Here is a 72,089-nt window from a genome sequence, read left to right as displayed (position 1 = left end):
CATGGAAGTCCAAAAGGCAAAGAAGCAATCAATCAATCAATTGCAAAACAATGGGACATGATTGACAAACATTGACTTTATTTACAGTTCAGCAATCTTGATCATACAGATAACATCATACAAAATTGGCTTACAATACAATGTAAGGGCACAGGCAGCATATAATACAGGCAGGGGTTAAACACAGTTGGAGCACAGCAAAAATGGAAAGAGCAGGCAGGATAGGATGGCTGGCTGGCTGCCGATTGCCACCAAAGCAGTTAACAACGGCATTAGTGAAGTAAAGTCCCAACAATAGGTGTCAAGTCACACTGGACTGTCTGGCCGTGTCCTTCTTGTCTGACTCTTCACAATTGCTGTGCTCGGTCTGTTTTTGGAATCCTGTATTAGAGAGTTGCACCGGTCCTGGAGGTACTGCAATACCAGGTCGATGCGTGGAGTGGACAGAGCAAGCTCTTCTTCCATCTCCCTGTTCTAAAAATCGATTTTATATGGTCCCCAGATAGGGGACGATCCAATATTAAACTGATAATTTTTTTTAAAATTTTTATAAAAGTAAAAAAGCAAATTAACAACAAATACATAAACATAACTTTTTGCAATCTTTGGCCTAAATTGAATTATTTATTTTTTCCAGGTTTTAACAAAGGGACATAAAAGAGGAACTCCGTCCAAAGGTAGGTCCATTTGTGAATAACAGAATAAAGTCCTTTTATGCAGGTATTTGGTGCAAAAGTCCATATTTGAAGAACTTAAGTCCATGAGTTGACTCCACTCAAGAATTTGTTGTCCAATAAGTCCAAGGGAAATCCAAAGAAAAGGTCCTTCCACACGGGTATAAAAAGAAAACATAAAAATAGCTAACTGGCGATATAGCATTAATTTGAGGGCTCCAGCCCTAAAAAACAAACATTTCCATGAAAGGCCGCCCACCTCTAGGGGAAGGGCTAGACCATGCTTGCAACACATTATGTTTGTGGTCACCTATCAGAGGATGGGCAATACCACTTCACACTTTACAAAAATAAATCATATTTTACATGAACATAATGTACACATTACATACTTTGTAGACAAGATTGTCTTGTGATTGCCTTTCTCAACATTGGCAACATCAATATACCATAAGTTTCACATGTTTTCTGTATATTTATGTTTCAGCATTTTTCATTACAGAAATACGCCATCTTAAACAACAGTTTCAAATAAATCCCCAAATTTCGGAGGAAATCATTCTCCCATCTTACAGTTGTGACAGGACCATTGTTAATTTTTCACAGGATTTCATGCTTAATATAACAACAATACATTTTCTCCCCCTTAATATAGGGTAGCCTCAATTCCCATACAGTATATTACACCTTATCTGGCCTTCTGTCCAAAGGAGGAGCCCTTGCGTTCACACAAATTTTTATCATTTCCACACTTTAAGTTTGACCATGTCTTTTTTTTTTTATGCCCCATTCTTGAAAAGGGTTTTCAACAGGCCAGAGGCTTCTCACAAGGACTTATCTTGCTGCCTTGCTAAGCCCTGGCTCACGTAAAGACACCACAAATTTTATTGTTAGTTTCCCTTTCCCGACTCCTTGCAGGGGTCAGGCAGTACCATACCTCACACACAAAGGAGGTTTTCCACTTAAGGATTGTAAAATTTTCTTAAAATGCACCAGCTCTGTCACACCTGCTTTTTTCCTTTGCCCACTCTTGGCTCATATCTGGACTTTTCTTGAACCCTTTAGACAGATCCTCATCAAGCATCATTTTTACATGAACATTTATCATTTAGATCAGTTTAACACCAACGCAATTTAAACCCAAGTATCCTTACATTTACTACAGTTTTTAACATTTTCCCAAGTAAGTATCCTCCACGTTATTGTATTAGAATACATTTTTAACACCTGATCACCTAATTTCTTATTCTCATCTCTTATAGATGACACCCATTGCCAATGGAAAGAGCACTTCCAGGTAAGTTTAGGATAACTGTATTTGTTGTTTTGTTTTCCCTCCTAAAGGTATTTGCATTTTAAACCCTACCTATGCTGGCATTCTTATGTCTTCTAGATCCAGCTATTTGACCCAAAGGAAAAAAGAAGGGTTAGTACAACATGGAATATAAATGTATCCATTTCTTTAACCTGTAAAAGGAGAAATTGGTTAATCCCTGCCTATTGTGGAATTCCACATAAAGAACTTCCATTCTTTTATTGCCCTGGGCGTCCCCAGTTTGTTACAATCTCTCAAATAGAAATCATACACTTTGCTTAAAGCGTATTTTATGCATTCTGTAGATGATACGCAATCCAGTTTGTATAAGAATATATTCCTCATTCTCCACAGAGCCAGTTTTAGGCAATTTATCGTTATCCATAGTGTTTGCACTTTGGTTGGAGGGATTTGTCCCATGGTAGTGTACATAATTGTTTGATAATCTAGTTTTTGCAACCCTGACTGGAATTTTAGGATTGTACCAACTTTCCTCCATACCTTCTGCGCGTATTGACAGTTCCACATTACATGCATGGTTGTTTCCTCTGCCCCACACTCTGCTGTTGGGCATTTGGCACTGGCCACCATACCCCTTCTATGTTGAAAAGCCCTTGTGGGCAGGCATTCGTGCACTACTCGCCAAGCAACATCTTTTAATTCATTTGATAGGTATTTTTGATGAGTTATCTCCCATATACTCTTAGATTTTGACTAAAGTTTTTTGACTTTTGACTAAAATTTTTGACTGATTTTGACCAAAGTTTGCTACAGGTGTCGTTATCCCTTTGTGTCTGTTTCTTAAGGTTTGAATAATTCATCAAGATCTCTTAATCCAATTGTTATGTCATATTCAACTATAAATTTTTCCAAAACCACATATTGTTTGGGTGGAATTATTAAAACTGGGCTATTTTGACCCAGCTTATACCATGCCCTTCTGAAAATATATCCTGCAGCGTATTTCAAAAACAGACACAAAAACAGTAATTTTGCTTGTTTTTTAAACACCTAAAACAGACAGAAAAAACTGCCCCACAAAGCCACTCTCAAGTCTGGTGCTTCTTTGCCTCCTTTAATTTTCTCTTTTTGCATGATTTCGTTTAACCTTTTCCGCTGTAGAATTCCATATGAAGCGGTACATAATTTTATTTAATTGTCTAATTATGTTATTTGGTGGAAATACAGCACTCAGCTATAGCATCAAGGGTAATAGAACAGATTTTGTGACAAGAACGTTCTCTCCAAAGTTAATCTCCTTGCTTTCCAGAACTCTACTTTTTGTATGACCTTATTTTTAATTCTTTCCCAGCTCAGGTTTCCATTGTTCTTTACATCAAAAAGAACACCCAGAATTTTCACTGTCTCCACGGTTTTGATTCTGATATTCTTTTTGCCAACTTCCAATTATCAGGCATTCACATTTGTCAAGTTTAATTTAAATCCTGAACCCAGGCAAAATATATTTGTTAGAAGCAATGCTCTGTTTATTGCTGCTTCTGAAGTGCGGACCATTACCACATCGTCCATATATGCCGCCACTTTTGCCATGTCCCCACTACCTCCCGGAAGATGAACCCCTCTTACCATGTTCTCCTTCCTGATGAGAGCCAATAAAGGTTCCAGCACACATACAAAGAGGAGCAGGGACAGCAGGCAACCTTGTTTCACTCCTGAATCTAGCAGGATTACTCCAGACAGATGGCCATTTATTAGGATTTGGCTAGTAGCTTGTCTGTAAAAAAAAAAAAAAAAAAAAAAAAAGAGATGTTCTGAATAAAACTTTTTGGTAAATTCATTTTTTCCAATACTGCCCACAAGAATTCGTGAGATACTCTATGAAACGCTTTCGAGAAATCCAAAGACGACAAAGCAATCTTCTGATTTCTCTTGCTGGTACGAAATGGCGTCTCTGGAAAAAGTTTAGGTTGTCCTGAGCACTTCTGCCCGGCACCCACAAGACTGGCCAATGTGTATAACTTTCCCCATTACCTCTTTTAATCGACCGACCAGAATTTTTACGTAGATCCTTTAATCGCTGTTCAATAGTGTTATCGGTCGCCAGTTTTCTAGGGACTCCAGACTGCCTTTTTTGGGAAGGAGTGTCACACCCCCTCTCTTCCATGACTCTGGCATGATATTTTCCTCAGCTGCAAACTGTAAAATAGCAACAAAATCATCTTTGATTAGGTACCAAAATTTTTCATAAATTTCTATTGGAAGCCCATCAATGCCAGGGCATTTGTTTTTATCAAAGCTTTTAATGACTTTTATGAACCTCCTTTTTGTTAATTTTGTCTGTGAACATTTGCTGGTCGCTATTTTCCAATCTCAATTCCAAGTTATTTAAGCAATCTGTTATGTTAGGGTCAATATATTTTTTACTAAACAAATCGTTGTAAAAACTTTGTGCCCCTTTAAGCATCCCTTCATGTGTAGTAGCATCATCTATTTTTGTGATTTTTGGTTTACTTCCCATAACTTTTTTGAAGAAAAAGCGGGAGCATTTTTCATCATTTTCCAGTACCTGGACTTTGGCATTGTGTATTATTTGTTTGCCTCTTTTCTTAATTTCTTTACTGATTTTAATTTTTAAGCTGTTGATTTGGTCACACATATCTATGCCCTCGTTTTGGAATTTTATAAATGTCTGCAGCTGGGCATTTAAATTTTTGTACCATTTTAACTGATTTTTTAACTTCTTGTTTACTTTCTTTCAGGAGATAACACTTGGTCTGGGTTTTAATCCATTCCCACCAGTCTGCAATGGTACAGAACTTATTTTTACATTTTTGATAGTTTGCGAATTGTTTTTTATATTCTTTTTGTATTCTTTCTTTTTCTAGGATTGAAGTGTTGAGGTGCCACACTCTACTCCCATTGGACATCCCAGGTAAGTTCACTCTGCTAATTAGTATTTTATGATCAGAGAATATTGTACTTTGTAATTTTATATCAATAAGCTGTATTTTTTACTTACAAGTTGGTAATCGATATGTGATTTAGACCGTGCGTTTCCCCACGTGTATTCTGGGTCACCTGGATGACACAATCTCCATGCATCCTGGAACTCAGTCTGTTGTTGTTTTTCAATAGCATTGACGTTTTATCTTGCCTGCGAGACTTCGAGCCAGCTCTTTTTTCCCCAGGAAGTAAGCAATTGAAATCTCTGCATACTATTATTGGTTTTGAATTCGTAAAAAAAAAACTGTATTGTATGCAAAAATTGCTCTTTCGTGTTTGTCTATTGGAGCATATATGTTCATAATTTCGAATTCCAGGTTGTCATATTTACACTTGGCTACCAGAGCTCTGCCCGGTACTGATTCTATAAAACTTGTGATTTTTAATGTATTACCTTTAATCAATATGCCGATTCCAGTTGCGGATTTTGTGTTGTCTCCAGACCAGATAGATGTTCCTTTAGTAAACTGCTTTGTGATGTACTTATAGTTCGGATCATAATCCAACGCACATTCCTGTAAGCAAATTATTGATATATCAGATTTTTCTATAATATCAAAGATTGCAGCCCTTCTTGTCAGGCTCTTTATGCCCCTTACATTCAGGGAGCCTATCCTAATTTCATTCATCATGCTGATTCTGATTCTTCAGACTCTGAAACTGTTAAATCTAAAGAAACTGAACCAACAGCAAAACTTTGTTGTGCTGTCAAACCAACCACTGAGATGAATTCCTCAATTCTGTCTGTTCCAGCTTGCGTTTCTTTTATTGTATCCTTTCCTGGAGGGATAGGGATAGAGACGTCCTCTTCCTCCTCCGGGAAGTCCATGAGGGTGTAGTCTCTGATCAGACTGAGGGACAGTCTGCGGCAGTCCTCGATGGACATCCTCTCCCTCCGGAGGATAAGGCGCTTTCCAGCACACCAGATAGCGTCCTTAATACAGTTCAAAACCCTCCAAGCTCCTTCGACTTCTTCTTTGAATTCGCCATGGAACAGACCATACGGCATAGCGCAGTATGTGATGGCTGTTCTCGGGACGAATTGGCAGTGTCTGTACCTACATAAGTTCCTGGCATGCATGAAAGTTCTCAAGGGCAGTCCTCCTTGGACCGCCATCCAGGCCAAATCCCAGTGCCTGTTGGTAAGTCTTTTGGACCCGATGTTGATCCAGATTTCCTCGCAGGTGACTGCGTTTCTACCTGGAACAGGTTCCATTGAGTCCTTTCCACGGATTTGTTTGTAGATGGTCTTCGGCTTCCACAAGTCGGGCCTGATGCCCTGCAGCTCATTCTCCTTGATGAACTTGAAGTTGTCCAAGTAGAACCAAGGTGTGTCCCAGTTGAACGGCACGGAGCTGTCCCACCTGTCCCACCCTAGGCTCCTCCAGAGTGGGAGGAGAAAGAATCTTGACATGGCATTCCCTGCAGAAGTCGAAGATCGATCCACCAGTGTCCTTCTTACGGCGTTGCAGGCGAAGAAGATCCTCAGCATCGTCGTGATGTCCGGGGACTCCTTTGCCGCCCTTCTGATGCTCTTTAAACATGGTTGTTCTCTTTACTCGGTCCATCTTCGAGCCCCAGATGAAGTGGAAGGTCGCCCTCGTGATGGCCTTGCAGGTGTTGGTGCGTGGGGGCCATGCTTGGGCGAGGTACTGCAGCACAGGGAGGATTTCACTGCGGAGTACTAGCGTCTTCCCTTCGATGGTGAGGTCTCTGAGGCTCCAGAGGCCGAACTTTTGTTTCATCTTTGACAGCCTCTCTTACCAGGACTTCAGGGCTGCTCCTTCCTTCCTGAACCAGACGCCAAGGATCTTGATGAAGTCCGGTTGGATGTTGAAGGGGATGGGCGCAGAGGAAGGCAGGTACCAATTTCCGAAGAGCATGGCTTCCGACTTCCCGCAGTTGACTTTTGCTCCCGAACCTGGGATTCCGCCGGTTTGATCCGGGTGGATGATCTGTCCGATAACCTTCTTTAACCGGTTGGCCAGTACCTTGGCGAGGATCTTGTAGTCCACGTTGAGGAGAGAAATGGGACGCCAGTTTTTGAGGTCGCATTTCTCGCCCTTCCACTTATACAAGATCGTAATCATGCCCTCCCTCAGCGATGGCGGCATTCTGCCCTCCTCCGCCAACTCCTCGAGCAGGTCCGGGCCTACGAGTTCCCACAGCGCTACCTAGAGCTCCGCTGGGAGACATCGCAACCCAGGGTCCTACCCCGCCTAAAGGATTTGACGGCCGAGGTCAGCTCCTCCATGGTGAGGGGAGCGTCCGTGGACGCTGCGCCTGCAGGATCCAGGGTGTTGGTGATACCTGACAGGAACCGGTTCGCAGCGTCGTTATCTGTTTCTTTGGGCGAGTAGAGGTTCCGGTAGAAGTCACTGACAACTTCCATTACCTCTGACTTACCCTTCCGGGGAGTGCCGGTCGAGTCCCGCAGCTCGGCGAGGGGGGGTGTGGCCTGAATGGAGCTTCCTGAAAAAGAAAGAGTTGCATTTCTCACCTTTCTCTAGATGCTCCACCTTGGAACGGAAGATGATGCGCCTGGCGTCCTCCTCAAAGAGCTGTTTCAAGAGCTGTTTCTCTTGAGTTCTCTCTTCCTTGTGCACACCTGCTGGCGTCCCCTCGCTTGAAAAAGCTGTGGAGCTTGACCTTCACGAACTCCCACCACTCACTCACCTTTTCAAAATGCTCCTTGTCCTCCCTCCAGTTGACATACTCACCCCTCAGTTCCTCCATCAGTTCCTCTTTTTCCAGCAGGGCGGTGTTCAGCTCCCAGGAGCCTGGGCCGAAGCCCTTGCCGAGGTCCCCCTGGAAGAGAAGGGCCCTATGGTTCGAGATGAAGCAAGGGACCATGGAGTGGCTGTTGTGCGTTACTTCTCTGGATGTAAAGATGAAGTCTATCCTTGAGCGGACAGATCCATCGGGGCGGCACCAGGAGTAGTTGGCGGCGCCGCTTCCGATGGAGCCTACGACATCCTTCAAGGAAGCTTCCGCCACCATCTCTTTGAGAAGGCGGGAGGTAACGTCCAACTTTGCCATGATGCCTGAGCTGCGCCCGTCCTCTATTGGGCAGTTGAAATCACCACCCATTATTACTGCCCTGGTGGTTGCGAGTTGGGTCCCCAGGGTCTGGAAAAGTTCCAGCCGCTCATTCTTCTCAGGGGAGGCGTACACGTTGATGAGCCTATTTGGCTCTCCTGCCCACGAACCGTCTACGACCAGAAGACAGCCGCAGACGAGATCGTGGACAGCATCAAGCGTGAAACGCCCACCCCTGATCAGAATGGCTACACCTGCTGACTTGCAGTCGCCACCTCCAGACCAGTAAGAGGGACCCTGGGTCCACTGGGAGCACAGGTGACTGTATCTCCTAGAGGGTTTCAGAAACAAATTACAAAACAAAGGTTCCATTCAGAAGGTAAAAAATCCAGTGTCAGTAGTATAGTGAAGTCCATTTAGGCCGATTGAAATAAAGTCCATTTAGGCTAAAAGTATAGTCCATAATAGGACAAAACAGAAAGTCCATGAAAAGGGTTTTACAAAAGATTGTTTCAAAAGGTCAAAAAAGTTCCATTGACTGTAGTATATAAGTCCAATGAAAAAACAAGCCAACTGGCAAAAGGGGAGTTCTTGTTTTCCAACAGCAGAAAAAACCTGTAACTTGAGGGCTCCAGCCCAGGGGGGAAAGAAACAGGCATGAGAAGGCCACCCACCTCTGGGGGAAGGGCTTGGCCAAAGCTGAAAACACATTCGTTTTTTGGTCGCCTATCAGAGGACAGGCAAGACCATTTACACACATTTATGGTCGCCTATCAAAGGACGGGCAAGACCATTTACACATATGAGTCATACATAGACATATTCTGAATTTTATCATCAAAAACATCATCACATGACCACTATCTTACAAAGGGTCATCATTGCAGGACATAAGGATACATTGTGATAAGGTACAAAAGATACATGGTCGCCCGACTCTTAAGGTAAGGCAGCACCATATTGTACAAGAAATCCACATTTACATTCTGCAAACCGCCACACAGGCAATGTGTAAATTCCATAAATACATTAAGTGTGTTTTCAGTAGCGTTCAAAACCATTTGGTCATGGTTGATCATCCCAAAAGGAGGTCACTTTACCCATAAGAGGGGCATATACTTCCAAAGTTAGTTAATAAAGAAACTTTGAACTGAAAAATTTCCCATTCCAGGAGAACGCAATTCCTGCGTTATTGGTCATTTACCATTTCAATGCTTGTTCAAAGGGAGTGTGAACCCAAGGCTTCTCACAAGGACTTATATATGCCTTGCTAAGCCCTGGAATATTTTGGCAATAAAAAAAGGTATACCGCAAATATTACGGTCATATACCAAGAAAACCCAAATAACATGGAAAAAAAAAAGGACATTTTAGGCATAAACATGACACTTATTCTAAAGAAACAATAGAAAGGTGAAGTTTTTGTATCATCTTCAGTATTGTTTCTTCCAAATATTCACAATCCAGAAACTATTAGAAAACAAAAGGAAAGGATATAACCCTGCCTATGCCGGCATCTAATTTTAATACTAGATCAAAAGGCACCCAATTTAATCGAGACTGTTGAAGTTCTGTAGGGAGAGAAGGAAATAAGTTAGGCAAGGAGCGAAAAAACATTTTAATGACTGGATCAAAAGCATTCAATTTGAATTGAGACTGTTGTGGTCCTATAAGGGAGAAAAAAAAGAATAAGTTAGGCAAGGAGAGAAAAAAAAGTTTTTATGATTAGATCGGAAACACCCAAATTTGAATCAAGGCTGTTATGGTCCTATAGGGGAAAGAAAAAATAAGTTAGGCAGGGAGAAAAAGAAAGGGGTTTAGGTCAAAGGAGTCATGTAGACCATTCCTCCAAACTTTGCCTGTAAAAAAAAAAAAAAAGACAAGATTATTTACTGATCAAAGCATTCCACATGAACAAACACCATTCACTCATTGCACTGGGCGTCCCCAGTTTTTTGCAGTCCAAGAGAAAAAAGTTGTGCATCTTGCTCAAAGCATATTTTATGCAGTCCTGGGTTGTTATGCAATCAGTTTTGTACAGGTAGATATTCCTCATTTTCCATAGAGCAAATTTGAAACAGTTGATAGAAATTCACAGGGTTTTAAATTTCTTCCAGGGAACTGATTCAAAAACACCATACATTACTGTCTGATGGTCAAGTCTTTGTAAGCCGAAGAGGAACTTTAAAGTTGGACCTACCATCTCCCATATGCTTCGGGCATACGCACAGTTCCGCATAAGATGTAATGTTGTCTCATCTCCACCGCACCCTGACCTAGGGCATCTGGCACTGGCCACCATGCCCCTCCTGTGTTGGAAAGCTCGTGTTGGTAAGCATTCATGTGCGACCTGCCAGGCAATATCTTTCAGTTCATTGGACAAATAGTTTTGATTGACCATCCCCCAAATGCTTTTTGATTTTGCTTCAACAAAATTTGCCACAGGGGTCGTTATGTCATTTCTAATTGCTATTTTGAGTTTAGCATAATTCCTTAGAATGTCTGGATCCAGGTGTTTTAGATCATAGGTTACAATAAATTTCTCCAAAATCACATACTGTTTCGGTGGTGTTAAAAAGATTGGAATATTTTGGGTTGGCCTAAACCAAGCCCTTTTCCTGAAAATGTGCCCGGCAGCATATCTTAAGAAAAAACTCCAATAATTGCATTTTTCTATAAGGCACAGGGAGAAGAAACTACCCCACAGTGCCTTTCTCAGATCCGGTGACCCTTTACCTCCTTTCAGCTTTTCTTTCTGCATTATATCTCTTTTGAGCTTCTCTGCAGAAGAACTCCAAATAAACTGGAACATGATTTTGTTTAGGAATCTAATTGTATTATTGTTTGGTGGGAAAACCAAGCCTAAATACAACATTTGAGGTAGCAAGACTGCCTTGGCTATAAGATTTTTTCCCTCCAGGGTGAGTTTTCTGGTTTTCCAATACTCCGTTTTCTGAACAATTTTGTTTTTAATTTTTTTCCCAACTGGCGTTGCCATTATTGTGGATGTCGAAAAGGACTCCCAAAATTTTGACAGATTCCACTGTTTTTATTTTGATATCTGTTTTCCGCCAGTTTCCTACCATTTGGCATTCACATTTTTCCAAATTTAGTTTAAAGCTAGATCCGGAGCAAAAAATACTAGTGAGGTGCAAAACTCTGTTTATAGCAGCTTCAGTTGTACAGACTGCTACCACATCATCCATGTACGCTGTTGTTTTTGCCGTGTCCCCACTACCTCCCGGCAGGTGGACCCCTCTTACCGTCTTCTCCTTTCGGATAAGGGCCAACAAAGGTTCCAAGGCGCACACAAAGAGGGGGGACAGCGGGCAGCCTTGCTTCACTCCAGATTCTAGCGGGATGGTGCCCGATAGGTGTCCATTTACTAAAACCTGGCAGGTGGCGTCACTGTAAAGGGAAAAGATATTTTTAATGAAACTTTCTGGCAGGTTCATTTTTTTCAACACAGCCCACAGAAACTCTGTCAAAGGCTTTTGCGAAGTCCAGGGATACCAAAGCTATTTTTTGACTCCTTTCCGGATGGTACCATATAACATCTTTCAAAAAATTTAGATTATCATGGACACATCTGCCTGGAACTCCGCATGCCTGACTGAAATGTATGATTTTGTCCAATACCTTTTTAAAACGACCCACCAGGATTTTGGCGTAAATTTTGTAGTTGCAGTTGAGCAGAGTTATTGGACGCCAATTTTCCAGGGATTCTAAATCTCCTTTCTTGGGAAGGAGCGTTACCACTCCTCTCCTCCATGATACCGGAATGTTGTTTCCTTCGGTAGCCAACTGCAAGATAGTAACAAAATCATTTTTGATAACATGCCAGAAGTTTACATAGAATTCTATAGGAAGGCCATCCACACCAGGGCACTTATTTTTATCGAAGCTCTTGATTGCCTCAAAAACTTCCTGTTCATAGATGTTATCTAATAATATTTGGTGGTCATTGCTTCCCAACTTTTGTTCTTGTTTATCCAGACAGCCTTCTATAGTATTAGGATCGATGTGTTTTTTGCTGAAAAGTTGGGAATAGAAGTTTTGCGCCTCCTTAAGCATATCTGCTTGTGTGGTAGCATTGTTTAACTTCGTGACCTTTTGCTTTGTTCCCATTACTTTTTTAAAAAAGAAAGGAGAACATTTTTCATCATTTTCCATGGTGTGAACCTTGGCATTATGTATGATCTGTTTCCCTCTTTGCTTAATTTCCTTACTTATTTTGGTTTTGAGGGTATTGATCTGTTCTTGCATTTCTATGCCTTTGTTTTGTAGCATTATAAAAGTTTGCAGCTGGGTGTTTAATTTTTTGTACCATGCAAGTTTATTCCTGGCCTCTCGTATACTTTCGTTTAGAAAAAAAGCTTTTGTCTGGGATTTAACCCAGTCCCACATTCCACAATGGAATGGAAGTTGCTTTTGCTCTTTTAGTAATTGAAAAATTGCTTTTCGTATTTCTTTTTAATCACTTCATTCTCCAGTAGGGAAGTGTTGGGACGCCACACCCCTTTTCCATTGACTGTCCCAGGAATTCTAATCTTTCCAATTAAAATTTTGTGGTCAGAGAAAATTGTAGATTGTAGTTGAGCATTAATTATTTGAATCTTTTTACTCACAAATAAAAGGTCAATCCGGGATTTAGACCGGGCATTTTGCCATGTGTATCCAGGGTCACTTCTGTGGCATGATCTCCAGACATCCTGTAACTCAAAGTCAGTGGTTATGTTCTTTAAAATCATAGGTTTTATCCTGTCTGTGGGACCTAGAGCCTGCTCTTCTCTCGCCAGGCAAAAGGCAATTAAAATCCCCGCAAACTATCATTGGATTGGAGTTAACTAAAAAAAACTGTATTGTTTGCAAAAAGGTTTCCTTTTCGTGCTTGTCCACAGGAGCATAAATGTTCATAATTTCAAAAATAAAATTGTCATATTGACATTTGACCACCAGGGCTCTGCCTGGTACAATTTCCAAAAAACCTCAAATTTTGACAGTGTTACCTTTGATCAGGATACCAACTCCGGTGGCGGGATTGCTATTATCTCCTGACCAGATAGAAGCTCCTTGTTTCCACTGCTTTGAGATGTGCTTGTAGTTGGGATCATGATCTAGAGCACATTCCTGTAAACAAAAAATTGATATGTCAAGTTTTCCCAGGACATCAAAGATAACCGCCCTTCTCGGGCTTTTGCATACCCTTAAATTCAGGGAACCAATTTTTAAGTCAAACATCTCCAGGTCCTGATTCATCAGATTCTGAAATCAACAAGTCTGGAGTAATGTCACCGGCGCCTCTTTGTTGGCCCGTCCTGTTAGTTGAGGGAAACTCCTCAATTCTTCCCGTCCCAGAGAACACAGCTGCTTCCTGGTTGGGAGAAAGAGGGTAGGTTAAAGGCTCCACTATGGCCCCAGAGGGCCTTGGTATATTTTCTGCCATTTCCCTCAGTTCTGGCAGAATTGTGCATTCACTACCTGCACTCTTCTTGATCTTATTTTTAACCACTTTATCACTTTGTTTTTTACGTTTTTTGGAACTAGCAGATACATCCATGTCTTCCTCCTCTTGCTCACTCCCCACTGGTCCCCCTAGGGCCCGAGGTGGGTCTGGAGGAGTATCTCCACAAACCTCAATACTCACGACCTTTAAGGATTCATCGACCTTCCGTGCCTCACCCTTTGGCGCTGTCACCTCGTCTGCACCTTCCTCCTGGACAGCCAGATCCTGCTGATTTGCCTCCGGGGTGGCAGGCACTTGGGTCTCCTCCACACCAGGTGTTTTACCTTCCTCTGACCAATGATACCCTGAGGAAAAGATAGGATTAGATAGGTCTTTTACTGCTTGCGCATAAAATTTTCTGTCTGCGCACTCTCTGTAGGAATGCCCAGCTTTGCCGCAGCCATTACAAATGATTTAATTGGGGCATTCTATGGCTAAATGACCCATTTGGCCACACTTCCTACAAGTTGTAACGCCCTTATTGGGACATGCATCTGCAGTGTGCCAAAACTGTTTACATTCACGGCAATATTTGGGCATACCTTTGTAGTTGACAAAAACACGATCCTTCCCAAGCACAATAACAGCTGGGAGGTGATGAACTCCACCACGTGCTGCTGTGTTGGGTTTAAGGACAACTTTGAAAAGGTACTTGCCATTCCAGATTTTGAATCCATTTAGCTCCTTCCTCACAAAAGTAACCTTTTGACAGACCCGACTCAAATAATACATTATATCCTCATGCTGCAAGAAAGGATTATGCACAGTGATTGTTACAGGTATTTCACCACCAATGTACAGAGGCACGAATTCAAGCCCATCAAGATCATAATCATCAATATTTTCTACTACCTTGTCATAGAAAGCATTGCAGGCCGTTGCATTGGTGAAAGTGAGGAAGAATTCACATCCTCTCCTCTCTTGCAGGTAGAGAATCTCCTCCCGCTTAACATTCAGCTTCTGGAAAAGCACTTTAGAAACCAGACGATCCAGGTCCATCAGTCCTCCTATAGAGACGATTTTAAACGAATTGGTAATCCTCGGCTCCAATGGGCCAGGTCCACGGATAGCACCATTCCTCCTCTCCTCATCCATTTGCATAAATGCAAATTACAGGAACCAGCAACCACACCTCAAACTGCAACCGATACCTGTGCAGTGGACATCCAAATGCTCTTACTGACTGAGATCAGAAAAGAGCCGATCACTCTCATACCCTTCGGCCAGCTCTGCCCCCAATAGCAGCAACCAGTGCACCCGAAGGAAACACCGGAAGGCCGAGGACAGTAGGTAGCCTACTGGGCAAACCTTTTAGCGTCGATCCGTTACAGATCTTAGCCAAAAGGCCGAGAAGCGATAACCCGTTAAGGGACACAAACGGGCGCCCCTGGTTCGGGGAAAAACAGGTGTGCTTTCCGAGAGGCTGCAACCTTCACAAGCGGTGGCGGACACTCCCAAACGCCACCCCCGCTGGGACCTGCCCGGACCCTGCTTCAAAACTTCTCTGGCCTGACAATCTCGCCTAGCTGCCCTGACAGCACCTGCTCTGGATTGAACCCTTGGCCCAGAAAAGTCCTCTGGTTAAGGCCCAGGTGCTGCTCGTTTCCCTGCATCGTTAGGACTCATATATATTATTATTATTTTACTTTTTTTTATCGAATCTCGGGATCTGTCCTCTAAAAACACACCCCGTGCTCGGTGTTGTGGGTATTTTTTACCTCTAGGCTGTGGGGTATATATACCCAGCAATCATCTGAGACTAGAATATAATTTAGTCTTCCCTTTCAGATGAACAGTTTGTGCTTTTAAAGTACTAATTTAATATCCCAGACTTGCTTATGGGCATAATACAATTTTATGTTTAACACCATAAAGTGTGTTCTGCGTAATAAATCTGCAACAGAAGCAATACTTGGGGGCGATTGGTGACTATATTGAGCTTGTGATAATTTATAAATAAAGGTTGACAATATATAATCCAGGATTTGAATTTTGGCCGAATAGGTGCATCTGTTGTGACCATGTGGTTGGATCTCCCTTTTCTCAGCAGTAGATGAATGGTGTGTTGGCTACTTGTGGGGAGTTGGTCTGTACCACTGATGTGTAACCAGTCGTGTCATGTATTGTAAATATACCCTGATATTATATCCTAAGTTTTCAACATGTGATCTTTTGAAATCTGCAAAACGTTTTAGTACTTGGCTTTATATGCAAGTCGGGTATTGCCACATTGTTAGAACACCTTTGGTAAAGCCGATTAGTGAGATCTAGCATACATCCATTAGGAGTTATTCTGCCACCCCTGGAAGACTGGTTTTATTGCCAATTGGCTGAGTTAAATATGATGGTTTTGACACTGCTTATTCAATGCTGTATGCAGGAAGGTTCTGTAGGTGCAATGTCATTCCTGAAGACCATGTATACCTAAAAGGTTGTTTCACCTGTATAATAGCCCACAGTAATTATTGAGCACCATAGTCAAGACAAGATCAACCATGACTACATTACAGAAGGTAGTCCATCTCCCATGTGGAGAGAAACTCTATTTATATGCAGTGATGCGGGAAGATGTTTGTCCAGGCTCTGAAGATAAATGATAATTGGGACTTTCCAGATTGAAAGAGGAGAAAAGGGGTTTGAGACTACAGTTAAACAATTCACTAAAGTTTACCGATCGATAGTCAATATGTGAGTATAACATAGCCAATATAATGCTTGGGGTCCTGGCACAAATGTACAGTATGTAATGCAAATACCATGATGCTAAACCAGATCTCATTTCTAAAGTACAATTGTTAAAATGAGGACATTTCAATTTCTGTTACAAATGACTGATACATTTGTGTCTACATGGCCATGCATGCTCAAAGCTAGATCTGAGTTGATGATATTGCATCTTCAATAAAATCATAAACAACCCCATTGGTATTATTAGTCTTGGCTTCCTCTGATTTAAGCTTTCTAAAAACAATTGTTTAAAAAAAGAAATACTTCAGCAGGGGGTAGTTTTCTTCTGTGTTTAACAAATATTTGGCTAGGGGAGACTGAAAAAGTTATAGAAATTGTCAGAAAACTGAACAACCTTAAGATAATTAAACTTTCTTTTTAGGGACATCTGTTCTAGATTGACATTCATGTAAAACTTGGGTTCTTAACACACCTGGTAATAGGTCACAGCAATGCCCTTACCGTAATTATGCTGTAACTACAATGTGTCAAATGTGCCTTTTAATCAGAAAGCCAAGACTGATTTTTACTTCAATAGTATTGATCTTAATTAGCATAAACAATGGGGGTCAGGATTTAGTGGAAGGTTAGGCCTCTGATGGCCACTCTAGAATGAGTTAGAGGTCCGGTGGCATGAAGCCTTAGCTGCAGTAGGGAGGGAAAGTTGTAGGAACTGGAAAGATCTAAAGGGGGGGCACGATGATTCTATTTTGTTTTACCCCTCGTTTATCTGGTGTTCATTAGATGATGGCTTCAGTGGTTACCACAAGGTCTGTAAAAATGCTTAAAATATTCCAATGCATGATTGCAAATAGCTTCATAAATAATAGATGAAAGGTAACGGATATGATACTGGAATCTGTAATGTTCTACCTAAATTTTTTTCCTGGCAATATCATACGCTTTTTTGGTTTGCAATTAACAACATGTTTTGATCTTCCAAGGAAAGTGCTAAAATCACTATTGAGACATCTAGACAAGTGGACCAATTTCAATGTCCTGCAAGTCCAGTCTCTAACGCATATCTTAGTTTGGCTCTATTTGGTATCTTTCTCATAACCAGGACCCCATATCACATTCAGCCACACCTTACAATGGTGTCCCCCAATCTTCTGGAATATTCTATCCATGCATGTCTGATATCCTTCAGGATACAGGCACTGTCTTATTGAGGGGGCAAGTCCCCTGACCCAGGTGGACAAGCGGTTAAAGCTTCTTTGAGGGCTGTCAGATAGGGGTGATATCCATAAACGAAGCCGGATAACAAAATAAATCATTGGAATAGACTCTATATACAACCCTCATGAACCACATCTGGTTTTGTGAGCTTCCTCCTCATGCAGATATTACTTGTTTTGGTCCCTTGTTGCCCCCCCCCCCAAATGCTTGCCAAAAGACAGTCCAAATTTCCACTCTCAAGCAACTTGTCTTAAAAAGGCTTTTTATACTTAATATTGTGCACGAAAACATGAAGTTTGGAATTTAGACATTAAAACCTATTTTGCTATGTACTCCCAAGTGTAGTTTCTAAACCCATTTCTGGCCACTAGTGTAATAGTTGCTTTCATCCAGTGACCATGATTTGTGTCAAGATCTGTAATGAATGCTGAATATTATCAAAGCCACCTTAACTGCATAAATTCTATGGTATTGTATTTAAAATGTATTTTTAACCAATGTAAATACCATGGTAGAGTTAAATTTGAACCCTGAAGTGCACTGCTGTAGATCTCTCAGTAACTATGTATATCTGATTATTTGTTATCTTAGATGTAATATCTGGCATAATGGTTTGCAGTGACTTACATTTGGTTACCATTTAACCACATTCATAATACATTCTGTTCCTTTATTGAATGTATAGCTTTGTTGAAGCCAAAGGGCAACTCTAAAGCTAGAAAGAAAATAATCATTTTATTGACCAACATATTACTGTGGGCTACATCTGGGATTTGTAAAGCTTTGAATCTTGGTAAAGAATATTCTAGGTACAAGACCATGATTGATTTTCTCCAACGGGCATGGTAATGCCATTACAATTTGTAGTTTTTTTTTTATCTCTGTAGATAATGTACCACTATTTTTAGGGCTAGGAGTTCAGCAGCATCTGATCGTTTAATATAATGTGCTATTGCACAGCAATGCAAAGTTTATGCTCCTTCCCATATTTCATATTTTTGTAGTGACCAATTGCTTTTAAGGATATTATTTTTTTAATACTTGTGTGAAATCTTCACTGATTAACTGGGTTAATTTTGAATTCCTCTAATTTCCTTCTTAGGATAAAAGGATATGAAACATGCTTTGAGCTCTCCTGAGTGAGAACTCTTTACTGGTAGAGGAACAATGACCATGCTATGCCACAATTTATTTACTTAAACAGCAAATCCTCAAGGTTTTTTTGGCAGATATGCTGTAGTGCCGTGTATTTACATAGTCACCTTCTCTATGTACCAGTTCATTACTATATATGTAATCGATAGCCTGGGATATCTATTGTACAGGGTTTCACCAGCTTCCAGAATCTCAAACCGGGAAAATTAAAACCATTATATGGAATATTACTGGAAACAGGTGTCTAAAAAGCCACCCCATCTAAATACCACATTGTTTCACAGGTCAAAAATATTGTAACCAATCATTAGCTATACATCTAACTATTCAGGGAAGATGAAAGGTTAACTATATCATAACATTATTCTTGGTGACATGTACAGTAAAGGTAAAGTGCATCCCTATCTATTTCATCAGAACTAACTGTTAGAATGAAAAATGTTTTACAAGTACACTCATAAAATGGGGACAGTCATTCTGGACACATCTAATAGTGAAATTCTCCTCCCTTCATAGAGATTTCCTTCACGGTTTAGCCTTCATTACAGTGATTAAGGAAAACCTTGGCAAAAGAATACAAATCATGTAAAATAACATACTAGTGTTTTACCCATTCCCTATTGTGTGATTATACATAACTTTATGCTTCCTCCCAGTGCTGCGTAGTGCTTCAAAGTAATGGGAAATCAAAATTTAGAAATGCTTCAGGATTAGAAGTAAACATAGGGAGCACCACTCTCATGCCAAGGTCTAAGAGGACATTTCTCCTTACTTTGAAGTTGGGACTACTTCTATTCTAACAAAAAAAAATGATATCAAGTTCTACACAAATATTTTGTTTGTGTATATAATTTTAAACTAGTCTTTACCTCTTGGGATCTCATGAAGTACCTTTTCAAAATAGTAACTTGCAAGCTGCAGTTTGGTTGGGACATTGTGTAGTTTGAAACTATTTAGCATAACAGTGCTTTACAAAAAACCTAATTGATTGAAATCCAGCTGCACTAAACCACATTGGCCTTTACTTTTCTTTGCAGCGGTTTTGGAGCAGTTTATTACCCCCGCCATGTCTGCTTATTTTTCTGATTAGGCTTGGATAAATGGCTAGAAATTATATTATTTTTATGGCTATCCCAATCAAAACTTTCTTATTGGACAGGGTCGTAAATGGCCTCGCAAAATGAAGGTATGATTATTAGTAAAGACTTGTAGAATATGCTGGCTGTGGTTTTGCAGCAGTTTATAAAATGGCCTGCAAACTTGCATCTGTGGCTTAGTCACCTCCACACATGGCTGGATTAATGTTGGTAAAATACAATTTTCTCTAATTTTCTATGCTGATTATAAATAAAATTTTACTAGCCTAATAAACCATAATTTAATACAAATGCCTACACTATTTTTAACATTTAGTTATTTTACGCTAAAAGGCAGCCTCTCTATAGGCAGTGAGCAATTAGTCTTTTTATTGACTTGACTAAATTGTTTGAAATCTGACATAACTGTGGGTTAAATGGAAAAATATGTAAATCTGACCTTCAGTGAATAAAATTCCAGGTACATGTTTTATCCAGATAGTGCTTCTCCACAGGAAAGTTTGATGAATGTCAATTTCACTGCTTTGTAAATAGACCCCAGAGACATACCATGTTGTACTGAACTTCAATAGCCAAAACGTATTCACTTTTGGATAATTTGGAGGCTTGATATGTTCCATTAAGGCAATTTATTTCTAGTTCTGTGGGCAGAAGAGCAAGTGAGGGAAAGCCTCCTGACACTGAACAAATGTTCCTAATATGCAATGTCCTTTATAGTCATGTCCCAGTGACAATTATGTTTCTATATCATATATTATGTTTCTATACCACTGACAAGGGTCACCAGGAAAAGATAGTGATTTTACTAGTTCGAACAAAACAAATCTGTAACCTATATACTATAACTAGAAGCTTTAAAGCTTGGCTTGTAATGCATGATTACCGTACTGGTAACAGAAATATTCTGTCAAATTTACATTTCCTAATTATTGGGCTTGAACACTTTAGTTCTTATCAAATGAAGTACTATTTAAAGTTTCTTATTGTAATAGCAAGTGCTTCAATTGATTAGAATTACTCTAATCCTCACAATCCCCCTTCCTTAGAAACCCCCTAACAGCACGATATTACACAGTTCTGAGGGCTATTACCCCTTAACCATTCTTGGAGGAAAGACAGAATATGCTTCCAAACAAAGCTTATATTAGTTTTCATAACTATTACATAAAACCTGATATCACTTTTGTTAAATAAAATTTTGATCTTGCGTTTATATAACAAATGTCTATTACCAATATTTTCTAGCACTTTAATTTTAGACTTCATGAATCGCCAACCACGTATATACTTGGAGGTTTGGCAGAGTTCTTAGCACTGATAACCACGAATGTGATATTGCCAGTTTAAAAGCAATGCAAAGATGGTACACTATAGTTTACACTTTAATCTTTCCCATATCTCTGTTTTGAATAACTATAGCCTATTTTATGCTAAATGTACATATGAGTTGTCATGGTAACCTTCAGCTGCCTGTGCAGTGCAAAACTTGGGTTGTTCTTGCTGCAAAGGAAGTAAGAACAAAGCCTAGTCATGTCACGTTACTGTCTGCAAAAGGACTTGGAATATATCTGTTTAAAAATGTTGTTGCAGGTTGAATGCCAACTTCTGTCCCTTCAACTAATTTTATCTTTTGCATTAATTTGGGAAATTAGTACATCTTTTGTCTGCCTTCCTCAATCAGGCCAGCCACTTCATTCTCAGAAGTCATTCACAATGATGCATTCCAATTCACCAATTCAGTAAATCTTCAGCTTTTAGTACAATGACTTTCAACATGGTTAATGCATGGTGGCATAATTACAGCCGTTGACACTTCAGATATCAAAATAACGCCAACTTAAACACATCCTAATTCTTGTTGAGGTTCTTCCAGCCATTTGGTGATGGAGGATGGTCATACACTGAACTTGGCATGGGAGCACTTCAGCATCTATGGGAGGGCAGCTGTTTCCTGAAAAATAGCATTGTAGTTTTGTTCCATCAACTGTAAACTTCATAACTTCACTCTGTTTTTCCTACAAGTTCTTTGACTCCTCATTCTACAAGGTCCCTTCCTTGTGTGGCATCTTCAGAGGGCCATCAAAATCAGATAATTCTGAATAACTTGGTTCCTGGAGGATGGGTCTTGAGAAAACAGAATCCAAAACATCTCTTAGGCGCTCCTGCTTAGGTTCTCCCAGCCCTTTGGTGGTGCAACATGGTAAAAGTCGTTCTGCCAATAGACGAACGTTTGAAAGTGTGGATCTTCCAACAAAGCTTTTCCCCATGGCATGTACCATTTAAGAGCAACAAACAAAAGAACACCAAGGGCCCAGATATCTGCTCCAGGATGTACAAGCATGGTCTCCTTTGGCTTCAGCTTACAAAGTTCAGGGGACATATATGGGATGATTGGGAACATGGCTGGAACATCGGTTCCCATAAACTGAGTTAGTCCAAAGTCACTCAGTTTTACACTTTTACATTCTTTATCCATGAGGAGAATATTGTCTGGCTTCAGGTCTCTATGCATCAGTCCTTTACTTTAACAGAATAGAAAACCTCTCTTGGTAAAGTTCTCAAAGCCCTTTGGTGGTGCAACATGGTTGATGCTGCTCTGCCAGTAGACTACGTTTTGTATCTTTAACCAACTTTTTCCCATGGTGTGTATCCTTTGAGGGCAATAAACACAAGGGCCCAGATATCCACTTGAGGATGGTCTCCTTCAGCTGACAAATGTGCAGTTCAGTACTATAAATTATGTTAGTCCAAAATTCCTCAGTTTTATGCTGTGACCTCCTTCATCCATAAGAATGTATCTGGTTTCAGGTCTCTATGCACCAGTCCTTTACTCTGCACATCTTTTCACTAGAACTTCTGGAAAATAAAACAAATTTATGAAATATTGCTGTAAAACCATTTTCTTAAAAAGCCACCCTATCTTTTCTTTAGCAAAAAAAAATCATGATCTAATTCTTGCCAACTGTTACTCCTGGGTGAACATTGTCACTGAAATACACGTTGACATGCAATCTAAAATTTTTATTTACAATTAAACAAGTGAATTTGCAACTAACAAGTGAAATTCCCTTCTCTTTGTAAAGATTTCTCTTACTGTTTTGTATTTTATGAAGGAATCAAGGAAAGTCTTTAAGGATACAAACAGTGCAAAATAACTGACAGATCTACCCATTCCCTGATATATGGTTATCCAGCAGCTGTTGATGGCATCATACTTGCATGGGCTTTTGTCAGAATATGTACTTACCTCTGCTTGAATAAGGGAATGAAGGGATCCTGCTGGTGCCACTTCCTGGGAAAAAGCGTAGCACTCCGCAGTATCCTCAAAACTGGAATATGTCAAAATAATTCCTTCATGTCCAGTAAGATATACTGACAGTCAGTTCTTGAAGGAAGGCACCCTGGTCCAGTCACTCCTTTTCTATTATCTTCATGGCTACATGACTTCCTGTGAAAGATAAAAGCATTGAGTACAGCTGTAGAACATTTAGACCTATAGGTGATGTCTAATATGAGCCATTTAGTTTGCCTTTGCTGAACTTCTTTATACAAGCATTTGTATATCATCCATTTTTTTTTTCTTTTCTAGACAGATTGCATTTTCCAGACAGATGTGCAAAATCATTGCCTCACTAGGATTCTGCTTTTGCTAGGGTGAAGAAATAATTGATCTTCTTGAATTGGTCTTCTACCCAAGCCATGTAATATGATCCACACAGAAAACACATTGTAGTTTTCATTCTGAAAACTATGTTCTCATACTCAATTTTTATTTGGAAGCCTATCCATTTTCCTGTCGCAAGCAGTCACAACTGTTCCGTAGCTTCCATTTCCAAGGTAGTTCAGGATCTTGGAAGTTTTCTTTAGTTGTCTTCTCAATCTCAACACAGATGTAGGCTTCTATTTTCTATGTGGCCTTGTCTGTTTTCCTCCTTGTAAAAAGAATAAATATCAGCAATGCAATAGATATATTTTAAGACACCAGTTTTACTGTGCATTTATTCAAAGCATGGGATATATGCATTGCACATCGTTTTACGAGATCGTTTGCTATTCCAACCTGGAAAATGAAAGCATTATTTCATATACTTGTTTTAATCAGTTCTCTTAAAATAGCCTCCCCATCTAAATACTTCATTGTTGATTCTTCAACGGTGCTCCCTTTCATGAAGTGAGAGAAATCTTTAGGTTGTGCAAAATAACTTACAAATGTTCTACCCATTTCCTGCTTTATGGTTATACAGACGTTTATTGTGTTATCCAGCAGCTGGTGATGGCATCCTACTTGCATGAGCTTTTGTGCCTGCAAATTTACTTACCTCTGCCTGAATAATTCAGTGAAGGGATCTTTCCGGGACCAGTTCCTGGAAAAAGGCATAGTATTCCACAGTATCCACAAAACTGGAATATGTTGAAATAATTCCTTCATGTCCAGTAAGATATACTGACAGTCAGTTCAAGGTAGACATTCTGGTCTAGTCGTTACTATTTTTACTGTGGATTTATTCCAGGCTTGGGATATATGTACTTTCACTAGCTCTTCTAAAATTCCAACCTGGAAAAATTTAAACCGTTCTTTAAAAATAGCCTCCCCATCGAAATACCTCCTTGTTGATTCCTAAACCATGCATTACTCACAGGTCAGCATTACTGCCACTAATCTTATTGTTCTAAAACTGGCAACTGTTAGTGCTGGTAAGTATTGTTGCTGAAATATAAATTCTATACAAGTAATCTAAAATTGTAGTTATCACTAACACAGAACAAAGAAACAATCCTACAATTGGGACAGTCATTCTGGTTACAACAGTGAAATTCCATCACTCTTGTTTTGTCAAGATTTTCTTTGCTTCTTTTCATGAAGTAAGAACTCTTTGGATTGTGCAAAATAAGTTACCAGTGTTCTACCTATTCCCCCGCTATATGGTTATATATAAGTTGAAAATGTTATGCAGCAGCTGGTGATAGCAAAATACTTTCATGAGCTATTGTCAAATTTACTTCCCTCTGCCTGAATAATTTTAGTAATCTTTTTAACCTCAAAACTTAATTTCATTTTAAATAGGAAAAAGACGTTAGTTTGTCGAGAATGCAAAAAGTGTTTTAGTTGGCAATTGTCATTTATATTGACTTCTGTGCAATAAACATAAATTTTCACGATGGTAATTTACAAATCTTCAAACGGTGGCAGTAGAGTACATACATTTTTATGGGCATTTCCTGAATAAATCAGGATATGTTTTGACCCATCTATTCTGTGGTATAGCTGGTTAGTATCACCATATCCAAAATATGATTAGGATGGATAATTAACCATTTAACATCTGTTAACCTGATCTGTTTTGCCTTGTGACTTCTTCAGGGGTACTACCGAGAGCACCTACATTCTATACAAGCATATAGATGATATGGATATAACTAAGGTCAAATAGTATACATCATAAGATATTTGTGATTAGCTTAGAATATGTGCCAGTAATAATCTTAGTTTATAACACTGATCAACCAACATCTTTATGCCAAACAGATTAGTCATTTTATGTTCAATGCACAGATTCCAAATATGGTGTTGGTTTTGCTAGATTGGCTATAGTTTTTGAAATAACCTCATAGAAACTAATGAAACATGATAGTTAAGTTCAGTATAATTACAGAACCAATCAAAAAGGGAATTAAAAACTCTGTTCAGGACTCTGTTAAAGACAATCATGTTGAAGGCTCCAGCAGTAATCTGCCATCATGTGTCTATCCCTTCTGCCCTGATACCTTTCTTCCATCACCTTTATAACTTGATGGAACCTCTCCACTTGTTCCTCACTGAAATCACCAGGTTGTTTGGAAATCTTTGCAAATGGCTATGGAGATAATGTACCTTTACGCTCATAGTAGCGCCCAAAGTTTTACCTTAAGAGCATGTTTTGTACCAGTTCTTTGTAATTTTGTGCTTTATGGTTACCCAAGAAGTTAACCATGACATAGGTGTGCCAGGCAGAAGCTTCAGTATCACTCATGCAACTTGTGAAATTGTATTCCTTTATTAGTTTCCAAATCTGGGGTCCATCAAAGATTCCTGCTTTTTAATTTTTTAGTACTCAATTCAGGGAAGAATCTACAAATGTATTTGACGCAATCACCGTCCATGTTCAGAGCTCTAATAAATTGCTTCATTAATCCCAACTTTATGTGTAGTGAAGGGAGAATGATATATAGACTTTATTTTCTTTGTCAACCACTGGTTTGGTAATGTTCACTGCAACTTTTCTTTTTTTTTTTTTGTTTTCCTTTGGGAGGCTATGTCACTTTTTTCCAGCGATCCTGATTTGCTCTATCACACAAGCAGATGAAACATGGGTACTTTGTGTATCCACTTTGCTGTCCAAGTAGGAAGTTCACTATTTTTTAAATCCACACATGGACCAATGGTGTTTGATAGCAGAGTTTTGTAAGACTTTTTTGATATTTTTATGTTTTTTTGTTGAGTGAGCAATTGGAATTGATGCATAGCAGTTGCCATTACACAGAAAAACAGATTTCGAACTTCTTGTGGAACTGTCTATGAAAAGCCACTAGACTTCTGCTTGGTATTCTGGTACTCCTTTATGGGTTAAGTAGTCCAGGGATGTTACAACAGTACATGAAGTCTCCATCTTCACTGAAATATGGTAGGATTGTTACCTCCTTTGTCCTATATAAACCATTGAGACTTCGGTCTCAGTTTTTTCACTTTTCTTTTAGCCTGTATGCTAAAACTTCCGATGCTTGGGTCTCCTAAGTCATTGAGCTCCTCTTAGGAGAACTGCTGGTTTGATGAAACACTTTCTTCATATTCACTTCCCATGCTAACTCCTGGATTACTCTGTATATCCTCCATGTTGGATACAGGAATATCAGGGAGTGTACTTAACACTGGTATGGAACATCAGCACCATGCGGCACAGCTCATCTTTTTGATTCCAAATCGGGGTATGCTCCCTTGCTTTTCTTGTAATGATTGATTGAAACCTTTTACATTCACAGCATGAAAATTCATTATGATTTTGGGCTGTCGCCATACCATAGGTACACCGAATTTCAAACTTTTCAGTTTTCCATTTTTCCACTGACATAGACACTCTACAAAAGTTTTGCTTACCATATGGGGAGCCCAATACTTGGTCCCCCAGTTTAATACCAAAATATGCAAGATATGCTTGTTTCACAAATTCTGTAATGTTTCTTCTGTTTTTGCTGAGAATATTCATCACAAATCGTAGCATAATACATTAGTCATTTAAACAACTTCTTAAACTCATATTTACATTACTTTTCTGTAAAAAGAAGGCAAATGTAAGTTTTCTGAAAATAATGCCACATTTAATATATAAATACAAAACATGGGTGTAAAAAAAAAAAAAATGATCATATGCTTGGCAGTTGTTGCTAAAATCATCTTTTCCAATTTCTGTATCACAAGAACTAAAGCCAATTCAATGAAACTGATGACATTTCTGAATTCAGCAGACCTGAATATATTAAAAAATCCTTGGCAAGTGAGTTTTTTGAGCTGTTATTGGTATTTATATAGATACTTGTTAAGCATTTCAATTGACCAATAGAACAGTAAATCTTCACCTTATAGTACATTGACTTTCAACATGGTGAATGTCTGCCTGCTATACAAAACTATGTATGGCGGCATCTTCAGCGCCATTGACAATTCAGAGAAATCAACTCCCAACTTAACCATCCCATAAATCTTGTTGAGGTTTTTCCAGCCATTTGGTGATAGACCATAGTCAAACACTGAACTTGACAAGGGATCATGGAGTTTTCTAGGCAGAGCTGCTACTGGCTAGAGGTGAAAAAACTGATGGCACAGATCCAGTTTACAACTTAAAATAAATCATATGGTCATTGCTACCCACTTTGCCCACTCACCCACACATCTTCACAACGTTACTCAATTGTTTAGAAGCTCCAACAAGGCTGGCCTTCCTTTGCTAGGAGCCCCTAACACCCCCTCTAACTATAGTATCCCAGCTTCCTACCTGCTCATCCTGATTTGTTTCTCCAGATCTATCCTGTGAACTTCCTGCTTAGTGAGGTTATACAGTGTTAGCAGCATTGCTCCAGCTGTGCAAATGTAAAGCACAAATTGAACAGGTTTTGTTTTTTTTTTTTTTTTTGGGGGGGTTTTTGTAAGCTAAAATTATATTAAATTAAACTCATTTTAAAGACAAGTACAATTAATCCAAACTCCAGGTTTTGTTATGACCTTGTTGGGGGATGTTGAGCTAGACATGAATCGTTGCTGGGTTGTAGAAAACTGTCCATATACAGAAATTAGGTCACCTAAAATTAATACACAACATTCGTAGTGTTTGTATTTGGGTTTGGTTAGGAAAAAACATGCAAGTCTCAATTCTTGAGCCTTTCTTTTGAAATTCGACACATGGAACAGTTTTGACATAAGTGTAAGTCTTGGTTGAGTTGTACGTCTAACAAGAGAATAAGGAGTTTTTTGCATGAAGTATTTTGCACTAGGGATGAGCGCAAATGCCCCTGGCATTCTTGCGAAAATTTCCTGAAGTTCCGATGGGTATGGGAAGATTAGCAAAACCAATTGAAATCACTATAGGAGGATTATTGCGGCTGCATTCATGAATACAGCCGTGGGAATCCTGTCAGTAAGCGATCCCAGGGCACTACAGGTCAGAATGGGGGCAAGCTCACTGAGAGCAGGATTCTCTTGGCTCCATTCGTAAATGCAGCCGCAATACTCCTCTGAGTCCCGAGTCATTTATGAATGAATGCGGTAGTGGGGAAAAATCAGAGGATTGTTTCGACACTGCATTCATTCATGAGCAGCCAGCGAGACTCACACTTGTGTTCCTAGATAGAGAACCTCTATCCAAGAACACATACAACTAGTAAAAGGTTGCAATAGTAATCGGGGGGAGCGGAGCTGATAGCTCTGCTCCCCTGATTGGTCTTGCAGGTCCTAAAAATTCAGTCTCGCCAGCCGAATTTACAAAGGTCGTTCTCGCCTACATGTTTGGTAAGCAAGAACGCCCCAATTCACCGTGAGGCCGAATTTTAAAAAAATTTGCTCGCTCATCCCTATTTTGCACTCTGATATATGGTACAGAGGTAGAAAAGTCAAGTAAAAGCACCATTTCCTTAACTCAACCTAAGATATTGTAAGTGAAACATGATTTTGTTGCATGAATTTATGAACAAAATTCAGTTTAAGCTAATACTGCCAGTACAAATCATAAACACAGGGTCTATAAATATTTACCAAGTATATGTTGAAGATTCATAGATAGGAGTCATCATGGAATAGATAGGATATAAAGCAACAGTAAAAAAGTACCCATTGTTTCTGAGACCTCCTTCTCCTGGAGGATTTAACATACTTGTGACTCTTGTTAGTATGATTACTTCCACTTTTCTACCCTCCAAGAAAATTTGGCTCACAAATGCTGGTGAGAGGTGACTTCACCCATATTAAATGTGTTCTAGTATAGCTTGGGTTGTAACTTAGTAAGTTGGGTGGTAATTTAGTATTTTAAAATTTGTCTTGTGTTCTGTCCTTAAAATATAAAGACATGTAGTACATACATGATGTGGATATTAATGTGTTTTCTTTCTTGCATGAAATGGCATACAACCTTGATGTTTACCAGATTTTGAGTCGAAGAAGTGTTGATCTAGTTAATGGAACATTTTTGATGAAGGATATTTCAACATTTCTATCGGATTTGGACAGCTCCAATAGACTGAGAACTATTGAATTCAAGTTACAATCATTTAAAAATGTTATAAATATCACAGATAAAATGCATCTGACAAGCTGAAGAGGATCACTTTTCTTACTGCCAAGATCTTCAAAAAGGTTGCCCTGTGCTACTGGGGTTGGAGAACTCTACATAATGATCCAAGGCTGGGTATCTTGTCTGCCCTTTGCATCAAGAATAAAATGGATCGGATCATTACAAGACATGGGAAAACTAAGCTTAACGTTAAATGTATGAACCCAAATGATGGTTGTTGTAAAGATCTCTACCAGGTACAATAGTGAACGTGCAGTTTGGTTAATGTTTAGGATCACTTTCATCCAACGGGTAACAAAAAAGCTGTTTTACTATTGTACCCATCGGAGTCTTTTTAATTTTAATTGGGGTGTATATATCGCTGTATAACAGCCAGTGATGTTTTAATAGGTCACTTCTTTTCAGGTGTATTTTGTTTTAGTGGGGAAGGGTTAAATGAAGTATAATTTCCAGGCTTGGTATATTTTTATTTGTAAAATTTGTCCTACTTGTACTATAGTCTTGTCACCTGGATTTCAATCTATAATGCACTATTAATGCTACAGGTTCTTCCTTAATAAATTTATTAACATGTAGTACTTTGATGTGACTTCCCTATCCCTTTGTTTTGCCTTGAAAAGATACATTTTGTATTGCACATGTCCTAATATCAGAATTCAGTAAAAGATTCATTTTTTCTGAGTGAACCGGTTTTTGTGTGCATATTTTTTTCCATTCTAGAAAAGTGATGTCAAAGCAAAATCAAATATACATGCTATATACATCTTTAAACTACTTGCACATTTCCCTGTTTTGGCATTTTAAAGAGACCAATTGACCAGCATTAAATGTATTTGTGACTAAATTTTGGTATGGTTCAACATTAATAATAAACTAGGTGGACTAACACCACTTTGGACATCTTGGACTACAGACTGATTGTAAAGATGGAAGTGGCTGGGGGCATTGGGTGGTTAACAAGGAAGTATTTGCAGGATATGGGGCAATGCATAATTTACCACAATGTTTTTGCTTGTACCACATGGAAGTGCAGAATAGCTCCATGTTAAATGTTTACATGCTTAGTATATTGCTCTCTTCTCAGAAGTAGCATTTCTAAACCTGAAGCACCACAGTGTGAATAGAATGCAGCATTATTATTGTGAGGCTATGCAGCCATTTTAAATGTGCAATGTAGGTTTTATCTTTCCCATGTATTACATTCACAACTGGTTTCTAATTATAAAATTCTTAGTACTGGGCTACCCAGCATTCTCTGCTCCTTTACATATCTGAATCCAAAGTCAGAGTTTAATTTTCAGACATTACTTTAATGACTGGGTTACATGGGTTCAACTCTGCAGAAATTGTATTGTTTTGCTCCTCTTGAATTTTAATGTATTCCAACAGTTCATGGTCCGGAGTTGCCTCTAATATTTCATCCACTTTATGTGATCATTCATTCTCATAATTACAACCTTCTTTAATTTTCCATGGATAGTGAATACAACTCATTACAAAGAACATAGGGTTTGGGAGAGGGTCAAGGGAAAGAAATCTGCTGTACAGTGTTAAGGATTATTTTGTGACCTTCCCCACAATAAGCTAGTGTGGGTGGGGGGGGGTAGGAGTTACTATTCTTCTGCCAGGAGCTGAAAACCTGGTACTTCATCCAAAGCCTCTATCTATGGAAAGTTTCCTGTTAATGCAACATAAAGAAGAATTGCTGAAGCCCAGGAATCTATGCTTGGTGTGAGGACCAAATAATCCTGTCCTTCAAAGTGCACAAATCTGGGACATATAGGGGATAATGTGTGACAGGTGACCACACTGCCATCTGACTGAGTTAGACCACAATCAGATTTTGTCTCTGATCTTTGTCCATGACAAAAATATTGTGCACCAGTCTTTGGCTACACATGAAATTCAGAGCCCTGGCCAATTGTATAGCACATATTAATATTTTTTACAGAGGTATATGGGTTAAATCATAAAACCAAAGCAATCCATGTAAACTTAATCATAAGTGTTTTTTCCCCTTTGTCTGGTACCATGCGAAGAATGAATGTATGACTCCATAACTTCAAATATTGTAAATATTATGTTCACCAACATATAACACTTTTTGCCATTCTAAAATGCACAAACATATCACCTGAGGCTCCAAAGGGTGAGGTAGGGTCCCAGCTATTGCCAGTTCCTGGGTGATAATGTAATGATCCATGGTATTAACAAATACCGGGTTTATCTGTTCAAAAATACAAAACTGTTTAGTACTGAATAGAATAAGGAAAGAAAATATACTGTTTATAAACTAAAATACATATTCATTCATTTTCATCCTTCAACCTTTTGAAACATTTCCAAAAGTTAATGAAAATAGAAACACTTTTTAAAATTGGGTCTTAAATGGCCACCAATGTATTTAATTATGCTGGATCTATAACAGACTGACACTAAAAAGTAAATTACACTAGCATTATTACTGTACATAAATGCTTGTGTAGACATAATATATCCCTACGTGAAACCAAAGTCAGACTGGTAATACATTTGCTTCAATCATTTGAGTCAAAATAACTACACACGTTCACTCAGACTTTTTAATCTGTTTATTTTGGCCAATGAATAGGAAACTGAAAGCCAAAACAACCAAGAAACCATCCTTAGAAAGTGGTCAGCATTTGCTCCTACAGCTGGAAAAGAAAAACTAAACCAAGCATTTTGTGAGCTTTAATCTGGTCCTTCACTTGATCTCTGATGTACAAAATCACACTTCAGTGAATTCACTTCAGAGGTTTTGACGGGACAGTTTGTTTTCCTTGTTCTCATTGTCCAGAGATAATGAGATGTCTATGAGACTCTAATGCAATGCTAATGAAGATCTCACCTAGAACCTGACCGTTCCCTGAGGCTGTATTTTTGTTTGATTTGGGGGTACAAAGCCCAGCATGTGGCAGGCGCAGCACTATAAGGTGCCTTGTGCGCTGTGGCATTAGAAGAATTATTATCTCTGTCTCTCTTTAGTCTGATCAGACTGTCTTTACCCTATAATTCCTCTAATACCGTTTCATAAAAGCAGTAGGTTTAAAGAGCACTCCGAATACTTCAAATAACGTCTTTAATAACTTTAAACTTTCTTCATATAACACTGCTGATTCTGCAGCAGAAAATCTATGTACAAACATGTATTGAATGAGGTATCACAAAATGATGGTTGACGTTGGTTAGTTTGTTGTTGTTTGTTGGAAATGATAATGATAATGGTGGAACTGTAAGCAAACACATGAGAGGTTCAGCAGACAGTCCAAATCACTATTAAACTACAGGAATCTATATAACTGTATTAAATACCTTTTTTGGCCTTTTGTCTACTTCTATGAAACTCTCTGGCTGTTCTCTTCTCTTCTCTTCTCTCTCTGTTAGCACACTGAATACAGCCTGGTTTGCTAGGGAATTTCCCCATAGACACAGTGTAAGGCTGGTTGTGATTGGGTGAGGCCTCTGCATAGTGTAAGACTCACTGTGATTGGCTTACCTCTTCTAGCTAGATAATGACTCTTAAAGGTATATTTTTCTTTTCTGTCTATGTTAATGTAGCCCTGTTATGGGGGGGGTAATGTAAATGACTCCCACTAACCAGGCTATGGCGCTAACCTGTAGATAACAAAGAGGATCCTGAGCCTTCGCTATGTGGAAGAGTGAGGATAACTAAATCCATGGGACCTGAACTTTGTAAATGCCCCATTGGAGCAGCTCTAGTTGGCAGTGCTTTCCTCTGTAAGCATCTGATGCAGCGTCTGCAAAGACTTGTCACGGTTTCTCTCATCCTGGGCCAGTAGAATCGGTCTTGCACCAAGCCATAAGTCTTTTCAGGACCAAGGTGACCATGATGATCATGAAGACTTCGTAAAACCATCTTCCGAAAACAATAGGGAAGAACCAGTTGACGTCTTCCAGGATGGTCATGATACAGAACCACACGATAGAGCAGACCGTTGTCTATCTCGAACTTTTCCCAGTCTCTTAGGAGTGGTCCACACTCAGTAGGTAAAGACTTCTTCAACATTCCTGGATCATTGGCACTTACTGCCCGATACAGAGGTCCAATTATAGGATCAGCCTTTTGACTCTTGATCATCCGTTGTGGAGATATAGAACATTTTTCGAATGATCCCAGTGCAGCAGGATAGGCAAATATATCAGGCACTGCCTCTGGCCCACTTCCTATCGAATCTATGAACCTCATCTCAGAGAAAGCTATCTGATCTTCAACAAGTGCTGCCATAGCACACAAGGCTCCCACACCAGGACTAGGGACTTCCTCCCATTCACTGTCTTCTGCGTTAGGAGTTAGAAATGGGCGTCTAGATAGAGCATCGGCCCCAATGTTCTTTGGTCCTGGTTTATACTTCAGGGTAAATTGATAGTTGGATAAGGCTGCCAACCACCTATGCCCTGTAGCATCCAATTTTGCTGTAGTTAGGACATACGTCAATGGGTTATTATCTGTCCTCACTTCAAATGTAGCTCCGTACAAATAATCATGTAGCTTATCCACAATTGCCCACTTGAGTGCCAAAAATTCCAACTTGTGCACTGGATAATTACGTTCACTAGGGGTGAGGCTCCTACTAATGTAAGCAATACGCCGTAGTCCAGTTGGATATTCTTGGTGCAACACACCACCCAGTCCTTCAAAGCTAGCATCAACATGAAGCACATAGGGCTTTTGAGCATCAGCATACGCCAATACTGGTGCTTCGGTCAACTTCTTCTTCAGCTGAACAAAGGCCTCTTCACATGCAGGTGTCCAGCTATCTCCAAAGGGACGTTTGGAGAACTTCTTTTGTTTCTCTGGACCAACCACATCATTTTTCAACAGGTCATGTAGCACTTTGGCTGTTGGCGAACCTTTTTTCTTTCAGTGCTGCCTCTTGCTCCAAATTTTCTAGCACCTTTTGGGTCGGCTTTCTGTCACGTGATGAACGTCTTAGTTCACCTGTTGGGGCCATATTTGTTTGAGGCGAGACTACATTAGACTTTTCTGCCTTAGACAGGTTCTCTTGCTCTTCACTTTCTACTCTATCTATTTTTGCCTTGTCTAACAGTGGTGTGGTAATGCTAGGCTCAGCTATTTTACTTTATATGCTATAACAATCAATATGAATAATAAGGACCTGTCACTTTAAATGCAAAACTGACAAATGCAGGCAAAAAATGACATTCACTTTAAATATAATAGCAGTAGATGCAGGCAATAAATGACATTCACTTTAAATACTTGGAGTCCATATACTATAAACTGTCCCTTTTTCTTTAAAGTCTATTTTTTCTGAACACAAAAATGTCTCTTGTGCAAAAACACTGTGCAATGATAAACACTAAAGGAAAGCTCCGACCTTATTCTGAACAGCAGGATACTGCGATCTGAAGAGCAGGAACAAATGTCAGTCTTAAAGGAGACTTGTCCTTTTGATGCACTGGCTTGAATACGCTGCTACAGGCTTTGGGCCTTGTGGTGGGAAACTAGCTGGATACAACACGTCCTCTCTTAGTGGATAGCGGTGCGGGCACTCTAGCTCTGGACTCTGGCCTCCCACCATGCGTCTCTTTCTCTCTAGGGGTCGCAGGAGGGTTGGCGCTCTTTCTCTATTTTGCCTTTGCCGTTCTGCCACTTTAAGAGTCGGCCGCAGTCTGACTGATGCACACGTTCTATGGCCTCTATGGTGCTCTGCTTCTCTAATGCGCTCTTTACTGTGCAAGTTGAGGAGCGTTATTGCTTTACCCTCTAAGGGTTAAAAAGTTCCACTGTGGCAGGCGCAGCACTATGAGGTGCCTTGTGCGCTGTGGCATTAGAAGAATTATCATCTCTGTCTCTCTTTAGTCTGATCAGACTGTCTTTACTCTATAATTCCTCTAGTACCGTTTCATAAAAGTAGTAGGTTTAAAGAGCACAACAAATACTTCAAATAACTTCTTTAATAACTTCAAACTTTCTTCATATAACACTGCTGATTCTGCAGCAGAAAATCTATGTACAAACATGTATTGAATGAGGTATCACAAAATGATGGTTGACGTTGGTTAGTTTGTTGTTGTTTGTTGGTAATGATAATGATAATGGTGGAACTGTAAGCAAACACATGAGAGGTTCAGCAGACAGTCCAAATCACTATTAAACTACAGGAATCTATATAACTATATTAAATACCTTTTTTGGCCTTTTGTCTACTTCTATGAAACTCTCTGGCTGGAACTCTGGCTGTTCTCTTCTCTTCTCTCTCTGTTAGCACACTGAATACAGCCTGGTTTGCTAGGGAATTTCCCCATAGACACAGTGTAAGGCTGGTTGTGATTGGTTGAGGGCTCTGCATAGTGTAAGACTCACTGTGATTGGCTTACCTCTTCTAGCTAGATAATGACTCTTAAAGGTATATTTTCCTTTTCTGCCTATGTTAACAAAATGCATATATAACTGTTATAAACATTCACAACCATAAAATACAGTGATAACTCTGTGTCTAGCTTAAACATATGAGCATATGAGCTGTATAGTGGGGTTATTGGCAGGTTTAGGTGTATACAGAATATACTGCACTAATAACCTAGGACAGGTTTTAGCTGGCCAGCTACACAGCAGCCATAACAAACCAGCCAAATTGGAAAGAGAGACAGGGAGGTAAATGTAAATCTCCTAAAAATTACATGACCTCTTAAGTTTTTAACTCCCCCAATACTAATATTTCTAAAACAGAAACTGCTCAGGGGCAACGTTTGTCTGGATTTGGTTTATGTTATGGAATGAACATCATCATGGAAGGACATTGTAATAGTATATATTGTATGTAAAGCTGTATTTAGGTAGATACTTTCATTACTTAATATATGTTTTAGAGTTAGAGTCTCTTTTGTGATAGATTTTTTGGCCTAGGGAAAGGGTGTCCTAACTTTTTGCAAAGAGGGACAGATTTTGTAAGGTGAAAATGTGTGGGGGCCCACCATTCAGCCTGACATTCTTTGAACCATTAACATTAAATGCAAATTATTTTAAACTTTATTATGAAAGTTTATTGCAAATGGCATACTTTTCATTTCTTCACACAGAGCACAAATAAATCTAAACAAGTTTTTACCAAAATCACTCTGCCTTTTATATTTGACGACAACGTAAAATAAAGAAAAAGTCAGTCTGGAGAAAAAAGATTAAACATATCTAGGGTAATTCGAAACGATACATATTATTCACTATTAAATGCTCACAGTAAACTTCTAATTTCAAAACATGAGAACAGTAAAATAACGCTAACAGTTATCCTATTCAGTAGTACAAAACATTGAGGACCATATGAACTTGTGTATTACTCGTTCTTTTGTTTTTCAATTGACCTTCAAAAATTGAAAATATATTTGATTTTGAATCTGATATCAAAAATGTAAAAGGCCGTGTTTTTCATTATTTCAATTTTAGACTCTGATCAAAAATAGGAAATGGAAAAATGGGCTGCTGAACTGAATTTGATTTTACTAGTTAGTTTGTCGGGTTTACGAGACTCGGTTTGATTGTCAATTGAAAAACAAAAGAACAAATGATACATGAATTAAAAAGACTGCATAATTAAAACTGTGGTTTTGATCATCACAAAAAAAATCAATTCACTGGGATTTTAGAATTGATTCACCTCAGAAGGCTAAACAAATAACTTGCTTGCACTAATGTGAAGGATGATAGTGAGATTTCGACTGCAGTAAATTGGCCAGGTCCGGCTCGAAAACAGTAGTTTTGATGCACAAGATGTCACGCAGGTGAGAGTCACTTAGTCTCGTCCTCATGCGGTTTTTGTTAATGTTCATAACCAAGAATGTCTTCTCGCACAAGTATATCGAGCCAAACAACCTAAGCATTCTCTTAGCAAATGTTCGAACCTCTTGGAACCCGCCTTTATCTAGCTGTCGGTAAAAGTTGACAAGAGGGAGCTGTTGGTGCCGACTGCAACACTCAGTGTCATACTGCAGATCAATGAGCTCTAGCTGCAGTTGGTCTGGAGCATCATCAGGGTCCATGGAGATAGGAGAGGAAATCAGCCCGATCTCCTTTTTAATAGCTGCAAAATCCCAAAAGCACTGTTAAAACTCCTCAGCTAGAGATGAGATATCTGCTGCATACCTCCCTATTTGCCCACTGGTACTGATCTGTGGAAATTCGGTCATAATTTCCTGCAGTGAAGGGAAATGTGTGGTATTGGGCTGCATTTGTGACGTGTGCCTTTGGAACAGTAGCAGCTTGGTCCAAAAAGGCTTTGATGTGTAAATACAGTTGACATACCACTGCATTTTGTCCCGGAAGGCTCTTTTTTAGCGCGTTCAGATGTCGTGTTACGTCAACTAAAACTGCAAAATCAGCCAGCCAAACAGGATCAGAAAGTTCTGGCATCGGTTGTCCCTTTAGAATTGTCCGATTTCTTTCTTAAGAGAGTAGAAGCGCTACAGTGAATACCCCCGACTGAGCCATCTTACGTCATTGTGATACACAACTTCTCCGTATTCAGCCTGGATGTCCAGTAGAAACTGTTTAAACTGGCGGTGGCTTTGGAGCGAATATAATTAATAGCCTTTATCACCGGTTTCATAACATGATCATATTTCAGATGTTTGGCACAGAGAACTTGTCGGTGAATAATACAGTGAAGTTTTATAGCTTTGCCTACTTCTTCGCTGACTTTGTTACAGACTAGGGTTGATAATCCACTTCGTTCACCAGCCATGGCAGGTGTGCCATCTGTAATAATCCCATTGACTTTATTCCACGGTAGTTTCTCGGGATTACCCTTAAGGGAGTTAATATCAGATGAAACGTCTTCAGTTCTCCGTACCACAGTGTTATGAGCCAGGCAAACATTGGCAAACTCTTGCTTCTTCTTAGGACCAATTTTCTCCCCCATTTTCATCACACAGTCTTTAATAAATTCACATTATTCTCATTAAAAGGTTTGCAGTGCTTGGTAATCAGCGTTGCCACCTTCGTAGCTTGCCTTTGTGGCATTTTTATTTGACTCCTGGGCTCTTGTGAAAAAGCGATGCTGTGCCGTTAAAACAGCGTCAGGTTGCTTCTATTTTTCGCCACGTTTGTTCCCAGTTAACTTGTCTTGATTTTGAATTACTTTAAAACAGTCACAGTCTCTTGACAAACTAGGCAAACACAGTTGTTTCGTGTTTGAGTGAAAAAATACTCCAATTTCCACTTGTCCTGGAAGCAGTGGCCCTCGCTGTAACTTTCCTTTTTTGTTTTTTAGTTACAGTCGCCATTTTAGAAATGAGCTAGAAAGGTTCACACAAGCGTCCCATGGCGAGAGTGCAGCCACAGGTCTACTTCCATCTTCTGGTGAAATATAACATAGCTTTTTAGATTTTTGGACAGAGGCTGTGGTGGAAATCTGAACTCGGGCTGCAAATGGCCCCTGGGTCAGACTTTGGACATGCCTGGCCTATGGTGTCCATAAATTAGGGATGGTTGTAAGATAATCAAAACTTTATCTAGAAAATTTCAAACAATATATTAAACCTCCTGCATAATATTCAGCACATCTAGCCATATGAGATTTTCATTCAGGTAGCCTGGAATACATATGACTTAACTACCTGATAACCTGATTGTTATAAATGATGTTTAAATTCTGGATCATTGGTTGCTAATACTGGGACACTTTTGAATTACTAATAGACAAAAGATTTTAAGTGAAATGTGCCAAATTCCTATTTATCTGTAAAGCTGTCGATATAGAGTGGTTGGACGTAAAGAAATAATAAAACAACCCCATGGTATTCATGTTGGCAAGTACTGCTTGTTTCTATAAGTATTAATAGTTGCTCATTTTTATCCCTATGGAGAAGAGTTGATAAGATGCTGCAGACAATGCTAAGAAGTATAATAAAATATAAGCCATCTGATATTTTTTGTCCCGTCTGATTGCTATTCCTCCTTGTTGAGCTGAGTCTGTAGGGTTTGCAGGAGTTACATAAAAACTAACTTATCACAAAGATAATATTGAGAACCAATGTTATTTAAAGTCAATGGTTACTTTAAAAATGAACAAAATAACAAGATTCTGTAGGTAGATGTGGGAGAGGGGCGGGGAGAGGAACATGAATTATGGACAGTTACCTATGGACAGCTGGCATCTTTGTAAGATTTACTATCTATTCTTGTTCTGGTGTAAATGTTTGGATTTCCCAAGGAGAATACAAGTCGACATGGATATGTGGCAGTAATTGGAGACATATGGTGGAGATGCTCTGGTGGGCTAAAATAGAATAATACATGTTTACTTGTTTTGCAGTGCTATATACTAAAAGTTCCAGTGTGGTGGAAATTATAAAGGACAATTTTTATATTTTTTTTTAGTTTTGTAGTTGTTCGCATGTGTCCATTTTGCACCCATCAGATTTTTTCTTGTGCTGCGCTTTGACACACATATTATGCATTTCCAGTATAAAATTTCTGTTACATTCAGATAACGACACTAGTCAGTGAATCTGAAAGGTTTTTCCTTTAATGATAATTAGACGTATAACTTAATTTTAGAATTTCCTGCCAAAGAATACCAATACTAGACATTATTATGCTATTTATGCCTGAGAACATTTTTTTTCTGTTACATAGTTACTTAGTAAATCAGGTTGAAAAAGGACAAAAGTCCATCAAGTTACAGGTGTGGGAGGGGTGTCTTGCTGTAGGGAATAATAGAAAGGTTTTGCATATACATAAAACAATGTATTGTCATGAAAGTTGGGAAATTATAACTAACAGGAGGAACCTGATGTATAAACTCACTCACAATGTATAAAGAACTGAAGGAGCCAGGCCTGGTACATCTCTGTAATGTAAACATGGAAAAGATGGCATTACCATATGATGGCTGCCCACAGCTGGGCCTCAAACATAACTTAAGAGGCATAATTCAAATTCCTTTGTGAGTTTGTAGTTTTCTGCAGATATCGCAATGTCTGGTGACAGGGCAGACATAGTTGTTTTGTAGACAATACTGTTAAGAGACAGAACTGGTAATATCCTTTTATTGGTTTCCAGCCCCATTTCCATTGCTATTAAGCACATAACATTCATATAATAGGATACACCTGGAGCTATGGAAAACATTCCATCTTCTGGGCAGATGATACATTCATAGGTAATTAGCTTTTCTTGTATGGTAATGGAACCCTGCAGTTACTAGGACTGTTCAGAAGAAACACAGGGGAGTCAAAATACCTTTACAGTGAAAACAAGATTTAATCAATAAGTGGGTTTTGGATAAAAAAAAATTCTATTTTGTTTTAATTTCTCTGTCCCCACTGGAGATATTTTCTCTAATCTATTATATGATATCTATGCAATCTATGATATCTTCATGACCACATATAAACCTGAGGTGTGAGAAAATTGGATCATTCATCTGGAGTTTAATGGAAGATTCCCCTTCATGTTCATTCCCGGGTTATTGGCGATAGGGACACAAACAGCAAAATAAAATCTTACAAAAGGTCTGAACCCTTACAACTTTATTACAAAGTTTTTCTTTTATTGTCCCTGGTTCATAAAATGATGGAAAATCTAACTTTAGAAATGTCTCAGGAACAGAACAGAAGATGGGGAATGATGACAAAGATGGGAACAAAAAATATGGGGCAACACCACTCGAAACAAGAGTTTATGCTTTGGGGAGTATTTTTTTTTTTAGAGTTGGACTTTTCCTTACTTTTTGTTGTGTCTCTGAGAAAGCAATTTATGGGAAATCTCCAACAGGGCACCAAAGAAACCCCTCCATACAAACTGACAGATGATAACTATTTTCTAATCTAGCTAAACACTTTGGATTTTAAATACACTAAATATAAAATCTGATATGCCAAAACAAAATGTAAAATTACAAAACAAATATAATATTTTTATTTTTTCAAATTTGAGATTAGTTAATGGCTATAATAAATTTTAATACTAGTGGATGGAGCCAATGATGTGGCATCTTATGGTGTTTGCATTACACTGTATAATGTGCCATGACTTTGTACAATACAAGTTGCATTATGACTGGACTTGGAGGGCCACCAGCCTGACCTTCAACAAGATCATCTAGTTGTTTGAAGCCCAGTCTTTAGCACAACTATTGTTTACAGGACACATAAACATTTGTTATTGAAATCCAGCTGCACTTCGCTACCCTGCCTCTTCTTCACATTGCAACTGTATTATCAAGAGCAATATATCCCTTTCCATGTCTGCCCATCTTCCTGATGCAGGTTTAGATATATGGCTGGACAATTTATTGTATTTGGTTGAACAAATTTTTCATCACTGGCCCAATGTGGCAGCCTTCCATAAACAATGTAAATCTGTGAAAGCAAGTGTGACATTTCTAGGAATCAATACAAACACTATACTTGCAGAATTTGCTGGCTTTGCTTTTACAATAACAATGAGTTTGTAAAATGGTCTACAAAACTTGTTTTCATCTGTCATTACTGATTTTTAAAATATACCATCTTATCTGTCACATTCACACATGTTGCTGGATTATTATTGGTGGTGGTCCTGGTAACAAAAAGTAAAAAATGTCAATGTAATACATACAAAGTGTCTGTAATTTATTATGGTAGTTATATAAATAAGTCATACTGGTATATTTAGCAATTTTCATTTTATACAAACATTGTACCTTTTTTTATTGATGTAGCAACAGTAGTCTAAAATCTGACATTACTGTGAGCTACACCTAGGGGGTCCATTTATAAAGCAGTGAATCTAATATTCAGCTCATGTTCTCTGGTGAATAATATTCCAGATACAAGTGTTTTCAAAGAAGGTGATTAAATGTCCACCAGAAAAAGTGTGGTGAATGTCAGATTCACTGCTTTACAAACAGATGCTGAAGATATTACATTACATTGCCTTATTAAATTACATCTCAAATTAATACTTTTAAGTTTAAATTTTGCTTTGTGTCTCATTAGGAAGAAATTTATTTCCAGTTCCTTGGATTCAACAAGAAGAGAAAGAGAATTTCCTGTTAATCAACACTGATCGAGTGTCCCCCATATGGAAGATGTCCTTTCTATTCATGTTCCAGTGACAATTGTAATATTTTACAGTTTCCATTACTTTCTATTCCAGTGACAAGGGAGTGGAGTTTTACCAGTTGCAATGAGACAGAAATAACCTGATAGGGGTTCTAAATAGACTCACTAAGTAATGATGATCAGTATACTGTGGGGGTAGAATTAGGTTTTGGTGGTTAAGGAGAAATATTCTGTTACATTTATCTTTTCTTAATTATTGTGTTTCCAATATTACTAATATTAAGATTAGTAAATTGCACTGAAGTTGCCATCATCCATTGCTTATTCCAATAGCAAGTACTTCAGATGGTTAGAAATTCTCTCTAACCCCCACCCCAAACCCAGCTTCACCTTTCCTCCAGAAAACTTCCCCAAAATTTTAAAGGATGATCACATACAAACAGACAGCCACAGAGGTATAATGCAAAAGACATTTGTTTTTTTTTTATTAAAACTGAATAATTATATAAAATAGAATGTGTGTCCATGTGATCAGTAAAAAAAAAAAAAACAAACAAACAAAAAGCAACCGGGAACAACAGCCTGGTCCTCTCCAGAGCCTCTAAAGGTGAGGATGTTGCACTGCAGACTGTAGGAAGGAAGCTGGGGTCGAGGCAGGCAGCAAAAAAGTGAGGTCAGAGCAAGGGAAGGCAGAAAATAGGCAGGCGAGTCTAAGGCAAGAGGTGATGGACTTTGGGAGGCGGTTCCCAGATGTGCCAAGGTCAAGGCATGCACCAGAAGTGGGGTCCAAACAATCTAGCAGATAAGAATCATGCTTGGAGAAATGGAACCAGTATGGTGCGCTATGGCTTGCAAAGGTGACTTGAGCCCTAAGAAGGGCTAAGGCGCAGAGTCTAAGCAACAGCCTGGTCTTCTCCAGAGCCTCTAAAGGTGAGAAGGTTATGCTGCAGACTGATGCTGGTTGCGGTCCTTGGGCACACCAGGGTGGGCAGAACAAGCTATTTCTGGTGGCTAGAGATAGTTGCAGGGTGAGTGGAACACAGATCACCTAGTCCTGAGCGATTTCCACTTCAGGGCCTATGGGAAGGCAGCTATTGCCCAACAGATAATAACTCCAGTACTTATTGCTTTACAAGTTCCCTCAGAGGTTCTATCAGCAATAAATTCTTCTCCGTTTATGAAAATACCTTCACTCTCTGTCATTCCCTCAAGTTCCATGTCTCCTCGCTCTACAAAGTCAACTCCTTCTGTTGTATCTTCAGAGGTTCATCCAAAATTCAGATAATTCTGAATTACTTGGCTCCTGGAGGATGGGTCTTGAGAGAACGCAATCCGAAACATCTCTTGGGCGGTGCTGCTGAGGTTCCCCCAGCCCTTTGGTGGTGCAACGTGATCAAAGTCGTTCTGCCAATAGACAAAAGTTTGAAAGTGTGGGTCTTCCAACAAGGCTTTTCCCCATGGCAGGTACCCTTTGAGGGCAACAAACAAAAGAACACCAAGGGCCCAGATATCCACTCCAGGATGCACAGGGATGGTCTCCTTCGGCTTCAGCTGACAAAGTTCAGGAGACATATACGGGATGATTGGGAACATGGCTGGAACATCGGTTCCCATAAACTGAGTTAGTTCAAAGTCATTCAGTTTTACGCTTTTACATTCTTCATCCATTAGGGGAATATTGTCTGGCTTCATGTCTCTATGCACCAGTCTTTTACTGTGCATATATTCAAGGGCCTGGGAGATCTGCACCGCACATCGTTTTACAAGCACTTCCGTAATTCCAACCTGGAAAATAATTGTATGAAATATTGCTGTAAAATAGTTTTCTTCAAGTTACTTTAAATACCACATTGTTGATTCCTAAACGGTGCAAAGACTCACAGGTCAACGTTAGTGTAACCAATCTTTGCTTTAGCAAAAAAAAAAAATCATAATATAAGTCTTGCCAACTCTGTTAGTCCTGGTGAGTATGGTCACTGAAATACACATGGACACCGAATCTAAAATTTTTTGCCACTAAAACAGAGGTCTATGAACAATCTTACAATGATTCATTCTTAGTACAACTAAAGGTGAAATTCCCTTCACTTTGTAAAGTTTTTCTCATTAACGGTTTTGTCTTCATGAAAAAAAATCAAGGAAAATCTTGACAAAAGGATACAGATCGTGCAAAATAACTGACAGGAGATCTACCCATTCCCTGCTATATGGTTATACAGAAGTTTAAAGTGTTCCCCAGCAGCTGGTGATGGCATCATACTTGCATGAGCTTTTGTGTCATTTAATGTACTTACCTCCGACTGAATAAGGGAATGAAGAGTTCCCGCTGGGGCCAGTTCCTGGGAAAAGGCAAAGTAGTCCACAGTATCCACAAAACTGGAATACGTCGAAATATTTCCTTCATGTCCAGTAAGATATACTGACAAAGTCAGTTCATGAAGGAAGGCATCCTGGTCGAGTCACTCTATTTCCATTATCTTCATGGCTACATGTCTTCCTGCGAAAGACAAAAAAAATGTTGAGTAAAAAAGAAGTGGAACATTTAGGACTATATGTGATGTCGATTACATGAGCCATTAAGTTTGCCTTGGCTGATATACAGTATAAAAGCTTGTATAGAGAAGTACAGCAACGGGAGCCTACATGCTTTTTTTCTGGCAGGTTTATGTTAAGACACAAAATATTACTAATTCAAGAACTGTACAAGACAGATTGAATTAGTAAGACCTATTTTATGTGGGCAATATTCTACAGAACAATGTCTACATGAGATATTATATTGACTTGTTCATTATCACTTTGATGCCCAATTGTACCACCACCACTAGCATTGAAGGTTTATGTTAGGGTTAGGGTCACGGTTTTCAGCTACCTATATAAAATTCTGAATCTTTTAAAGGCCTATTAAAGCCTATCTTTTTCCCTGATATTCCTCTCCTTCACCTTTCTTATATTTTATGTGAGATCATTGCTTGTTGCTTGACTAGGATTCCGCCTTTTTTAAGGTGAAGAAATTATTGATATTTTTGCATTATGGTTATCTGCCCAAATCTAAGCAACAAAACCCATACAAAGAAAACACCTATTATAGCCAACTTACCCATTTACCTGTCAAAAGCCAACATAACTGTTCCGTAGCTTCCACTCCCAAGGTAACTGAGATCTCAAAGCTTTATTCGGCCGTGTTCTCAATTTCCACACAGATGTAGGCTTCCATTTTCTTTGTGGTCTTGTCTTGTTTTCCTCCTTAAAAAGAAAAAAAGATCAGCAATACAACAGATATATTTAGAATACAAACCTTATATGAGAACTGAATGATCAGCTGTTAAAGAGGTAAAAAAGAAGAAATGGATTTCTGCAGGGCAGATAAAGCTTTCTGCAAGATCCACTCTTAGCAACTTGGTATCAGAAAGAGACCATGAAGACACTAAGAAGATGTCTGAGGTCCACAAACTACATTTGTCTTTTATACACAAACTTGTCCAGGGTCTGTAGACCACTCCCCAATCAGACATGATGGGATTTCAGACACCTTTATTAGAATGCATATTGAGACAACACCTAAACCGGACCAGTCAAGAGGCTTCCATTGTATTTATAGCCAAAGTGTGAACATGTTAAGGTCACAATGGGTAGCTTGGGGTGGCTATGTATTTCTTGTCACTACTTTAAAATTTTTTCATATTGACAACAATTAAACCTTCAAGGAGTTTTGACATGTTTAAACATTTGCAAAAAAACTTCACCTATACTGATTTTTATATTACAATATACTATTTTACCAACTAGTGCATCTTTCAAAATTAGTACAGAAACTGCAGTTACAGAAGTACCACACATTACATTTTGTACAGCAATACAAGTTTGTATTGCTGTATATGTCCCAATATGGGATTTTCACTCTTATTGCTGTGATCAGTGTTGTCTCCAGCTCTGAAAGGGACATGAAGCTTGAAGAGGTGTGAAACATCTTGAAGATTACAAGACCAACTCCAGCTGAATGTGACAAACTACTACTAGATATTCCAAGAGCCAAATTGTCTGTCACTGAAGAGATCTGTTCACTAGTTGTTGGGTCTATAGGACGAAACATGAAGGGAAATCGTAGTGACAGTTTTATCCTTCTACATAATCTATAACGAAAAAAAAAAAAAATATGGGTGAAAACACCACTGCCAAAATATCAGCCCTTTGTACACACACAAACAAAAACTTGTACAGGTGCAAACACATATGAAGATTGTGCTTGTAGTATTGTCACACAGGGCAGAGTGCAAGCAATATTTCTGGAGTCATTCTTCATGGTTAATAAGGTGTAAAGGATTTTTAAAGCATGTCAGTTTTATATACCATTACTCCATAGTTCTTGCCTGGTGCTGTCAGTTTAAGGCTTGACATAGACAAATCTGTAGACATGGCTTGTGGTATTCACAATGAACGGGCAGCTCAATGCAAAAAAAAAACGTTTGTGGATGAGCCCTGTAAGTTTTATTCTACCATCAGAATCCTAAAAACATAATTAATACAAAGTATTAATTAATGTTTCTCATTTACAGAATGTGATTACATTGATAGTAATGTATATCATATAAACATATATTTGTATAACATATACAAAAAATGAACTTTACTGGATCTCTACAATTCTGCTCTATTTATGCAATTTATAGATTGTTTTTGCTTAAGTTGCATGCACATTTGGCTACTTAACATCTCTGCAGGATAAACATTTTACTAAAATATGTATTAATTTTATTAATCAACTGATTAGAAAAATATCTATTAAAATTTAATATATCTATAAGAATATATATAGAATTGTGTATGTGAATTTATTGATTAAATATTTCTGAGAAAACAATGAATATTGCACGCATCAGATTATTTTGTTTTTGCAATAAACAAAGTATATAAAGGTGGAAATGTAAAACAGATTAAGACTACAACCAACATTCTATTCTCCTGTCCCTTGTAATGAAAATATGATTTTTTCCCCCTGCAGTCTGACAACAAAATGTCCCCAAACTCCCCATCTATTGTTACTGAAAAGAAGGTTATTTTACTAGTGAATCCTGGATATGTGAAAGGCATAGAACCCAAGGGCAGGTTCAGAGAATCTCAATTTATATGGAGCATGCCTCTACATAGAGCAGGGTTTGGTCAAAGTATTGCAAATGGCAGGGAATTAACTTTCATTAGTTTATGAATGAAAAAACGTTTAACCATTGATTACAAGGAATTACAACAAATATTCTACTCCCTTCCTGGGACACATCTAACAAAGTGAAGCTCACAATACCCAGAAACTATATGGACCATTTATAATGTTCATCACACAGATTTCAATCTGCCCAAGTTTTCTAACCTTGCTACAAAAAAAGCTGCATTGCAATGATCATTTCCTATGATTCTAAATTCCCATTATTGTCCCCTAAAATGCCCTAAACAATCATTTCTGCATGAGAATTGCCTGATACCGGTCATAATATTTTATCAAATGTAATAACTGGATAGATAAAGGCCATCTATCTTTGTTGTTTTGATGTAACCCATAAGCAATAAAGGTTTCAGATAAAAATAACTATACCATAATATCATACCATAATTGGACCTGATATAAGCCTCTTGTACAGCAGACTTACACTGGGAAAGGGGAAAGCAGCCATTCAGTTGGGCTGACATGCACTCACAATGACACCTAATATTCTGGTAATGCTAATTGATCTTCTTTAATTAATGAATGAATTAATTAAGCTTTTAGGCTCCCATTTAGCACAATGTTTATTTGTATTTATTCTCTGGGTCTGATAACTTGTGACCATAAACCCCTTAAGATTCCCACTAGAATCATACATCTGAGAGCCATGTTACATCAGTTACTGTATTCATACTTCAACCTTTAATAAAACTTACACTAAGCTTGTATTATGGTATGCATGCAGCCCCTGCTAGATTCAAGGTGAATGGCATACCAGATATTATCCAGGTGATAAAGACAACAGTTCCTGATTTTTCAGCTCAATACTTCAGGAAGGGCATGATCAGGTTAGTGGTTTTTGCAAGGAGTTTTGGTTTGGACTAAATAGGTGCGTTCATGTTTCCTTTTTTGACTGGCAGTGGGAGGTGGCAGTGTTTTTGTGGATGTTACATATAGTGTCCAGGGGCGGTTTGCTTCCTACCACCTCCATAGACTAAAATTGGTGCAAACACTTAGAAATACTTGTGCAAATGTTTGTAATCAATTTCTACAAGAGGGTTTTTTTTCACCAAAAAAGTAACCACTCTGCTAGTCTTTTGCAGCTGCTTGTAAACTTCTGCACAGGTGTTATAAAAGTCTGAAAGAGCCCAGCAATGACATCCTGTTACCACTCTCAGGTACATAGTGTATGGCATATGGCAGTAAGTGTCCGGGGATGTTAAACGCTGCAGTAGTGTGAACATGATCAAAATGTTTCCTGACCCCTATATATATATATAAGAGTGAGTACTGTATGTTCTATGGTTCTGTAGGATTCTAGCTTCAAATCTTCCTATTTATGTAACCAATTTGTTTTCTTACATATTACATTTTTTTCTCACTTTTTTTATTATTGGTCTTTTAATAAAGCAGATCTCCATAAAACAAATCATTTTATCTGCATTTTTACACATAATAAAGGACCATTTCAGATGAACAGCATTGTGTAGTTCTTTACTTATTTCATTACTTATCTTCATTCGCAGTTCATTACTGAATGCGCAGGCCCATTACTGCTGAATTATTACCTAGAATACATTTTCCGTCTCTTCTTGTTTCAAGAATTCCAGGATTTCATGCACACATGTATTTTGAGAAATACAAAGGCTGCCATTTCTCAGCCCCTTGGAAATTCTACCTACCTGGATGGTTCCGGCATTGGGAATTTAGGTCAATGACCTAGAGTAAGTATGCAGCTGGAGAAGTCTAAGAAAAGTCAGAAATCCTGAGGTGCACTTATTGTAGGTAATTGGATCAAAAAGTATTTCAGACTCTGCTCAGCAGTGACACCAGGCAGCTAATATTGGTTTTGTAGGAGTCAGAGGTAACCCCATTTTGGGCTCCTGGTATCGGCTTCTTTTATGGCCCATTACTGCTGCATTGTAGTATCACATGGTAATGGTCATTCTGAATGGCCTCCTATTGCACTATGGTGACTCATGTGCTTTGCAGTACAACATAGTAATGTGCAGTGTGCTCCTGGACATGGAACATGGTCCTTAAGGTGAAGTGAATAGACATTAATAGATGAATGGGCCCTTAGGGACATCTAAAAAGCAAAAACAATGGCACACCTAACAATGTCAATGTGTCTGTATGAGGATACATAAGGGTATGGTAACACAAGATTAGTCTGGAAGTGAAAGAGTTCATTTTCCTAGCTGTTTCATGACCTTTTTTGCATCATCTAAAGCAAAAATCGGTACGTCGGGGGATTGGTGTACCCCTAGGGTATAAAATAAGACCAAAGAGCAATATACCAGATCTATTAAGGACTTGTGCAGGCTGGACGTATCTCCCTGCTACACTTTGTTGACAGTTGTCCTCTCTAATGCAGACATAGATAGCAGTATTGTTTTTTCCTCTGTTATCTGTGGCTCCAATATATGGATTTATATCAATATATGGATCATCTACCCTGTTCTAAAGTATATTCATTTTTGCTCTGTTGCAAATTCTCCCTCACTTTCTTAACCTTAGTCACATATGTGTGGCTATTTCATATCCAAATATGAGACCTGACCACTAGAAATATGATAAGGGACTTTCAATAGATAGAAATTAGCTTTGTCATATATAATCAGACTATTTCCCATCCCAGCATGGAGCCTGATTACTAAAGAAATGATGAGGACCTATCACAGGATGGGAATTTGTCTGCTATAATCTAATTCTCATCGCAATACTGGATGCTGAGGTCCTTCCATAGAATGGGAATCGGCCTTATCATATCTGAAAATTTCCTTTCCAAATATCAAAAATGACCACTGGAGCAACGCTCGGCCCTTATTGGCTAAAAGCCAACTAATTCCCATCACAATATTTGAATCTTTCATTTTTCAGGGACAGTGTAGGGAAAACGGACTTGTAAATGAAACCAAAGGGCTGTAGTGTGCACAGACTGTTTTTCACTTCTGTTCCAATCACCTCTCCAAAAAAAATTACCTTTTTCCCTTGAATGTAAAGTGAATATAACGGCAGATTGATAAGGGACTGACTGGTGGATTGGATGCAGTATGGTTTACTCTTCTCTATGTCAGTGACTAGGGAGACACTACGTGAATGAACATTGTAGCTTGTCCAGAAAATTGAATGGGATAATTGTTTTTTTAGCACCACATCCCTTGTGTATATCTATGCAATTCCAATTTTATCCAACTTGGTATTTGAAGGTGCTTTTTCAATAAACAGACAAATTATTAAAAAGAGTTCTCAGTTTTATTAAGCTAAATATTACTTCTTGAAAACATATAAAGGGCCAATAAATATTGAAAATTACAATTTACATAATATATGCAATAATAATCATAACATTTTTCATGCTAATAATCTTAGGATTTGCATGAATGAATTGTCCAATCTGCAAACACTGATTCTTTAGAACCCAACAGTGCGTTGTGAGCTGCAGGCAAGGTGCCAGCAACCAGGAGCCACACGGGAACACTTGCCCCCACCACAGATCCGACTTGTACCCTTGGAATGACTATTAACGCTTTAACATGTAATATGTGTTCTTATCAATCTGATCTGACAAAGCAGCCAGAATGTAGGAGAAAGTCTTCCCAAATATTAAATACCTGTAACAGAAAACAAAATTCGAAAAACTCAGAAAAGGCTTTTTACATCTGCCTATTTTCATCTTTCATCTAATCATTTGTTGATTAGGTTCCTGTCACTAGTTCATTCTTAATCTGAACTTTATCTGAAAAATAGACCCTACTTTTGCTTCCAATTGTTTTTTAATTTGATCATAAAGTCTGCATACACGCGTGCAATAATTATCGTTGGAAACGACTAACGACTGTTCGTCCGATAATCGTTAACAACTGAAGTGCACAACGATGCCAATGAACGAGGATTGTCGCTGGAAACGAAGGGCCGGCCCGGTGGTCTGATTGGGTGACGACTGTTCCCAATCTATTGTGTGTACGGTCGTTCAGTGATTGTGGATGGTTCTGCAGTACACTTTTTCCTGTACATGTCACTTCCTACATCGTTCATTTTGTTTTAACGCTTGTATCATTACAATATGTACAGAATTGTGCACAATACAATCGTTCAAAATAATTGTGCATAATCAATGATCCATTGTTAGTCGTTTGTATTCTAACGACAATTATTGCACTTGTCTACCTAGCTTAAGCTCCATGCCCTGAAGAGACTCCAAGAATCAAATGTCTGACCATAGATCCTAGAAAAGCCTCACACTTCCACCTTCCCAATGTACTGTCTCTACACCCCTTGTCCCTTGCCTCCACTACTGTACATTTAGGGGGACATCTGACAGTCACAGTGCCAGTCTTGTGGCCCCCATCCACACAAGAGCTGACAACAGCCGTCTGCGGAGATCCTTGTTCTCCTAAGAAAATTATTAGTTTTCAAGGAGTCACATGGTACAGACCAGGAAGTTAAATTTGTTTATTATTAAAAGCATGCAAACAACAAACATCAATGGTTTTCATGAAAACATACAAAAATAACAATAGAGACTGACAGTTTACATTCTCATCCAGGTGCCCTGTAGCATCATACTACACCAACTAGAAAAAGTGTGTCAAAATCATATTACTGCCGAGTCTGGAATGCTCCAAATACTCACTTCACATAACCCATGCAATAGAGGAAAGGGATACCTTTTAAAGGGGGCAGACTTCACTAACATATAGTCGACAATGGAAGGCAAGCCGGGCTGAATCTCTAAACTTTAGGGGAATCCTTTCCAAACTTCCTAAACGCAAACCCTCCCTCAGTACCGAACCTGCCTACCCCCACCCCCTAACTTCCCATTTCCCAGCTGCATAGAAAAAGGCTTGAACCAAGACCAAAAAATCTGTTGAGGGTTCTCAACCAGCATGTCACTAAAATGATACTTTTTTGAAAGAAAGAACAACATTGTATCTCCAGGCCACCCTTCCTGGACAGGCAAATCACATTCTTCTTAAACATCGGAGCATGGAGAGCAGGGTAAGTGGATCTATTGATGGTACAGATCCCAAAGTCATGTGGGGATAATGTAAAAAGATTTCCACTCCAGCGCCTATGGGAAGGTAGCTGTTCCCTGACAGATAAAGAAATGCGGTATTTGTTGCATTACAAGATCCCTTCATTTCCAGTTCTACAAAGTCGCTTCCTTGTGTGGCATCTTCAGGGATTCATCAAAAATTCAGATAATTCTAGATACCTAGGTACCTGGAGGATGGGTCTTGAGAGAACAGAATCTGGAACATCTCTTGGGCCCTCCTGCTGAGGTTCCCCCAGCCCTTTGGGGGTGCAACATGGACAAAGTTGTTCTGTCAATAGATGATGTTTTGAAAGTTTGCATCTTCAACCAAAGCTTTTTCCCATGGCACGTACCCTTTAAGGGCAACAAACAAAAGAACACCAGAGCCCAGATATCCACTCCAGGATGTACAAGTATGGTCTCCTTCAGCAGAAAAAGTTCAGGGGCCATGTTTGGGATGTTCGGGAACATGGGTAAACATCAGTACCCATGCACCGAGTTAGTCCAAAGTCATTTAGATTTATGCCATTACATTTTTTATCCATGAGAAGAATATTGTCCGGCTTCAGATCTCTATGCACCAGTCCTTTACTGTGCATATATTCAAGGGCCTGGGAAATCTGCACTGCACATCGTTTCACCATCACTTCCAGAATTCCAACCTGGAAAATTAAAACAAATATATGAAATATTGCTGTAAAACTGTTTTCTTTAAAAAGCCACCCAATCTAAATACCACATTGCCAATTCCTAAACCGTGCATAGACTCACAGGGCAACATTACTGCCACCAATTTTTTTTAGCAAACATTGGTGAACATGGTTACTTAAATACATTAACTTGTAATGTAAAATTTTACAGTTGTCACTAAAACAGAAGGCTATGATCAATCCTAAATGGGGATTAATTCTGGTTACAACTAACAGTGAAATTCCCTTCACTTTGTAAAGATTTCTCCTGCTTGTTTTGCCTTCATGAAGGAATAAAGGAAAATCTTGACAAAAGGATACAGCCCGTGCAAAATAACTGACCGGTGTTCTACCTATTCCCTGCTTTATTGTTATACAGAAGTTTAAAGTGTTATTCAGCAACTGGTGATGACATCATACTTGTGTGAGCTTTTTTGTCAGCAAATTTACTTACCTGTGCCTGAATAATAGAATGAAGGGATCCTGCCGGGGCCAGTTCCGGGGAAAAGCAGATAAAATCAAAACTGGAATATATTGAAATAATTCCTTCATGTCCGGTAAGAAATACTGACAAGGTCAGTTTATGAAGGAAGGTGTCCAGTTCCACTAACTCCTTTACCTTCATGGCAACATTTCTTCTTGTGCAAGAGAAAAAAAAAATTATTGAGAACAGAAGTAGAACATTTAGTACTATCAGTGATGTCTAATACATGAGACATTTAGTTTGCCTTGGCATTAAGCATTTTTCTAGCTGGTGAATGGAGACATGGGGGATTTTAACAGCATAGATCATATATAATCAACACATTAGTTTTTATACAAAATAACATTGATTAAGACACATGATTTCTACCCATTAGATACTATCAACAATTCTCTAGTGCAAGCTCTGTTCCTAGAGCAAATCATTCAAAGTGTGTCATCATTCATGGATGATCTACTACCATTTCATCAGGGGTAATAGATAACAGGGCGTATCTTGCTAGTTCAATCTATAGTTAATATTAATAAAAAACATTGTATACCTTATATAAAAGACTCACAATACACAAACATGTTGTGGTCATAATTAGGTATATGCATATAATCAATTACATCTTCAATGGATCCAGTCATTTATACCATGGCATCAGCCAGTTCACAGATGACTTATATAGCAAGATATGTCCTTAATCACTGATATGTTCTCAAAGTTATTCTAAATAGAAACACATGTCTTGTAAAGATTTACACAAAATTAACCAAATTAATAAATAAATTAATTAACTATTCCCTGTTATTGACATGCTATTTAAATTTTATTTTTTTCATGTGTCCTATTAGTGTCCATTACTTGTATAAATTGTAATAAACCTCCCCAGATTCAGACACAGGTATCATTTATAATAGAGCTATCCTCCAACATATCTATCACACAAACCACCAGTCCAAATAAGCAACTACCCAACATCAATCATCATAATTCCTCTAAATTTTAGTAACACTCAGCTCACTCTGCATATATGAACATTACCCTCATCGCGGGAACCATCACCATATATAAAGAAGACTGACCTGGTATTACTGAAATGTAGCATTAGCACAAAATACAGCTTACACCCCCCCCCCCATATATTGGTCCTGCAGGTCGGTGTTCCACATGGAGTCAATGGAGTCACCGCCTACAGGAATTGACATCAGGTGAGTCAGACATTACCAACCTTACCTATGTGTCAGGGAAAGGCCAGCCTCACCTAATATTATAAGCAGATCACCGGATCAGCCAGTCTGTTCTCTATGCACTCCAACAGGTGACATGGAGCAGCCATCACCTTAACAGGAACCAATCCAATCCCTGACAGATTATATCAGAAGACTGGATAAGCCATTTATAGCAAAGGGATACAACAAGTAAATACCCTAGGCACCCACCGTGCCTCAACCTAATAGGACTTTCTTGGGGTGAAATCCCCATGTTATGTGGTCCCTCCTGAAACAATGAACAGCTGGGCCAGCATGGACACAATTGCAAAACTGGATTACTATTATTAAACTAATATTATCATAATTCATATACATTTAAACATAGCACAAATATATCAAAACACACAGCAAACATTTATTAAAAAAAAATCTTAAATCAACAAAAAGTTTGTGAGAAGTCATCAACATGTGCACTGTGCTGCTAGGATTACAGCTTCATATCTTCCTATTTCTGTCACTAATTTGTTTTCTTACATTTTACAGCTATAATTGGACTTACAGCGCTGGGATTCTGGCACAAGTATTTTGGTGTTTTTCCTCCAAGTATAACTAGAATGTCATCAATGTTTAGTATTGATATCTATGGTTCCACGGAGGAGATTGGTATTTTTGTGTCTTATTCTTTTATTATTGGTCTTTTAATAAATCAGATCTCCATTAATTGAGTCATATTGGTGACATTTTATCAGCATTTTTACACATAATAAAGGACGATTTCAGATGAACAGCATTGTGTAGTTCATTACTTATTTCATGACTTAACTTCATGCTAAGGTCATTAATGAATTATTTCCTGCAATACATTTTCCATCTCTGTGTGTTTCCAGAATTCCAGGATTTCATGTACACTTGCAGTGTGAGAAATACAAAGGCTGCCATTTCTCAATGACCCAGAGTAAGTATGCAGCTGGAGAAGTCTAAGAAAAGTCAGAAGCCTCAGGTGCAATTATTGCAGGTAATTGGTTTAAAAAGCATTCCAGACTTTGCTCAGCAGTGACACCGGGCAGCTAATATTAGTTTTGTAGGAGTCAGAGGTAACCCCGTTTTTTTGCTTCTGGTATCAGCTTCTTTTATAACCCATTACTGCTGCATTGTAGTATCACATGGTAACGGTCATTCTGAATGGCCCCTTATTGCACTATGGTGACTCATGTGCTTTGCAGTACAACATATTAATGTGCAGTGTGCTCCTGGATATGGCACATGATTCTGAAGGTGAGGTGAATAGACATTCGTAGATGAATGGGCCCTTAAGGACATCTAAAAAGCAAAAACAATGGCACACCTAACAATGTCAATGTGTCTGTATGAGGATACATGGGGACATGGGAACACAGGATTAGTCTGGGAGGAAAGAGTTCATTTTCCAAGCTGTTTAATGACTTTTTATGCATCAACTAAAGCAGGGGTCGGCAAACTCCAGCCTTTAGGCCAGATACGGACTAGCCAGTAGTTCTATCTGGCCTAACGCCCCCTGGCCCATCCGGCCTAATGCCGGCTCGTATCCCCTGGCTCCAGAGCCGCAGGCTGCCGGCGGCTCGGCTAGGGGGAGTTAGAAACCACCAAAGCAGGAGCCACAGAGCTTCTTGCTGTGGCTCCCCGTATTTATTGCGGCAGCTGGTGTTGATACTTCCCCAGCTGTGGAAAATAGGGAACGTTTCCTAAATGGAAATCCCTCCCCTCCGCAATGCATATGGAGACGATGGATTAAACTTCATGGGGTGTTCCCTAATGGTGGGCCGAGCCATTAGGGCGGGACTCCCTAGTGTGCTCCCGCCCACCCCTGAAATGGCCTAGTGGCTATAAAAGTTTGCTGACCTCTGATCTAAAGCAAATTTTTATACAAACTTAGGCCACATGTGCATCTTATGGTACTTTTATCATAGTATGTGGGGGGATTAGTGTACACCTAGGGCAGAAAATAAGACCAAAGAGCGAAATGCCACATCTATTGAAGACTTGTGATGGCTGGATGTATCTCTCCGTCTCTGCTACACCTTGTGGACAATTCTCTATACATAGTGCAGCAAACCTATACAATGTTGGCTTACAGTTGTCCTCTCTAATGCAGACATAGATAGCAGTATTGTTTTTTCCTCTGTTATCTGTGGCTCCAATATTTGGATTTCTGTTACTGCCAAGGTGACAACCATTTCACCAGAGAGGTTGGCTAAAACATGCAACAGGGACACAGACAGGAATATTATGGTCATTGGCGGGGAGGGGGGTCTCATCTATCCTGTTCTAAACTATATTCATATTTTTTGCTCTGTTGCAGATTCTCCCTCACTCTCTTAACCTCGGTCACATATGTGCAACTGACCACTAGAAATATATTAATAGCCTTTTAATAGATATGAATTATCCTTGTTATATATGATCAGACTATTTCCCATCCCAGCATGGAGTCTGATCTTTAAAGAAATGATGAGGACCTTTCACAGGATGGGATTTAGTCTCCTACAATCTAATTCTCATTCCAATACTGGACAATGCTGGATTCTGAGGTCCTTCCATAGAATAGCAATTTGCCTTATCATAGATGAGTGGAATATTTCCTTTTCAAATACAGAAAATGACCACTGGAGCACCGCGCAGCCCTTTTATTGGATGGGATTCAACCTTATCACATATAAGCTGACTAATTCCCATCATATTATTGGAATCATTCATTTTTCAGGGACGCTGTAGGGGACACTGACTTGTAAATAAAACGTAAGGGTTGTAGTATGCACAGACCTTTTTTCACTTCTGGTCCAATCATCTCTCTAATAAAATTTCCTTTTTCCTGTGAATGTAAAGTGAATATAACAGCAGATTGATGATAAGTGACTGATTTTTTTGGTCATCAGTTAGACATTGGGTGATCACAAGTTTGCTCAGACTGGTGGTTTGTATGCAGTATGGTTACCTCTTCCCTATGTCAGTGACTGGGGCGACACTACATGAATGAACATTGTTTAATCTGCACACACTGATTCTTTAGGAGCAAACAATAGGTAAAATCATATATCACACATATACTCAAAAACAAAAAATGCTCCGAATATAAAGGTACCTACTTTCACCTGAAAGGAAAGGAAAACTACATATTCTCGAGTATAATCCTAGGGCACAAAATGTAATTCTCATTGCTAATATTCAGAACAGTAATCAACAGAAATGCTAATAAAATGAATGTGAATAAATACATCCATGGTGTGATCTTTTTAAAACATTTAACACAGTGAATATTAAGTGAGCTTAATCGCTATCATCCATATGTTTTACTACAATACTCTATATGTACAAAATTGGAAGAGTTTAATAAGAATGGACAGCGTAGGGCTGCCAGGTGCCCCCTCTGTCTCCCCAGGCCATAGTCTATGTGAACTATTGAGGATTCCACATCTGACAGCTCAGTCCTGTCATGTATTGTGTGGTGTTTATATGAGGTTGCATTACACAATGAACTTTGCCCTTTTCAAAGATGGCTGACATTGTGTCCACTGAGGACTATTTCTTGTCCAGGCCTATATATATCTGTTCACCATGTCTGGCTATGAGAGCCTCATTGAGAGAATGACTGGACCAGGATGATGGGACTGGTTTGTGCTTTATGGAGCTGATTTCCTAGCATACACAGGTAAGTTTATAGTATAAAACTGTCCTTACTTGTAGTGCCTGCAGTCTGATAGCTGCTTCTAATTGTAGTCACTTCCATAGTAAGCTAAGTGCAATGTTTCTTTTGGCAGTGGATGGAAATGTTGGGGCCCGGAATCTGATGTAAGTTTGTTTTGTGAATGATGTGAGAAAAGAATTCACATGACTGTGATGTGTTTAATGGCTTAGTTGCTATGGGTAACAGACAAGGTGTAGCACAGGTTTTATGGCTTAGTTGCTATGGGTGATGCATGTGAGGTGTAGCACAGGTTTGGCCATTAAGATGAATGAAACAGATCTGTGAATGAGTCTTATAAAGGCAGCCTAAAAGATTCCCCAGATTTCATGTTAAATCTCATTGTGTTGCAGACTGTAAAGGTTTCTTGAGTAGTTATTTCTGACATAGAATGGAATTCTCCATTAATTATAATCTGAGAATTATTTTCTAATCTCCAATCATTCAGTGGGAATTGTGGGTTTCCTGTGTTCTGTACAACCCAATTGTCATGAGTCCCAGGAGGGAACTACAGAAGGAAATGAAAGGACAAGACTTCTACATTTAGCTTGGCTTTACATTGTACTTGTCACTAAATTCTACTATTGGTATAGCTGGGTTTACTAAATGATGTAAAGAACAATAGCTGTAGTTATTTGAAAGAACAAAACATTTCTGGTTGCAGTAAGCATTTATTAATTGTCCAAAATGACAAAACTTTAAAAGCTGCCACCCTTCTGTTTATTATTGCCAGGACCATGTGAATGGATCTACATGTTTGCTTCGGTGTGGTTGCTCCTTTGCATATCATAGCAGTTTGCTCTTGAATTGATAAAAGTTCATCTCCTGGGATGTTTCCTGGTCACAACCAGTGGTGATCTACAGTCCTGAGGATTTGTACTGCTTCATGCCTTGTGCTGTCACAACAGCTTACTTATGATTTATGTGTTGGTATGTTCCTGATCTCCCCTATCTTTACAGTTAGTTAGTATAGTCAACCTGTTGTCCCTAGCAACAAGTTTTCTTTTGTTGTGTTAGTGTTTCCAGCAGTGACTAGAGTGTTCCAGTTTAGCAGTCTCTAGGCTGTAGAATTACCAGTTTTTTACCTCCAGAACTCTGTTGTATCCTGCATACGGGTCTCAGGACGGGTAACTTGCATAAATCGACATTGGTGACAGAATATGCCTTCCTATCCTGCAGGTAGGAACACCATAATAGTACTTGTTAGGATCCCATTCCCTATAAAACACATGGCAAACTATTCTGTTCAGCTTGTTCACAAGTGTGCTGCAGGGTAAATGTTGTGCTTTTACTGGGACTTCAGCTGTCTATGAATACACATGGGGATTAGGAATTTGTTCTAAAAAGGCTGCAAGTTGTCTCCAGCTAAAACGGATACCAAACACACAGTAAGTTTGTATAAACTTAAAAACCTATATGTACAGCAGTGGAATGAGTATTGAATGTTAATAGTTTCTCAGTAAATATATTTCTAATGGGGCTATTGATTAGAAATTTACATCAGATGAAAGTGACAACCTAAATAATTCACACATAAAAAGAAAACAAATGTCTATAAACAAGTTATGTGGAAGGACACAGGAATTACACATGAAGAAAAGGAGGTGCATAGAATGGAAAGCAATGACACCTGCTGATATCTTGGTATTTGGAAAGCAATCCTATCAGTGCCAATTATTATCAGCTGGTTTAGTCCTAACTGATGACCTACAAAGGTTTTCTTATTGTATCATACAAGAAGCCTCTCATGGTGGGTAAAATCAAAGAGCTCTCAGGAAATTTGTAATCTTTTTGTTGTAAAACATACCGATGGCATTGCTTACAGATGTATTTCCAAACTTCTGAATGTTCCAGTGAGCACCATTGGGGCCATATTCCAGAAGTGGAAAGATCATTTCACCCTGAACCGACCACAGCAAGGCGCACCGTGCAAGATCGTCAGAGGTGTCCAAAGAATTTTAAGAAAAGTTGTTCAAGAGCCAATGATCCATTGTGAAGTTACAGGAGGACCTAGAAAACACTATTCATACAAAGAAAACCACAATATTTTGACTATTGTCTAGGTACAGATTCAAGGCTATGAAAAGGGTATTTTGGTCTCTGCTTGCTCTGAATTTGAGTAGTGAAGCTGTGTTGTTGCATGGTCTCCTTATAGCCTTCCATGTATAGGAGTGGCCATGCGGTGTATAGTCCCATGTCCACTTGTAGGGTTATAGGAGATTAAATGTAAAATGTTTATCTAGTATTCACACAAGTGAGAAATGTAAATACTTAACAATGAGATGTTATATTGTCTATGTTGATACTCAGCAATGGAATATACTTTTATAAAGATCAGCAAGGGTTTAGTTGCAGGCTCTCTTGCAGGGACTTTGACCTTCACATTGACGTTTTAGAGGTGTAAGAGTAAAGTTGTTCTCTTCCATTTCCTCAGGTACAGCGATCTGTCCAAAGCTGTAATGTAACTACTTTTGCAGTTTTCTGGGGTTCAAGGTTTGGGTTTTTGTAGATTTAGTTAGCCCAGTATATTGGATCACATTGTGCTTCCTTGGTACTGAACTGTTGTAAGCCAGTACTGTTCCCCTTTTTCTAAGCTAAAGCACCGACAGATTTGGGTGTAAGGTGATTTCTGTATGGCTTGCAGTGTGCCTGTAGTTTGACTGAAATACTTAGTACATGTGTAGCAATGTTTGTGTTCTCGCTACCAGAACTGCCTCTAGCTTTGTTGTGGGTATTTTTCACCTCTAGGCTGTCCGGTATAAATACCCAGCACTCATTTGAGACTAAATTATATTTTAGTCTTCCTTTTCAGATGGAACAGGTTGAGCTTTTATAGTACTAAATTAATTTCCCATACTTGCCTATTGGCATCATAATACAATTTTATGTTTAACACCATAAAAAACAATGTGTGTCCTGCTTAATAAATCTGCAACAAGCAATATTGGGGGCAAAGTGGTGACTATATTGCGCTTGTGATAATTAAAGGTTAACAATATATAATCCAGGACTTGAATTTTGGCTGAATAGGTGCATTTGTTGTGACCATGTGGTTGGATCTCCCTTTTCTCAGCAGTAGATGAATGGTGTGTTGGCTACTTGTGGGGAGTTGGTTTGTACCACTGTGTACCCACAGTCGTGTCATGTATTGTAAATATACCCTGATATTATAACCTTCTAATTTTCAACATGTGATCTTTTGAAATCTGCAAAACAATTCGGTACTTGACTTTACATGCAAGTCAGGTATTGCCACTGTCAGCCACATTGTTAGAACACCTTTGGTAAAGCTGATTAGTCAGATCTAGCATCCATCCATTAGTAGTTTGTCTGCCACCCCTGGACAAGATCAACCATAACTACATTACAGAAGGTAGTCTGATATCGGCAAATGATAATTGGGATTTTCCAGATTGAAAGGGGGTTTGAGACAACAGTCAAACAATTCATTAAAGTTTACCATTCAATAGTCAATATGTGAGTATAACATAGCCAACATAATGCTTGGGGCCCTGGCCCAAATGTACAGTATATATTGCAAATACTATAATATAGTATAAAAGGACATTTCAATTTCTTTGTTATCAATAACTGATTTTTTTTTTTTTTTACCCTTTAATAGTATTGATCTTAACTAGCATAAACAATGAGGTCAGGATTTAGTGGAAGGTTAGGCCTCCGATGGCCACTCCAGAGTGAGTTAGAGGTCCGGTGGCATGAAGCCTTAGCTGCAGTAGGGAGGGAAAAGTTGTAGGAACTGGAAAGATCTAAAGGGGGGCGGTGGAACGATAGTTCTATTTTGTTTTACACTTCGTTTATCTGGTGTTCTTCAGATGAGGGCTTCAGTGTTTAACCCATGGTCTGGAAAAATGCTAAAAATATTCCAATTTATGCAAAAAGCTTCATAAACAATTGATGAAAGGTAACGGATGCGAAACTGGAATATCTGTACTGTTCTACTTGACTTTTACCTGACAATATCAATTGCAAACCTAAAACAAGCTATTAACATGTTTTGATCTTCTAATGGAGGAAAGTGCTAAAATCACTATGGAGACATTTCTAAACCCATTTCTGGCCCCTAGTGTAATAGCTGCTTTCATCCTTTGACCATAATTTGTGTCAAGATCTTTATAGAATGCTGTAGGAGAATATTATTATAGCCACCTTAACTACCATAGAATTTATCCATTGTATTGAAAATGTACTTTTCGCCAATGTAAATAACATGATAGGGTTAAATTTAAACCCTGAACTGCACTGCTGTAGATCTCTCAGTAACTATGTATATTTGGTTGATTTGGTATCATAGATGTAATATCTGGCATAATGGTTTGCAGTGACAAACATACACTCTGTTCCCTAAATGAATGTATAGCTTTGTTGAAGCATAAGGGCAACTCTAAAGCTAGAAAGAAACTAATTTTATTGACCAACATATTACTGTGGGCTACATCTGGGGTCTACAAAGCTATAAATCTTGGTATAGAATATTCTAGGTACAAGACCATGATTGATTTCCTCCAGAGGATTACAATTTGTAGTTTTTAATCTCTGTAGATAACGTACCACTATTTTTAGGGCAAGGAGTTCAGCAGCATCTGATCGTTTATTATATATTCTACAGAAGTGCGATTGCCAACTGGAAAGCAATGCTTCTTAACATATTTTCAAATTTGTGTAGTGACCAATTGCTTTTAAGGATAATTTTATTTTTGTGCTTTTAAAATGACTCTAGAATTGCATGGTAGTCTACCAGCTACATGTGTACACTATGAAGTGCATGATTTGGGAGTTCTTGATTCCAAAGAGGGTAGTAACAGTATAGTCGTTATACTAATGCATAACCTCATGCTCAAAAGCCAAAACAAAAATTAAACCAAAATCATACCACATTGTTGATTCGTACAATGCATTGTTTCACAGGTCAAAAATATTGTAACCAATCATCTATACATTTCACTATTCAGGGAAGATGAAAGGTTAACTATAACATTATTCCTGGTGACATGTACAGTAAAGATAAAGTGCATACCAATCTATTTCATCAGGACTAACGGTTGTAATGAAAAATGTTTTACAGCTCACTAAAACTAGGAATCGAAATTTAGAAATGCTTCAGGATTAGAAGTAAACATAGAGGAGCACCACTCATGCCAAGGGCTAAGAGGGCATTGTTTTTCCTTACTTTAAAGATGGAACCATTTCTACGCTAACCAAAAATGTAGTAAAGTTCTACACAAATATTTTTTTGTGTAAATAATGTTTAACTAGTCTTTACATCTTGGGATCTCATGAAGTACCTTTTCAAAATAGTAACTGGCATCTTATGGTGTTGGCATGATCGTGTAATGTGCCATTACTGCCATGACAAGCTGCAGTTTGGTTGGGACATTGTGTAGTTTGAAGCTCTGTAGTATAACCGTGCTTTACAAGAAACCTAATTTATTGAAATCCAGCTGCACTAAACCACATTGGCCTCTACTTTTTTTTGCAGCTGTTTTGGAGAGCAGTTTATTTCCCAGCCATGTCTGCCCATCTTCCTGATTTAGGCTTAGATAAACGGCTAGAAATTATATTATTTTTTTATGGCTATCTCAATCAAAGCTTCTTTATTGGGCAGGGTCAGGAATGTCCTTGCAAACAGAAGTTATGATTATTGTTAATGACTTTACTTGTAGAATATGCTGGCTATGGTTTTGCAGCAGTTTATAAAATGGCCTGCAAACGTCTTGCATCTGTGGCTTAGTCACCTCCACACATGGCTGGATTAATACTGGTAAAATACAATTTTCTCTGCTGATTTATAAATACAATTATACTAGCCTAGTAAACCATAATTTATTACAAACGCCTACACTATTTTTAACTTTTAGTTTTTTGGAAGCTAAAAAGCAGGCTTTCTATAGCCAGTGAGCAATTTATCTTTTTGACTTGACTAAATAGGCTGAAATCTGACATAACTGTGGGTTAAATTAAAAATATGTAAACCTGACCTTCAGTGAATAAAATTCCAGGTACATGTTTTATCCAGATAGTGCTTCTCCACAGGAAGGTTTGGTGAATATCAAATTCACTGCTTTGTAAATGGACCCCAATACCTTGTTCTACTGAACATCAATAACCAAAACGTATTCACTTTTGGGTAATTTTTTGAACGCTTTTAGGTTTGCTATGTTCCATTAAGGCAATTTATTTCTAGTTCAAGAGCTGGTGAGGGAGCACCTCCAAACACTGAACAAATGTCCCCAATATGCAATATTTCCTTTCTAGTTATGTCCCAGTGACTATCATGTTTCTATACCACTGGGTTACCAGTAAAAGATGATTTTACAAGTTAGAACGGAATGGAAGCTTTATAGCTTGGCTTGTAATGCATGATTACCGTACTGGTAACAGAAATATTCTGTCAAATTTAGATTTCCTAATTATTGGGCTTGAACACATAAGTTCTTGGCAAATGAAGTACTATTTTAAGTTTCTTATTGTAATGGTTAGAATTACTCTAATCCTCACAATCCTCCTTCCTTGGAAACCCCCTAACAGCATGATGGTCATACACCATTTTGAGGCCTGAGTGTGCTAACACCCCTTAACCATTCTTGCAGAGCAGAGACTGAATATGCTTCCAAACAAAGCTTATTGGTTTTCATTACTATTACATAAAACCTGATATCACTTTTGTGAAAAAAGATATTGATCTTACATTTATATAACAAATGTCTATATACATTGTGGGGGGTCAGCTCAATAGTGGTAGGCACAGCAGTGACACAATGGCACAGTTCACACAGGGATTTGCCTGTTTTCTTTATTTTCATCCACAAGCAAAATTTAATGCCTTTACATACAGGCAAAAACACAAAATAAATTCCTGCTCGGCTGAGCACTAACTAAACACAAGATAATCCTTTCTATACGGACGGCCTACTACCAGCCACACGACACAACCCAAAGTAAACTTAGTATCCATTTTGTCATTTTAGCAGACTTCAGCAGCAAGGGTGAAAGACAGTCTTTGTTCAACCAGACCACCACATACACATGCTCAGTGCATCATCATTCAGTGCTCATCATTCCATAAAAATCCAGACCTGACAACACCATTTACCAAAGTCCTCGGCAAACAATGTTTTGCTAAGGCAACCCATCTTTTCTGGATTTCTGATATCTCACCCAGTGTTTCCTAGTTGAGATCAACTTCCTGTAGCCTAGTACATTGTATATGAAAGAAACCTAGGCGAAATATAACGATTTTCTACTACTTTTCCAGTCACTGACTTGCAACATACATTTTTCTAGCACTTTAATTTTAGACTTCATAAATTTCCAACCACATATGTACTTTTCTAGAGATTTGGCAGAATTCTTAGCACTAGATGTGATATTGCCAGCTTAAAAGCAATGCAAAGATGGTACACTATAGTTTACACTTTAATCTTTCCCATATCTCTGTTCTGACAAATGAATTTGGATAACTATAGCTGATTTTATGCTAAATCTACATAAGAATTGTCATGGTAACATTCAACTCCCTGTGTACCCTGTCCTGTGCAGTGCAAAATTTGCGGATGCTCTTGTTTCAAAGAAAGTAAGAACAAAGCCTAGTCATGTCACTGTCTGCTAAAGGCTTTGGAATATATCTGTTTACAAACTGTTGTCACAGGTTGAATGCCAACTTCTGTCCCTTCAACTAATTTTATCTTTTGCATTCATTTGAGAAATTCGTATATATTTTGCCTGGCCTCTTCATTCTCAGAAGGCACAAAAATAGAACAGAAAGATGTATGGTATGGCAGATAGCAGCATGTAATCTGTCTTCAAATTAAAATGTAAGATATTCAATACAATATATCATCCTCTAGGCCTGAGCTTAAATGGTGAAGTCATTTACAATGATGCATTCCAATTCACCTTTTGTGTTTTATTAGAGAAAAAAAAAAAAAAAATCTTTAGCTTCTAGTACAATGACTTTCAACATGGTGGCATATTCACAGCCATTGACACTTCATATGACAAAATAACACCCACTTAAACATATGTTAAATCTTGTTCAGGTTCTTCCAGCCATTTGATGATGGAGAATGGTCAAACACTAAACTTGGCATGGGAGCATGGTACTTCAGCATTTATTGTTGTTGTATTGATTGTTCCATCAACTAAACTTTCCCTCTGACAATAACTTCTGTTTTTCCCACATGTTCTATGTCTCCTCATTCTACAAGGTCACTTCTTGTGTGGCATCTTCAGAGGTCCATTAAAATCTAATAATTAAGAATTACTTGGTTCCTGCAGGATGGGTCTTGAGAGAACAGAATAGCAAATCTCTCTGGTGAGGTTCTCTAATCACTTTGGTGGTGCAAAATGGTTGATGCTGCTCTGCCAGTAGACTAATTTTTGAAAGTTTGTGTCATCAACCAACTTTTTCCCATAGTATGTATCTTTTAAGGGCAACAAAGACAAAGGCCCAAATATCCACTCAAGGATGTACAAAGATGGTCTCCTTCAGCTAACAAAAGTGCAGTTCAGTATCTATGAATTGAATTATTGCAAAGTCACTCTCTTTACATTGTGACATCCTTCATCCATAAGAATGTATCTGGTTTCAGGTGTCTATGCTCCAGTCCTTCACTGTGCATATATTCAAGGGCCTGGGAAATCTGCACTACACATTTTTTTTTCACTAGAACTTTTTGGAATTCCAACCTGGAAAATAAAACCATTATATGAAATATTTCTATAAAACCATTTTCTTAAAAAGCCACCTTATCTAAATACTACATTGCCACCAATCTTTTCTTTAGCAAAAAATCATGACTAATTCTTGCCAACAGTCTTGGGTGAACATTGTCACTGAAATACACATTGACATGCAATCTAAAATTTAACTTTTTTTTACAGTTGTTGCTAAAACAGAAGGCAAGGAACAATCTTAACAATGGGGTCTCATTTTGGTTGCAACCAACAGTGAAATTCCCTTTCCTTTGTAAAAAGATTTCTCCTGCTTAATATTTTCTATTTATGAAAGAATCAAGAAAAGTCTTGACAGAAGAATAGACTGTGCAGAACAGGAGATCTACTCATTCCCTGCTATATGAAAGTTTAAAGTGTCATCCAGCAGCTAGTGATGGCATCATATTTGCATGAGCTTTTGTCAGCAAATGTACTTACCTCTGTCTGAAAAAGGGAATGAAGGGATTCTGCTGGGGCCAGTTACTGGGGAAAAAGTGTATTACTCTTGCAGTATCCACAAAGCTAGAATGTCGGAATAATTCCTTCATGTCCAGTAAGATATACTGCCAGTCAGTTCATGAAGGAAGGCATCCTGGTCCAGTCACTCCTTTTCCATTATCTTCATGGCAACATGTTTTCCTGTGAAAGATAAAAGCATTGAGTACACAAGTAGAACATCTAGGCCTATAGGTTATGTCTAATATATGAGCTATATTTAGTTTGCCTTTGCTGAACTTCTCTATACAAGCATTCGTCTATCATCCATTTTTTTTGTTTTCTTGCCAGGTTTAGGACACAATTATTAATTCACTAAATTAACATGACAGATTTAATTAGTAAGACCTATTTTTTGCAGGATCATTGCCAGCTGCTTCACTAGGATTCTGCTTTGGCTAAGGTGAAGAAATGATTGCTCTTCTACCCATGCCATGTAACATGACTCGGACAAAAAAATAACACACATTTGTAGTCTTCATTCTGCAAACTATATTCTCATAAACTTTTAATAATTTTAAGTGAGCCTTTCCATTTTCCTGTTTGAAAGCAATCACAACTGTTCCGTAGCTTCCACTGCCAAGGCAGTTCAGGATCTCAAAAGTTTTCTTTTGTGGTTTTATCAATCTCATCTCAACACAGACGTAGGCTTTTCTGTTTTCAATGTGGTCTTGTCTGTTTTCCTCCTTGTAGAAAGAAAATATCAGCAATGCAGTAGATATGACACCAGTCTTACTGTGCATTTATTCAAAGCATGGGATATATGCCTTGTACATTGTTTTATTAGGTCTTCTGGTATTCCTATCTGGTAAATTAAAGCATTTATTTCATATACTTGTTTTAATAAGTTCTCTTAAAATAGCCTCTTCATCTAAATACCTCATTGTTGATTCTTCAATGGTGCATAGACTCGCAGATCAACATTACTGCCACCAATCTTAGCTTTATAAAAAAAAAAAATAATAATTCCTGGCAACTGTTAGTCCTGGTGAGTATTGTCACTGAAATAAATATTAAGGACTAAACTAAAATTTTAGTTTTACTAACACAGAAGGCAGGAAACAATCTTGACAGTCATTCTGGTTAGAACAGTGAAATTTCATCACGTGATGTTTTGTCAAGATTTCAATTTGCTCCCTTTCTTTCATGAAGTGAGAGAAATCTTTAGGTTGTGCAAAATAAGTGACAAATGTTCTACCCATTTCCTGCTATATGGTTATACAGACGTTTATTGCGTTATCCAGCAGCTGGTGATGGCATCATACTCGCATGAGCTTTTGTTTCGGCAAATTTACTTACCTCTGCCTGAATAATTGAGTAAAGGGGTCCTGCTGGGGCCAGTTCAGAGAAAAGGCATAGTGTTCCACAGTATCCACAAAACTGGAATATGTTGAAATAATTCCTTCATGTCAAGTAGGATATACTGACAGTCAGTTCATGAAGGTAGGCATTCTGGTCTAGTTGTTCCTTTTCTATTATCTTCATGGCAACATGTCTTCCTGTGAAAAAAAGTGCATACAGAAGTAGAACATTTGGGCCTATAGGTGTTGTCCAATACATGAGCTATTTAGTTTGCCTTTGCTGAACTTCAGTATACAAGCTTTCATTCATATATATATATATATATATATATATATATATATATAATTATGCTGCCCTTTTTCTATTAGGTTTAAGATACATAAAATTATTTTACTTAATTTACAAGACTGAATTGGTAAGACCAGTTTTATGTGGGATCATTGCTAGCTGCTTCACTAAGGTGAAGAAATGATTGATCTGATCTTCTTGCATTGGTCTTCTACCCAAGCCCTGTAACATGACCCTAACAAAAACACAATGTAGTCCTCATTCTGAAAGATTATTTATCAAAAGGTTATGTAAATGTAGGTATTGGTGAGCTTACCCATTTTTCCTGTTGAAAACCATCACAACTGTTCCATGGCTTGCACTGCCAAGGTAGTTCAGGATCTCATTTTCTTCTCAATCTTACCACAGATGTAAGCTTCCAATTTCAATGTGGTCTTGTCTTTTTGTTTTCCTCCTTGAAAAAATAAGCAATCAGCAATACTATATATAATGTATATATAATTTATTTTCCCAGGCATGGGATATATGCACTGCATAGTTTCACTAGCTCTTCTGCAATTCCAACCTGGAAAATTATTATTTTTTTTTTTTTTTAAATTCTTGAAACGGTTCTCTAAAAATACCATCCCCATCTAAATACCTCCTTGTTGATTCCTAAACCATGCACAGGTCAACAATTCTGCCATCAATATAAATTTATATACAAGTAATATAAAATTGTAGTTATCATAACACAGAAGGCATCTTACAATTGTCAGACATTCTGGTTACAACAGTGAAATTCCATCCCCCTGTTTTGTCAAAATTTTCTTTGCTCCCTTTCATGAAGTGAGAAGGTTGTGCAAACTAACTGACAAAATGTTCTACCTATTTCCTGCTAAATGGTTATACATACATTGAAAATGGTATGCAGCAGCTGGTGATGGCATTCTACTTTCATGAGCTATTGTCAGATTTACTTCCCTTTGCCTGAATAATTGCGTGAAGGGATCTACTGGGAAAAGCCTAATACTCCAAGGTATCCACTAAAACTGGAATACATTGAAACCATTGCTTCATTTACAGTTAGAAATACTGACTGTTCATGAAGGAAAGTGTGCAGTTCTAGTCACTGCTCTTCCATGACTTCCATAGCAACATGTCCACCTGTCACAGGATAAGGGGGAGGAGAGGAACACCAGAAGGAAAACAGGAAGATAATGACAAGGGACCAGACCTCCAAGCTAGGGAGTGGGAAATGGTCACCACCTACAGAAACCCTAAATCTAGCCCTGACCCCTGTCAGTATGAATAGACCCTGAAGGTGGGAGGGACCAGAACCTAGACCCTAGGACCCCTGAAATGCCCTAGGAGTAGTGACCTGGTATTAGACTACTGGTTCCTTCCCAGATAAACTAACCAGCGTCTCCCTGAGGCCTAGTAACAACAAGCAAAGGGTAACAACCAAAATACGAAGAGAAGTAAACTTCTCCAATAGAAAATGGATGAGCAGGAACTTGGAGAACCACACACCAGCTATTCCATCTCCAAGCAGAGAATATCAACTGCATGACCTGAAGTGTAAGGCCAGGCTAAGTAGAGGAATAGTAATGATGACAAGCTGCAGCTGAGACCAGAAGTGTGGTCATTATCAACAGCAACACTGAAACAAGCGAAAGCAAAGAGACCGTCAGATAACCTCATGTGCAGCCAGTCTGTCAGATTTTCTAACCTCCCTTTCTAACGGGAGGGACTGTGACACTACCTGAGTGAGTACAGAAAGAGTTGAGCATTTAGGATTACAGGAGATGTTTAATACATGAGTCATTTAGTTTGTCTTGGCTGACATATGAAAGCTCATAGGGGAAGTTCGGAGATGGTAAACCTGCCAAAAAAAAAAAAAGCATGGCGGCTAAGACATGTAAAATTACTAATTTAAGAAATTTATAGGACAAATTGAATTAGTAAGACCTAGTAGTCTTTAACCTCAAAACTTATGCTTTCATTTTAAAAAGGAAAAAAACAGTTTGCAATAAACATAAATTTCCACGATGGCAATTTACAAATCTCCAAAAAGTGGCAGTAGAATACATACATTATTGTGGCCATTTCCTGAGGATATGTTTTGATCCATCTATTCTGTAGAGGTATACTCTGGTGTGGTTGATTGGTATCACCATATCCAAAATATGATTTAAGATGGATAATTAACTATTTAACACATCTTAACCCAATGTGTTTTGCCTTGTGACTTCTTCAGGGGTACTACAGAGAGAAGCTACATTCTATACAAGCAAATATATCTATATCATCTATATATTCAACTTATTTGTGATTAGCTTATAAACTAAGATTATTACTGCCACGTATTCTAACACTGGTCAACCAACATCTTCTTGCCAAACAGATTAGTCCTTTTGTTTTATGTTTAATGCACAGATTC

General features: G+C 38.5%; 1 protein-coding gene, 1 long non-coding RNA gene and 2 pseudogenes across 2 annotated transcripts; all 4 read right to left on the bottom strand.

Annotated features, from left to right (window-relative positions):
- Nucleotides 1-389: 389 nt before the first annotated feature.
- Nucleotides 390-560, bottom strand: LOC140330279 (U2 spliceosomal RNA; annotated as a pseudogene).
- Nucleotides 561-43,463: 42,903 nt separating this feature from the next.
- LOC140329692 (serine/threonine-protein kinase SBK1-like) lies at nucleotides 43,464-44,980 on the bottom strand (the record flags this gene model as incomplete). The annotated part of the gene is made up of 2 exons (XM_072410081.1): nucleotides 43,464-44,306; nucleotides 44,816-44,980. Coding segments are annotated over 2 exons (684 nt in total), but the record flags the coding sequence as incomplete, so codon positions are not given.
- Nucleotides 44,981-51,244: 6,264 nt separating this feature from the next.
- LOC140329691 (serine/threonine-protein kinase SBK1-like) lies at nucleotides 51,245-54,073 on the bottom strand (annotated as a pseudogene).
- A 12,608-nt stretch (nucleotides 54,074-66,681) lies between these two features.
- Nucleotides 66,682-69,060, bottom strand: LOC140329981 (uncharacterized). The gene is made up of 3 exons (XR_011920542.1): nucleotides 68,957-69,060; nucleotides 68,021-68,221; nucleotides 66,682-67,555 (listed from the first exon to the last, which is right to left on the bottom strand). It is a non-coding gene; the product is annotated as an uncharacterized lncRNA (long non-coding RNA).
- Nucleotides 69,061-72,089: the final 3,029 nt, after the last annotated feature.

Source organism: Pyxicephalus adspersus, chromosome 4 (genome assembly GCF_032062135.1).
Source record: "Pyxicephalus adspersus chromosome 4, UCB_Pads_2.0, whole genome shotgun sequence".
Classification (NCBI taxonomy): Eukaryota; Metazoa; Chordata; class Amphibia; order Anura; family Pyxicephalidae; genus Pyxicephalus; species Pyxicephalus adspersus.
The sequence above is the reverse complement of the archived record's forward strand: the minus strand, read 5'-3'. Positions and strand labels throughout refer to the sequence as shown.